We start from the raw sequence: 72,089 nt of genomic DNA, 5'->3' as shown, positions 1-72,089 counted from the left end.
ATGACTCAAACCACTTTCTTTGATCTTATTTTATATCCCTATTTCTTGTTAACTCTAGAAGTGGGACGTGTGGGAGACAGTGTCCACTCACCCGCGGTTTGCCCAGGGCTCTTTATTTGTACCCGTTTTTCCCGTGTAACCATCAGTAGTTCCGCCTTTCACTCTAAAAACTACTCAAGTTTGGAGATATATTATATGGTTGTTCTATGAATAAGGAATGGGAAATGGTTAGGCAAGGGAGAGGCACAGGTCGTAGACAAGGTTACTGGCGCATTCTTTAGGGCAGAGAAAAAAATTTTGGCCAACATTCTTTTTTTGAGGGCTGAGTTAGTTGGCGCCGCAAGAAACTAAGACCATATGACTTCTTGGAATGTGGGCTCCTTGAGTTTTGTCTTGGCTGTATTATCTTTGTTCTGGCTCTTGAATGAGTCTCCCTAATGCATTCCAAGGGCCATCAGAGCCCTAAATGACAGTTTAACAGCAGGCAATCACCCCATGCCTCCTTCAACATGGTCGGGAAGCAACCTGTTGCGGGTGACAGGGATAGGAAACCTGAGGCAAACAATGACCTATATTGCCGGGGTCCTGGAGTTAAATTTACTGGCATAATTGCCAGATGTAATTTCCCTGCACCTCTTTCTGCTAAGTGCTCTTTAAGAGCAAAGCACTTAGTAAATTATAAGGAGGTACCAGCACAAAAGTGCTTACAAATAAGAATTATGGAAAATCAGAAGCCAAATGCTCACAACAGCAATTTTTTTCCTTTAATCAGAAACAGAGTCAGAACCATACAGGAGGGGTGAAGCCTTTCAGGCAAGCGATAACATAAGCTGTTCATGTATTTTAAGATCTAATCTATCATTTTAAAAATTATTTTATTACAGGGCAGTTTCATAAAAAACAAAACTAAAGTCTGTGTTCCAGTATTCCACTGGGTGCCCCAAGGGAAGCCAGATAAGGGGTAATAATAGAACTAATTGGAATTAACTTTATGGCATTAACCCACCAGGCTGAGGGAGCAAGAGGCATACTTTGGTGGATGGGGGAATTAAACGACTAATTGGCCCATGCGAATTGTATTGGGTAGCTGTTTCTACTGGTTTTCATTTCAGGAAAGGGAGTTAGTCACACAGAAGATGGCATCTGACCTCAGCCACAAGGATGGCAGAAAGAAACAAAGCCAAGGCTTTCTGGAATCTTGGGCAATCCCACAGGAAGACTTTGAGTTTCTTAGAAACAAGCCTCGCGGAGCCAGTCGTCTATCAAAGTGATTGTGCTTTTGCCAGCTCCACATCAGTCACCTCCTGGGGGCAGAACATCAAGCACAATTGGGCACACATTTTTTTCATGTCTCACCATCACAGCTGGAATTTGTAGCATTGGGTTCATGGAGGCTGTGTTTGGGAAAACAGCAGATCACATATATAAACATGCCTACTACAGTGTGTAGACTACAATGGGAACAAAAAAATGTTAGCCTCCATTTTCCTCTCCTCTTCCCTCTGTGTCTCTAGAATAGCAAGATAATGGAAGATGCCTAGAGGCAAGACTTTGTTGGGCTCTCTGGAACTCAACCCATCTCTCTGACTCTATACAAGTTTACAATTAACTCACACAGCTTGGGGAGCTCAGCTCTTCTCACAATGAAATTTCCTCAAACACCTTTCTCTGTTTCCAGCATCATCCACATGTGTCTCTCAGCTTCCTGCTACTAAGGCCACCAGCAAGCTGTAGGCTGATGTAAGATGGAACTGACCTGAGAGCCTTCTATTTGACCCTTAGATGACAAGAACTCCCTTCCTAAAAAAACATTTTCGGTCCCGGCTAAGTCTTTTGCTGGTAAATCCAACAGGCAGCCCTGAGGAAGAAATGAGTCACAGAGAATAAACTATGCTTTCACTACCTAACAGGATTCTTTGAACGCAAATGGGAACTCCCTAAATGCAAGACTTTAAAGCCAAGAAATCTCTTTTTCTTGCCAGTCAGAGATTCCTTTCCCACATTCCTCCCCAAAGTTTTAGCTGGCACTAAATATTTCCAGCAGCCTAGGTCAGCAGAAGACACTCACAATACGCAGTCTACAGGTTGTGTGGTTGTAGACTATGTACCTGGTAGCCCAGATATGAGCAGGGCCGCTATTTCTAGAGGAAAGTGTGCTGCTGACCCCAGCTACCAGCGAGCTGCCCCTTTCCCTGGTCCCCATTCTCAGGGAGAAATGCGTGAGCTGGCCAGTCCAGCCACATCCATTTGAAACAGAATGCTATTTGCCTACCATCTCTTCACCCTGCAGCATCAAAATTGGTCAGTTTGATAATGCTTTATATCCTTCACCCATTGTCAGGTAAGATACATTGCAAACGTATTTGGCTTAACAAATATATGGTAAATAAGCATTTTCTCTGTCATTTCTATCAATAAAAGATTCTGTGGAAAGTTGAAAGAGGAAAGAAAGCAGCTTTGTAAAAATGATAGATACAGTATAAAACTCCATAGCTTCAACATCTAACTTGCTGAGTTTTAATGGGGTTGTCATCACCGGACTGTTAGCTTAACTTATGAAAATCAAGAAAATGCCTTTTTGTTGCTCCATAAATCCTGATGAACAATAATCCGACAACAGAAAGCAAGCTCTGATTTTGGAATGATTGCTCTCCACGTATCGCCAGTAATGAAGTATGAAGGAAATCGAAGACTTATTGCTTACAGATATTAGCACAGACCCAGATGGCTCAATTTTTTTTTTACCATAATAGATAATTCTTGAATTATGTGCCTAACAAAGACAAATTCTAGAACTAACGGAAGGCATTTATTATATTAACAAGTGTGTTTTCGATTCCTTCAAAACAGAATGTAATTTAATCTCGGCTTCAGAGACAGATTGGAAATGTTAAATGTCTGCTTTTCAGAAGTGATTTCTGTAGGGAGAAAAGTATTCACCATCAGCTCACGCTATGTAACTGGGGGAAAGGATGTTTATCTTAACAGCGCAGAAAGGGAGAAGTTGTGGAATTTTTTTCCATTTTCTTTTTCATTTTTTAAATTTAGAGCAGATTGTATATATCCTAGTCCTTCCCCAGGGCAACTTCTGCCTTGCTGAACACAACACATTCCACTGTGAGAAAGAATAATTATCTGATAACGTTGGGGACCCTTCATGGTGTCCTGTGCATACAAATGAAAACCTGAGACGTGCCCAGTAGTGTTCACAGTCCTATTTGTTACTGCAAGGACTCAGGTGGATGTGGCTAGGGTCAGGACTGGAAGTTTGTGATTTTGGGTCAAGATTTCAATTAACAATCATTCTGCAAAGGATGGTCGAAGCTGTGGAAGGTTTAGAAAGCATGCTCGAAGAGAAATAACATAAGGACCTGAGGCTGTTTGACTTGGAGAAGAGAGACAGTCTCAGATGGGGACATGTGGGGAGAAGAAGGTCACTGTAGGAGTTTGCCCCATATGGAGAGGACACGTGGCTCCAGAAGGCACACTAGGACCAATGTCTACGTTTCACAAGAGAAAATACTCTCACTGTAAGTAATGGCCCAAGTCACCTTTCAGAGAAGAGAGCATCCAAGGTGCTACATTTTATCAGAGGTCCAGGGCTTGTGTCTGGGCATGGAGTGGAGAGGATGGAGTCAATGAAGATGTGAAAGACAGCGTTGAGGGGCGAATCTGGAAGTAAAAGTCAGACAGTCCTAAGGAAGCCTCCATCTGAAAGAACTAGGCAGAAAGATGGATAAATGACACCAGGCAGTGGGATGGAGACAGAAGGCAGCAGGACTAAGCAAATGACTTCAGAAAGAAATCAAGAGATCCCAAGTGATATGATTCCCATCAGTGCTGGACACAATTGCAGGGCCTATTACAGAACATCTGTAACCTCTCCCGAAGGTCGGAAGGGAACAGTTAGTGTGGTGAGCTGGTTTGGATGAAGAAGAACTTTCTAACAGTCAGAACTGCCAAAGGAGAGAATTAATGGTCTTATAAACAAATGATGTCTCCATATCTACTTCTGTTGATGTGGAAGCCAGTTGCCTCTCTCTGTCAGGGGTGCAGCGCAGGGATACCAGGCTCAGGTGGAGACACCTGTCTGGACGATCTCTGAGGTCCTGCCAATTCCGAGTTAGTACAAAATTATCCTCCTTGAGGCTATAATTTATTCATTCAGCATTTCCTTATTAAGCCCCTACTATGTGCTAGCAAAAGTGCTAAGCCTTGGAAACATGAGAATCAACACACAGGCATAAACCCACCGCCCATGGACCTTCTTACCTAGTGGGGCAGACAGAGTGAGAAATAATTACAGGTGGCCTTGTCGTCATGAATTAGTGCAGGTGCTATGAAAGTATCATAGGTACATTGTCCAATAGAGTGAGGGCGGACTGTGTAGAGGAGATGATTTTAAGATTGACCTAAAATATGAACAGGAGTTAGTGAGGGATAGGGAGGAGGAGAGGTTGGGAGAAAAGGAAAGGGAGTAGACTGTCCCATGCCAGGAGAACAGCAAGAATGAAAACACTGAGGAAAGGAAGGGCAAATCCCAGCTGTGGAATTTCTCTTTAGCTTTGATGTCTGGACAAAGTAAATTTTGGTACTCAGGAAGAACCCTATGAACTTTTTTGAACAACTTAATCAGCTATATTAAATTAGAGATTGAGGTAAGGGAGAGGACAGAGAAGGAATATATGCCTTTTGGTGTGGATTAGAGTGAGCAGGAAGGGATTAAAGAAATGGCCATTATCTCTTGAAGGCAGAGTTAGATTGAATAAAGCAGTGGAGTTTTGGGGGGTGGCTAGAGGAGAATAGTGTGAGCCACCGGGTCAAGGTAGGGGATGTTCAGAGGAGGCAAGGTACTAAAAGGCAAGAGAGAGGTGAGGAGGCCTCCTCTCTGCCCTCAGTCATTGAGAAGATGCCAAGACAAGCTTTCTTCCCTCCAAGTCCTGTCCAGCGCATTCTTTTCCTCTGGTGTCTTTCAGGCACGGAAATCCTTGTTTGGCCAGCCTGCCCTCCTTATACAGGGAGACCCTATAGCAGAAATATATTGGGGATTTGAGGAGAGAAACCTCTGTGTAGTTTGCTTTCTTCCAATACTATACAGCTTGAAAAGTGTCATACACATTTGAAGAGGGTTTGGTTATCTCTGTTCTATAGAGAGGACCTGAGATCAAAGATGGGAAATGAATTATCCAGGGTCCTGGCTCCATTCTGTGGCCGAGCCACTACATTCCTGATCTGCTCTTACTCCAGCATGAGGTTCCCAGTGCTGGGGTGTTAGAAACAATGAGTTCCTTCCAAGAAAGAACGCCTGAAATGGAAATAAGTAGGGTAAGTAAAGGGACAGACCTGAGGAGGCTCCACTCCAGTGCAACCGTATGCCCTTGGAGAGGGTGACAAGGACTTTGCTGAGGGAAGGAGAAGAAAGGGCCCACCGATAACAGTAGCTCAGAATGGTTGATAAGCATTTGCTTTTCTATTCTGGGTCTTTTTCTTCCCTTTTTTCTTTTCCTTCATTGCATTGCTGTGGAGTTGAAACTGGCTGAATCAGCACTGAATCATTTAGCAGGAAATGATGAAAACTGTCATTTTCCTCTCTCTGCACGGTAACACACAGCAGAGAGAGCCGAAGATGACGGAGGGGCCGTCTGACAATGCCTCCGGCCTCAGATTGGATTGTGGGTGGGAAGAGCCCACAGTCTAATCAGCAGTCATTCCCTGGGGTGGGTCGGGGAGTATGAATGTGAGGTTGTCCCTGCAGCAAGGACACCCAGTCGACAGACCCACAGAAACAGCCCCAGCGAGATGAGGAGGCAAAAAGACAATTTGCAGATCCACTGGGAAATCTTGCACCAGAAAACAGACACTCTGATGATGGAGTGACCGGGGACCCTTTTGGTCCTCACAGTAGCTATGTGAAAGAGTGCCAACTAAGGGACTTCCTTGATAGGGAGGGACTTTCCTTGGTTTCCAATAAGTAACGGGTAACCTTGCTAAAATACCTTTCCATAACCTCATTTGCGGGACAGACGTTTTCACCGTCCACTTATTTTAAAATGCACTCAGGATTTGTCGTAAAACAGCATAGCTCTGTAACATTTAGCATACTACTTTACCCTCGGAGCCTCAGTTTCCTCTTTTGTAAAATAGAGATGTTAGTATCTACAGCCATAGCATTATTGGGCTGAATAATGACATAATGAATGTGATGGCACTTTGGGATGTGCACATCATTATATTATTCAGAATTCAGAGTCTCCAGGGCATTTGGAGCCCTTGTCTAGCACTCATCATAAGCAAGCAAACACACAGCTCTCCCTCCTGCCCCTCCTCATTCCTAGCTTAATGGGTTTAATGCAACTATGCACATAACCGCTGACCTATGCGCTCCAATTTGGGAGGAGGATTAATGGGAATGAGACAGTCCCTAAAATCCTGAATTGCTTCTGCTTTCTTTTAAGCTAAGAGACTCTGTAGCTATGACTGTGTTTCATTCAGTATCCAAAAGAAAAGTGAGCAACATTGTTAACCATCCAGAGGTTTCTAAAGGTTCAGATTTTTGGCAATATTCATAAGAAAATTTAGAAATGATGTTCCAGAAGTAAGGGAGGAGAGCAGTGGAAAGAATGTTTGCTATTTTTTTTTTTTAATTGGTCAGGCAGATGTACAGTCAAAGTAGGCCCTAAGATGGATGGTGTGATGACATGTGTTAGAGAACATGGCGGGGCTGGTGGAAATACTGAGTATTCAGTAGGCAACTATGCAACTGAAAGATTTTGCTGGAGTGAAGTTATGTTCACTCATGATTATCATTCCACTGAAGTTCTGCCCACCCAATTTTTCTGTCTCATTTATTGTTTAACAAATATTTATCCAATTTCTACTATTTAAAAAATGTTTTTAAAAGATCACATTGGCCACTGTGTAAGGAATAATCTTTGAGGAGCAGGAATAGAAGAAAGGGCCAGCTGAGAGGCTATCTTAGATGAACTCTGATGATGACTTGAGCTAGGACAGGGGCAGTGGAAATAGAATGGAGACATTTATTGGTCACTAACAAATCGACTAGCAACACTTGCCAACAGACGGGATATGGTTTGTGGAAGAAAGAAAGAAGAAAAAAAATGGAACTAGAGATGGTGCCTAGGTTTTTGGCTTGAGCAAATGGCTAGATGGAGGTATCATTTGTTCAGACTGGGGAGACCATGGAGGAACAATTTGGGTGGAAAAAGCAGAATCAAGAACTCTTTCTAGACATGTTATATTGGAGATTCCTGTAGGCCGTTCAAGTGGAGATCCCAGCTATACAAATGTGGAGCTCAGTTGGGAGAGATGTCAAGACTGGAAATACAGATGTGGAAGTCATCGGCATTTAGATATCTAAATCTACGGAACTGGATGGGATCACTTAGGGAATGAGTGTTGATCGAGAAAGGGACCCAGGGCTGTCATTCTAACATTTGGAAGAGGGACAGGGAAAGGGAAACTAGAAATGGCATTGAGAAGAAATGGCCAGTGAGGTGGGAAGAAAACCAAACGAATGTGGTGTCATGGAAAGGGAAGTTGCTCTAAATAATTCCTAAGGTCTCTTTCAGTGCATACACTCCGTGATTCTTGTAGAGTTCTTTTGCATTACATCTTCTGTTCTTGATTGTACAGGCTGATAAGTCCAGGAACTTGGACTTCTGCCTGCCTCTAGAAAGGGGCCCTAGGCTGTACAGAGTAACAAATTATCTGCTTATCACAGCTGACACTGCTACCATTCTACTTTATTATTTCTTTCTATTATTTTCTCGGACTTCTGGGAAGCTGACAGTAGCCTTTTGTATAGATGCTCATGCTCCATCACCACTCCACTACTTCCTCTATTTCCTCCCACTTTTCTGCTCCCCACCCCCACCCTGCCTGCTTGTCTCCACCCAATGAGTCTCTATCCACTTCATCTGGTTTGTCTGCTGATAGCCCTCAAGGTTCAGTTGTTTCTCCACTGTTATTTGCAATTTATCTGATTCTACACCTGACATTATATTTTGCTGTGATATACAGTTGTCTGGCTATTGTTTTTCCAGTGAAAGTATATTATTTTTCATCAATTTTTCCTCATTCTCTTTCAAGTTGGGGATCGTGTCTGGAACATCACAAAGTCTGATGTCTGCAAATTATCCCCATAACCACAGAGATAAGACAGAATTCATTACTATCCACCTTACCCTCACTTGGGGAGAATTCAGGTCAAATTGCTTTGCCCTTGGATGACACTTGCCTTTAATTTTAAACGTGTCCTCTCTCTCTCTCTCTTTTTTTTTTTTTTGCATCTTCTTTGGATTCAGGCATTTCATTCCCACCTCACTGCCTGCTTCTCTGATTGGAAGGCCATTTCTAAGGATGGTGGGCATAGTGCAAATATCTTATTTTTGTGATTCATTCAGCAAGGTCTGTGCAGAATGAAGACAGAATGCCAGCTAAAGTCCCTGTGTGTGAAGAACATCGTGTTCAGCCTTTTACTCCCAAGGCAAATTATTTGCTTAAGTAAGAGTTTCTTCCTTGATTACAGCTCTTATTATTGAGATCGTGTCTGAATTTCCCAGGTGCGTTTTGAATTTCACAGTCTTGCACTGTGCTCTACAGAACTAGTTTCAGAAAATGTATTTGCATGTGCTCCCAGAGACAGAGTCCTCACCTAGACAAGTAGCCCTGGGAATAAAGGGCTAACCAGAAACATGGTACCTGGGCATGCTAATTATTTTTCCTGACTGAGGCCATTGGCTGGTTGTTAACTGTGATAGATACATCAGTATACATCTATGTATACATCTATACATCTATTGTTTTAGGAGATTGCCTCTCTTGATTTGCAAGATCCTAGAGGAGAATGGAGCTGATAGGTGAAAATGGAATAAATTACATTTGATTGATTCATCTTAGAAACATACATTGAGTACATATGTGTGCCAAGCAAAGTGCTAGGCACGGAGATCCAAAGACGGACAAGAAAAGCACAGTCGGTCTTTAAGGACCTCTGTGTATAGTTGGGGAGAGAGACACGTAGACAGGCAATTATAACACGCTGATAAGCTCTCTGACAGAAGTCTCTACAAAATGCTGTGGGAGCCCCGAAGACGGAGTTACAAATTGCCGAGGGGTACTGGGGACAGTGTGACAAAGGATGAGCCTCGTGAATGACTGGGAGTGTGTCAGATGGGGAAGGTGGGGCACTGTACTCTGGGCAGGGGCAGCTCTCAAGTGTGGAGGAATGACAAGCAGTGTTGTATAAGCAGGCAGAAGCTGTGAGTGGGGGCAGAGGGAGTAAAGAGGCACCCTGGAAAGGCGGATTGGGGGCTGGCAGTATCAGAGCTCCTCCTGTGTGAAGGTCAGATATCAGGTTCAGGGTGCCTCCTGGTAAGACAAGGGCAGGGGGAAACTGTGCACCTTCCACAGGGGCTGCAGCAAAATTTAGCGTCCCCGAATAACTCAGCCACTCCTTACATAAGCTCCTGATCTTCTCTTCTTTGAAAATTTTACAGCTGGCTCTGAGCTTGGATTTCTCTCCTGACTACCTTTCCCAGTTGGCTGCCACAGATGTGGGGACTTACCAATGGGTTTTATTATTGACTTTGCTTTATAGCATCCCTGTTTCTGCTTAGGTGAGCCCAGCCTTGCTTGCTTGCTTGCTTGCTTCTCTTTCTTTCTTTCATTCTCTCTTCCCTCCTTCTTTCCTTCCCTCCTCCCTCACTTTCTTTCTTCTGATCTACTCATGTCCTCTCTTGTATCCTTTACAGTCAAGGCCATGTTTTCACTTGCCCAGCTAAGCAGGGACCAGCTATGACAGGTGCTGGCTGCTATTCTGGAAACAGAAAATCAGATAGGACTGGCAAAGACCTCTCTTGATAGGACCTATTGATATCTACTCATCAAAGGAAACAGGATGTGGTTTATTTAACTTCATCAGGGGCCGTGCTATTCTAGGATGAAGATAGGTGAGAGGAGGTGAGGGGATAATAGCAAGTACATCTGAAGGGCAAGGTCTGTGACGTTACCACTGACAAACAGCGGAGGAGAGGTGGAGATTCTAGAGCAAGAGAGCTTTTGAAACATACTAGATAGGAATGATATTGGGAGATTAAGTGGAACCACTGCAAGTAGCATGAAAAAGCATACAGTAGGAAAATAATAGGTTTGATGATGCTTAATTTTTTCTTAGTCACCACTTCCCCTCCTTCCATCCCCTCGGTCATATCAAAAGTATCAAGAGCAGGTATACAGAATGTACGAAGAGAGTGGGCAGAAGGATGATCTTACTTTCTCTATTTCCGGACCCCGAAGTGTGGTAAGATTTTTAAACCAGCAGTTTGCTCTCCGAGACGGAAAGCAACTGTGGGGTGAAATTGCATCAGTAGGGGGGTGGGGGCTAGACTTGAGGAAATGGGTTACAAGGTACTAAAATAACAGAGGGAGGGCATTAGATTTCCCTCTGTGGAGATCTGTTAGAAGAGGAGAGAAGCCATCTGGCTGGAACAGTGTAAATATAGTCATGCTTATGCCCAGGGGATGGACTTATTTTTTTTCCTTTTAAACAATTTTAACTAAATTTTATGCGAAAACACTATCAATACTTATTTTCATATAGTTGCAACCAGAGAGTAATTCGTATTCTGCTTTATCTTATTATTATTCTTACTTAACATTCTAGCATCAGCATTTTTCACAATTCTACCTGGTCTTCACAGTTATTTTAATAGCTGCATAATATCCTAATATATTGTTGAATTGTTAATTTAACGATATATCTGGGATTAGCTCTGTATATCCCTGTCTGGCTTAATATTTTAGTATTTTATAGTCTGCTTTAATCCTCTGTTCTATCTAAATTAGTCTACTTTTCCTTTCTCAAATAGTCTTACACTTCCCCCCACAGCCATCAGTGGAATGCCCACTACACTTCATTTCTGCTGACCTTCTGGGAGGAAATGTGGTGTGGTGGTAAAGGCTTTGGTGTCAGGACAGAAATAAAATTTCCTGTTTTTGTCACTTACTAGTTTTGGGATCCTGTGACTTGGCAAATTATCTAATTTTGTGAGCCTTGATTTCTTCATCTGGAAAATGTTATAGGTATAACATATATAGTTACACGTTCTGTGTATTTATATATATCTTGAAAGGTTGTGTAAGGATCAAACACAGTGTTCGTAAAATGTTTGCTACAGAGTACATACCTGGAGACTCTGAGGACTCAGGACCCTGTGGCAAAATCTTTCTTTGAACTTATTGCCTACTCCATACAGCACTTACTACATCCTGCCTTGTATTCTAAGTTACCTTTTTATGTGAATGAGTTGAATCTTCTTACGTTCGATTGAAAGCACACTGAGGGCGGGAATCTTATTTTATTCACCCCTGAATCCCCCAGTGGTGCAGAGGGCTTTATACAATTCAAGCTTGTTGGTTGATTGGGTGGATCTTTGCTAAATATCTGATGTCAAGGCCCATGGTGTAGCCTTACTATATGATGAATGTGGGGCAGAGGGTGTCAGGGGCAGACGTAGTAGAGGAGACAGAGCTGTCAGGCAGTGCCTGTCTGAGTTCCTGAACTCTTGGCCCTCCTGCCAGTAGCTAACAGATTCCAAAATGGCGGCCGCATGGGTCTGCAGCTCCACCTGTAGGAAAGGCAGTTCATGGAGGAAGCAACTGGCAGCTCTATGATGCAACTACCTGTTATCAGAAGCAGCGTGGGCACCCAGCATGAATAGCCAGTGTGTATTTCACACTGTGACAATTTTAGAGACCAGGTGCACCAAAGATGCACAGACAGATGAGAAAAGGAGAAGAGAGGGAAGGAGGGAACCCATCCCAAGCAGACCCGATTTCTCCACTCCTCACAAAACATTTGCCTTTTACAAGCACACAGATAAATCCCAGTAGAACGGGGAGTGCCAAGAGAGGGAAGCTGGCATTTGAAAAGCTTGCAGTATCAGCTAATTGGTCTCAAACCTAAATCATAAAAAGACCTGTAATTATGCTGTTCAGAATTAACACAGAAGGCTATTGGGTGTGTGGTGGTGGAGAGAAGGAGGGGAGACGATAGGGGGAAGAGTCCGTTTTTTAAGTGAATTTATACTATTATAGGACCTGTCGCGGGTGAGTAATAAAAATGGCGATGCTAAGTTAAGCCTTGTGTTATCCTGTTTGCTCAGATGCTGCTTATGCCGCTGTAGCCAGCAGAAAGCACTTTTCAATTTATTTTTATGACTCTTCTCTAAAAGCATTCCATTAAAGGAATATTACCCTGTATGAAGTTTTGAGGCACCAATGGCAGTTTATTTGCTTGTTGTGCTGGCAAGGAATAAACAGTTATCTGTGGTACCCATTATTTTAGTTTTGTCTTTCTCACACTCCAGTTAAGGGTCAACTGTGGATTCTGCTGTCTACTCTTACATTGTGTACCCCTCCGCCATTGTGTTTGGCTGAATCTTGGCCACATTTCAGTCCAGTCTGATTATCAGAACCACTGAGTGTCAAGTTCGAAGCTTACTTGCTTAATTTCCGCCATCCCATTGGGGAGAAGAAGCTTCTGCAGCCATATTTCGTATTTGGAGCTATGAGCTGAGTAAGGCAAGGAGATATCCCCCAAGGTAGAGTTTTTCCAGCTCTCATAGCTCCAAACTTGATTATTGCACTCCTTTGGCAACATATTCCACAGTAGCTGTGATGTACAAATATGGGGACTGTCCTTTTCTCTTTCACAAATAAAATGGATCTAGAGGAAAACACAGCCCTGTGGTTAAGGGTACAGGTTTTTGAGTTAGATGGCTAAGGCTTGAAATCTAGTCCTGCCACATAGTATCTGTTATCTTAGGCAAGTTACCTAATCTCTCTGCTAACTCTTAGTTTCCTAATCTATCAAATGGAGACATAACAGTTCTCATCTGATACAGTGTTTGTGAGGGTTACAAGAGATAATAGGTAGAAAGTGCTTAAAGCAGTGACTTTCCCACAGTAAATGCTATCTATATAAATATTAGTCATCTTATTTCTGATATCCTAGCTGAGATCTCAATGAATCTAAGGAGAGACTGGCTTTCTGGCTCTGATTTCACTACTAACTTGCCATATCACCTTAAACTCATCACTTACCTTCTCTGGGATAATAATTCAAGCTCTTTTCTCATTCACGGAGGGATATGAAGACTAGCAAAAAGCAAAAGTCATGATATGTGAGTGGCCTTATGACTATTTATGATGTTTTTATAGCCCAGATGAATATGGTGCTAACTCATGGTGTCACCATGGTCCTTAATGTCTACACATTTTTGAAGATCTATTGTTAGGACATGAATTTCCTGGTATTGTGGATTTTTATTAAGTATCGGAATCTTAGAGTTGGAAGAGATCTGAGACACCATGGACTTTTTATTTTTAGGGAGGAATTCCTTCTACAATAACTGCGATTTGTGGCTGGTCACACCCTTTGCTATCATCGGTCTAGTGGTGGTGGGTTCACTCTCTTGCAAGCTCATCTTTCCTCCTTCTAAATGACAGAAAGCTCTTCTTTATAGTAATCTGAAATTTTCCTTGCTGTAACTTCCATACAACGGTGTTGGTTCTGCCCCATGAAACTTCCTAGACCAAATCTAATTTCTTCCCGCATGACGGCTCCTCAGATATTTTCAGACACTGGTTCTTCATCTGTGTTTTCTGTTCCTGGTCAAGTTCCCCCAAACGTTTTTTACATGCCACGATGTCCAGACCCTGTGTCATTCTGACTGCTTCCACTGTATGGAGTGTACCCTTACCGGCAGCACCCTTCATAATCTAAAAAGGACCACAGGATTCTGATTACTGCTGAGACTCCTTGATTGTGATGTCATTCTTCAATCAAGGTGACCAAAGATGGTTCTCACCTTTTTGATTGCTACGCAACCTGGGTCAAGTGGCTTATGTTTGGAGACCACGTCCCCCCTTCAATTCAGTTGGAAGAATAAAACTTGTCCAATGAGGCCCTCATAAGGTCTGTGCGAGCCTCCAAGGTGAACAGGTACACGAAGGGGCTTGAAATAGCACCAAGAGGAATGTCAGGGGCTTAATTTTACTGCTGTTGAGCTTATGTAGTCTGCTACGATTCTTGTTCTTTTTCCCCATAAGTATTGCCATTAACCCACTTATTACTCCATATTTATAACTACAGAGTTTCATTTTGTTCACTTTTCCTGTCATTCTGGTTTGCAGAAATATTTCAGAATCTTGGTTTTGCTAACCAGTCTACTGGCCAACACACACCCTCCTTAGTGTTACTTGCAAATTCAAGAAGCTTGACTTTACCTAAAAGATGGATACAGATATTGACAATTTCCCTTCATAAGAACTCCTCAGTTAGCCCCTCCCTACCCACAACAGACACAGCTAAAACAACTGTAGCAACTGCCTCTTTCTTTTCTCTCTCCTAGTACTAAATATATTCCTCTCATGGAAACAATTTCTCTTTTGTTGTAAAGATATTTGGGTAAATACCTTATCTTCTCCTGTAAACAATACACTCCTTGAAGACTGAGAATGTGTTGCATTTAAAGTTGTAGCCCCAGAAGCAATGATCCCGCCTTTCACCCGGTAGGCAATCACTTATTAGGCAAGAATACAGGACCCGGGGCAGAGGTTTTGATAGCCCCCAAGGAAGGCTCCCAACTAACTACACCATCATTAAGCTCTTTATGTAGTTTATTTGGTTGATACCCAAGGATGTTATAATGATTATTGTCTTCTATTAAGTCCAAAATCACGATGGGTCCGAGATGTTACTCTACTTGCAAGCTTACAAGTTAACCTGTCATGTAGGGGTGTGTGTGAGTATATATATCATTTGTGTATGGATGTATAAACACACATACACACTAACAGTGTCTATATCCGCACACTAACAGAAACACCAGACCTCTGTATTAGAGAATATATCATTTATTACTCATAGAGCATCTTAGCACTGGTTCCCTGTGTCTCAAGCAACCACAAGATGATGTGATAAGGGCCTAATGTTACCTGTACATGCAGGAGGGTTTGTACCTGTGATATTGTGAGTTATAATAAGAAATAGATAGTTGGTCTTTGTCCTCATTTCTGGCACAGAGCTCCTAAAACCCTTGGAATTTCCTAAGTGGTGAGAGCTTTAAAGGTGTCACTTGTTATGTTAATGAGGTGACTTTTAGAACTCACCTAACAATGGGGGCTTGTTGCCAGGAGAACCAATTGTGTGATTGGAGGGTTGGAAATTTCAGTCCCAGGGAGGGAAGGGGGCTGGAGATGGAATCAATCCCCAATGGCCAGTGGTTTTCAATCATGCCTATGTAATGAAGCCTCCATAAAAACTCAAAAAGGTGGGGTTCAGAAAATTTTCAGGTTGGTGAACACATGGAAATTTGGGGAAAGTGGTGTACCCAGAGAGCTTCCATGCCCATTCTCCATACTTTGCTCTGTGCATCTCTTCCATTTGGATGTTGCTGAGTTATATTCTTTCATAATAAACCAGTAATCTAGTAAGTCAAATGTTTCTCTCAGTTCTGTGAGATGCTCTGGGAAATTAATCCAACTTGAGGATGGGGTTGTTAGAAGCTCCAATCTATAGCCAGTTGGTTAGAAACCCAGGTGACAATCTGGACTTGTGATTGGTGTCTAAAGTGGGAAGAGGGCAGGCTTAGAGGACTAAGCCCTTAACCTGTTGGATCTGATGCTATCTCCAGGTAGATAGTGTCAGAATTGAGTTGAATTGTAGGACATCCAGCTGCTCTCACAGATAATTGGTTGGTGGGGGGAAACCACTCTTTCTTGGTGGAATTGGCTGCAGAACCGTTAGCACCACGGAAGATGGGCCCCAAAATGATGAGACTTGGAGCTTATACAGGATATCTGGCACATCGTCACCCATGCTAACCTTCAGAGAGAGAGAGGGAGAGAAGGTGAGCGAGAGAGATCATCTCTGAGGAGAGAGGAAACTCTCTACTTCACTACACTTATAATGTAAGAAAATAGCAAAACAGCTCTGGGACACATGAGTCTCTAAATCTCTCTGGAGTAATATACTATCCTAGTTGATTGTTTACTATTCCATCATCTTTTGAAGGCAAGGTTGTAGTACTTTCGCTCAGCAAGCCTGGACCATGCAGAAAAGTGAAAATAGTCATGGAGAGTTGTCTCCCATTATCTTCTTCCAAGAAGCTACCTTCAGCAGCCATATACTTACTCTAAAAATGTTATCGATGCTCGGAATCTTTTGTGTTCCTGGTTGGGGCTGACCTTCGGACCGGCAGTTACATCGTTCTTGCTTTGGTAAAGGTAAGTTCTTTTGCTTGGAGGGAATCACCAGTAGTAATTTTTGAAGTCATCAAAATAATAATTATGAGTCAGCTGGATAAGTAAAACAGTAGATCAGGTTGAGTAATCTAAAAATATAAGTCAAAAATAAACTAACAACGTGTCAAAAATTATGATTGACCATAAACTATGACAACTTTTCTTCTGGGGTTTATAAATTGGCTGTGAATGTTACAAAAAAAAAAAAAAGGAAATTGCAGGAGTGATGACAAATCGACAACTCTGTGGTGATTTCTTTGAAGTCTAGTACTGGGATTGTACAAATTCTGGTGTGCATTTCCGAGAAAAGAACGTAAGTGATATTACCGCTTTATAGTACTACCTTACAACATTCCCAACGTCTGCCCATATTGTGTTTGCTAGGTGCTGTGGAAGAAGCAAAGGAAACAGCATCACTGGGTCTGCAGGTATATTACAGTCTAACTGGGAATATTACAGTCTAATAGAGAAGATGAAAATAAATCCAGGCACAAAATAGAATTATGTAATATAGAATGCACAGGTTTGGAGAGGTTCAGTGTGAACAAATTATCAGGGCTGTTTGTATATTTAATAGGGAAAAATGCATAATCGGGGGTTGGAAAGTGGCAGGGTGCCAAAGAAAGCTGAGTGAGGCACCTTTCCCATTTGCCAAGAGAATGGAGGAGGCCTTCCCTTTTACTGTGGGCATTAATTTTCCCGAAGTCTCAAGCTGGGTTAGCATTCCTAATTTGCTCCGGATCTTCCTTTCCACACTGCAGAGCCAGCTATGGCCAAGAGAGGTGAGACAGGGAAATTTGGTGTGAGATTAAATGAAGGTGAAAATAAGCAGGGCTGGGGCTGGTGAGAGGTCATAGCAGTACAGAGCGAACCATGAGAAAAAGCAAACAGGAAGAAAGATGTAATCAGAGAACTGAGAGCCGCTGCACGGCGCTTCTTTGTTCAGATCCAAATGAAAGACTGCTTACAGTAATTGCTGTCCAATAAAAGTTAGGAAAGCATGGCGCAGACTGCTTCTCCTCAGACCTTTCAATTCCTTCAAGCCCTGCTGACTTCTTTTGCCTGTGTCTCAGTCACTGTATTTTCAGCCTTATATTTTTATGTGATTTTTCTTTTTTCCCTAAGCCCTGGCTCCCTTCTTCGATTACCAACTTCAGAAACAAGCTCACACAATTGGAAGAGGAGTCTGGAGATTCATCTCCTCTGGACTGTAAAGATGACAAATCTCTCTCAACTCTTTGGTTAGAAAATACAATTAAGTGGACTGGAGTGGGCTCTCACCAAAGAAAATTGGCTGGATTGAGATGTGAGCATCCTAGAAGCTGAACCAATAAAACTCAATCATTCCCATCCCCTGGGGAATTGGTGCTAGGGGAAAAGTTTGCTTTGATATCTCTGTGCAGTGGACAAAAATGTGTGCAAGTCTCACCCAATCAATAGAAATCTCTAAAATGAAAGATTGAAGCCGTCAGGAAAGGCAAGATCTCTGAGATGAGAAATGTTTATACTTTTTGCGAGATTTGTCTCCACTAAATGCCAACCCCTCCCCGTCAGACCCCATCTAAGTGTTTGCATAGCTTTGGAGCACTGTGTGGTCTTTTCGCTCAAACTAAGAGGGCTTGAGGAACCTTCAGTCTGTATGAGACACTTAAGAGAAAACAACATGTAGCCACATGACTTACAGGATCATATGACAGGGAGGAGCCTGCAGAGCGATGGCATCCATTCCTTGCTTTTTGTCTTAACCTGGAAGATTTGATCCTATCCTGTGTCTAAATGCTTCCAGAAAACAAGACTGCATACTATCCGAAGCACTCAGTGCCAGGATGAAGAACTTTCGCCATGAAGAAAGTTCTCCTTATTTTTAGTCTTGCTGTTTAATTCCTTAATGCCAATTATAGCTGCCTTTTCCTCTGATGTCATGCTGAGACCAAAGCTGGCTATGTACTGTACCGAAGGTGACATTTTTTGAGGGAATGAATTAATGAATTGGCTACCAAACTCTTGAAATCATTTTGTTAATCCCAGTCTCTTTGTTTTAATAAGTTTAGTCATAGCATAGAAATCCACAAATGCACTCTTGTAACCTGTTTTCCTAAGGCTGGCCTCTTTAAGACGATTGGTTGGATAGTCCTTGGGGTGAATACGGCTGGATCTTTACCACCTCTTCACCACACACACAACACAGAGTGGGAGAAACTGCATCCAACTCCCAACTTTATGCTTGGCCAGCTACATTCTTTTTAACTGTGGTAAAATACTCATAACATAAAATTTACCATTTTAACCATTTTTAAGGGGACGGTTCAGCAGTGCTAAGTATATTCACGTTGTTGTGCAACTCTCAGCACTGTCTCCAGAACTTTTTCATTTTCCCAAGTTGTGTCTCTATACCCATTAAACACTAGCTTCTCGTTCTCTGCTCCCCCGGTCTCTGGCAACCACCATTTTATTTTCTGTCTCTATGAATTTGACTACTCCTGGTGCCTCATATAAGTGGATTCATACAATATATTTATCATCTTGTATCTGGCTTATTTTGTTTAGCATGACGTCTTCAAGGTTCATCCATGTTGTAGCATGTGACAGAATTTCATTCTTTTTAAGGCTGAATAATATTCCATCGTATATTACCACATTTTGGTTATTTTTTCATCTGTTGATGAACATTTGGGTTGTTTCCCCCTTTGGCTATTGTGACTAATGCTGCTATGAAGATTGGTGTACAAATATCTATTTGAGTCCCTGCTTTCAGTTCTTTTGGGTATGTACCCAGAAGTGGAATTCCTGGATCATTGGGTAGTTCTTTTAATTATTTGAGGAGCTGCTATACATCTTCCACAGTGGCTGTACCATTTTTCATTCCCACTAGCAACACACCAATGTTCCAATTTCTCCACATAATCACCAATACTTGCTATTTTGTGTTGTTTTGATAATGGCCTTACTAATGTAATGGCCAACTAAATACTCTGATTTATGAGAAGTCACAAAATCCTATCACAGGGCCTTCTCCTCTACCTTTTTTTGGTATTTCTTAGAGAAATCATCTTTGCTTGGTTCAGGTTCATAAGAATGCTCCCTTATTTGCCTTTCCAGCCTCACATCCTTACCTAGGCGCCCTGTTAAGGTCAACTCTTAGTGGTGTCTTTGTTGACCTGTGAACTTCTGGCAACAAGATGACCGCAGTGATAACTCCAGTTGATTTTCTTTCTACCTCATTTTCAAACTGTCTTTCGCTATGTCTTTTATGATGTTCCATCACCGTCCCAAAATGCCTAAAACTGACCTCACTATTCTGGCATCGTCACTTAGCACCTCTGTGACTTCAGGTAAATAATTTAACCTAAGCTTCAGTTTCGTTGATTGTAAAAGAGATTAATGATGTCTAAAGTGCAGGATTTTTGTGAAGACTAAGTTAAAAAGGGTCCGTAGAGTGCTATCTCAGAGTGATATCATGACTGACACACAGTGATATTTCAATAAATGGATCCATTATTGTTGTGAACTTTTCTCCTAACTGGATATCTGTCTTTATTTTTCCATTTTTTTTAAATTGGGGATACCAGTTTTCTCTAAGTAATCAAGGTTATACACCTCATGGCACACCTTTTTATTTTACTCTATATCCACTCCAAAGGTTTTCATCAATCATCATTTTTAACATTTCTTGCATTATAACAACCTTTTAATAGATTGTTACTGAGCGAAAATTTGCTGAATTCCCAAGGCATTCCCTCCAGCCTCTTCCTTCCTTAGTTTATCCTGTACTTCACTAATAGATTCATTTTCCTAAAATAGTCTTTTCAACTGATCATTCATATTTTCAAAAACGTTTACTGACCTCTTCTAACCTTTATTGCCTTGAAGTTACACACACATTCTGTCTCTCCAGTCACAGCTGAAGCTTTTATGTGAATTCCCCAATTCTATGAAAGGAGTTATAATTCTCCAGTTGTCTCTTCCACACCTCGCCACACACACCAGGATTTAGTGAACTCTGAATTCTTTTTCTTTCATTTGAGGTAGCCCACCATTCTCTTGGCTTTGTGAAATCCTCCTCTTAAGTGACTATCCTTTCTGCCTTTGCATCATCATATCAAGGACTCCAGGGCTCCAAGCTGAATTTGCTCCTCATGTAAACGCTTACGTTTTGAATACAAGTTATCTTTTGAAACCTAGTTCACCTATGGTTACCTTGTGGACCGCAGGCTCCCAGGTCACTGAAAAGAGTCCCTTGGCCCTGAAGAAGAAGAGGAAGTGGCTTCCATCCCCTATCTGGGCTGCACTCTGTTTCCAAGTGGGTCTTAAAACAATAATGCCTTATTCTCTTCTTATGAAAACTCTGGTTTAATAGCACAGTAGGAGAGAGAAGCGGTGCAGCATCCTGTTAAGAACATTGTCTCTGCAGTCAGATAGATCTGAGTTCTAATCCTGGTTCTACCACTTACCAATTATATGACTCTGGGCAAGTTAATTAAGCTTGTGTTCCTAAGATCCTCTATCAGTAAATTAGGGGCAGGATGCCTACCTCTTAGAATCATTGTCAGAATACAAGAAACAAAAATAAATCCTTGATTGTTTGGAGTAGAAGGTGCTCAAATAAATGGTAGTGTTGTTGTTGTTGACATTATTGTTTCATAGATATTTCTTCCTAGGTCTTTGGTCTTGGTGTGGTTGGGGAGGACAAGAACATCAAAACGATGTGAATGACATGAACCTTGTGATGGCTGAAGTTGCCCTTTCCTTCCAACTTCTCCTCTTTATCCCTGTGCCCAGTTTATGCCTGAGCTCATTCTAGAGAGGGAGCCTCCAACTCAGGCAGGCAGTGTTGTTCTCATGGGGATATTTAGTCTGTCTTACTCTACTATATTTCCAGCCATGCTTAGTTATTCTAAGTCCAAAGCTGGAATACGAGATATGCCATTGCATGGGGAACCTCACTATAGGTATTTTAACATGACTAATAATTTATACTCTAGGTGGGTTGATTGAAGTTTGATTACTTTCACCTTTGGAAAAAAATGAAGAGACTATTGACTGGAAATAAAGCCACTTGACTGAATATATAAAGACTTCATAATTGCTCAAGGCAGCATGCTAGGCCCTGGAGGTTTAGGTATACATCGTACTTCATGTGGAATGTCATCCTATGTAATTCTAGCCAATATTCATTATTTCCTTTGCTCGATTACTGTTAGTACCTCACTGTTTGTTGTGGCTCTTTGGTACTTAATTGTGTGATTTGCTCTATTTGTTTCTTGTTAAATTATTTTTGCATAGAGTCCTCCAAATAATTATAAGCTCAGTGGAGATAGTAAGAGACTCATGTTCCTTTATCCCTGAAGGACCCAGTGCAGTGCTAGACACTTTAGTTTCGTTTATTTAAAATATATTGAGGGTCTGCTATGTGCCATGCTTTATGCTAGAGGCTGGGGATGTGATGGCAAATGATATGGGGAAACTTATGTTTAATAGACACAGACTAAATAATTCTTAAATTTATAATTGAGAGGGGGCGATCAACATATCCTCAGAGTGGGTTTGGGGAGCCAGGGAGCATTCAGGTCCAATCCACATGGGGTCATCTTTAAGCCTGACTTTTGCAAACTCAGCCTGAGCCTACAACTTGACTTCTTTTTATAAATGGGCTTGGTGATTCTCTGGTCTTATTGTATTTGAAAAGCTTTTCTCTCCCAGCTTCGTCATATTTCATCACTCATAAAATATATGTGAAAATCAATGACATTAGATCACTGTGTCTTAAGTCTTAAGAGTTTTCCCTGTCTCCCTAATGATGTAGTGAATCAGAAAATAATTAAAAATCATTTAGGTTGCAACCTCCCTTTCTCTCCCTCCACCCCTCTCCCCCTCTGCTTGCAAGGAACAGTGCGATTTATGTCTCTTCCTCCTCGCTGATTGCTTTAGATAGCTCAGGGACATCTTCTTAGATGGAACTCTGCCAGAATCAGCAGCACACCCAGCCTTGCCTGCATTCTCCATGAGACAGTGCACGGATACACAATGGCCAGCACTTTGAATAAACTTCCACCTGTGGGATCACTGCTTATTTTTCCTAATAGCAAGCAACAACCACGAAAAAACACGGATGACATTTTTATAGCAATTTACCATTTGCAGGATGCTTGCACATCCATTATCTCATTTGATGCTCACAAAAGTCTTATGACACAGATATTACTCTTATCCTGCTAAATATCAGCAAACCATGGCTTAGATAAAGCTGGAGACTTTTCCAAAGTCATTCTTCTTATGAGAGGGAAGAAACAGGACTATAGTCCTGGGGTCATGCGCTTCACCATCTACTCTGCCTTCTCCATGGAGAGGGGAGGGTGGCAGGAGAAATGGAGGTAAGGGAAAGGTAAGGGAGGTGGGATAGGTATTAGTCAAATTTGATAAACCTGTTCCCATTTTTGCACAGTTAGGAGGGTTTTCCTGCATTATCCAGTCTCTTGTTTTACATAAGCCAAGTGACAACATGAGTTAAGATATCTTCATCCAAGTCAAATTGACTTAAGCAATAAGAAATTCACTGGCTCACCTATCTATAGGTAAGCCTAATTTCAGGAATGTCTCCTGGCATCCCAGTGACTCATATTAGGTGACATGCATATTCCTCAACAACAGCTGGCAAGGGCGTGGGAGTCAAACCAACTTTGGACAGCTCAGCTCCATACCTGGAGCTGGAAGTGAGGTCAGCTTCCCTGGAAGCACTTGGCCTGTGTGTTTGGGGTGAAGGTGGATTTCTGTACCAAATGTCCACCAAAGTATCCAACACAGAAGACTCAGTATTGACTGAATCCAGCCACAGGAGCAGAGTTGTTCATCAGTGTAGATCAGTGATTCTCAACCTTGACTGTGCAAAGAAATCACCTGGGGAGATTTAAAAAATATGGATACCTGGGTCCTAGCCCTAGAGATTCTAATTTGATTGGTCTGGGGTGAGCCTGGCATTGGGACTTTTAAGAGCTTTCCAGGTGATTCTAACGTGAGGTTAAGGTTGAGAACCATTCTTGCTACTCAAAGTGTGGCTCATGGACCAGCAGCACTGGCGTCACTTGGGAGTTTGTAAGAAATGCAGAATCTCGGATGCACTCTGGGTCTACTGAGATGGAGTCTGCAGATTAACAAGCTTCCCAGGTGATCCACACGTGCATTAAAGTTTGAGAAGCCCTGATAGAGATGATAATGCCAAGGCCTTGTTCCTGACCCATGTCTTTCTCTGGTTCTCAAGTCCAGTGTGCAATTCTTTGTTTAGGGATCTTCTTGGTGGGTAGTCTCCAAACATCTGCTCTCCTCCCTAGTTTTCCCCAAAGGGCATCTTGTATATAAGTAATTATTAATGGTGGTGTAATTCTGAATCACTTGAAGATTTTATTCTAAATTTACTTACCTGGTCCCCACTATAGAAGAGGTTAAATAGAATCTCTGAGGATGGATTTGAATCACATATGTCCTAGGCAAAAACCATCTTTGGATTCAGATGGCTGTTGTAGTTTGGAGTGTGAGAAAACATTGCGTTTCCCTAAGGTGAAAACCAGAGGGAAATAAGCTGCTTGGGGATTTAATAATGATATAATAAAGAGTGTTCTAAATGAACTAATTTCTAGATGCTTGCTCTTTAGTCTGTTTGTAGACTTGACCACTGAAGGGCCCCAGCAAAGAGGAGAGGTCAGAGGCCCCAGGCCCCCAAAGCTGACCAGAATTGGGGTTGTGGGGATGATGGATGTGTTGCTGGTGCCATAGATAGTTGCTGCCTCAGCCCGTCCTGCAGCTTCTCAGAGTAATAAATCCTGGAGGGGACACCAATATATTCCTGATAGCAGAGAGAAGTCACTCTTTAATGTGGGCCTGATAATGTCACTGAGCTCAGTCTTCCTAAATTTAAATGATTAGTAATGACCAGGATCGCTCCTGTTTGATGCATCGCTTAACCTGGTAATCAGGAAATCTATTCCACTTGCCTACTGAGATGGATGATGTCACGTTACACTGAGGCTTGCTTTCTCCCCATAATAGGGGAAGAGCATGTTAGGATGCATTGGCCTTAAGCATTCTGGCCTCAGCCTCTCCTCACGAATTTGATTAATATCATAGGCTCTATGGGTACATCTCAGAATTGCTGAATCTGGCATCTCCGGGAGGACTACGTTTAGAGAGCATTGAGATGTTACTAATGGAGTCTGCCATTGGACGATTCTATTCATTTCCTGACTTCCAGACTTAGTGAGAGTATCCTTTTCTAAGAAAAGTGTATGCGTTTTGGCTGGGTCCTAGTGAGCAAGGAAAAAAGCAGGATCTACTTCCCCAAAGTAGAGCTGGCACTTGTATCTACCTCTGTGCTAAGGGAGGGAATCCCTAACTAGGGGGCACAGATCTCTTTATGGATGCCGGGGTATTTTCTGATGGTTGTTACTATAGGGTCCCCCACTCCCTATCCAGCTCCCCACCTCATTGGGAGTTAAAATGGTACCTTTCTCTTCCCTTCTACCCCACTGAGAGATTTCACTGCTCCATATCCTCTCCTCTCTCTGGTGATTCCAAAGGATGAGAAAGAATGGAAAAATAGCCTTTCTTCAAGAAAATTCTGGGGACTCTTTGTTAGGAAACACCCAGGGAGTCACTGGGAGACCCAAGGCCAAGGCTGGAGAAGGAGGCAAGGCGAAATGGAGATAAAGTGACAAACAGTAAGAATGGAGGAAGGAATAGAGAAAAGTGCTTAAAAGGGAGAATGGAGAGGACCAAATACAGTAGTCTTATGGGAAGGAAAATGAAAATCAGGATGAAATTCTACTTAAACAGAATTAGCAGATATTTATTGATTACCTGCTATGTGTCAGGCACTGTACTAGGTGCTGAGGTTGCAGAGTTGAATAAGCCTTAATCTTGCCTTCAAGGACTCACATTTTAGTAGGAGAAATAGCCACTCATTCAGGAGTTGCAATGCAGGGTGAAAAATGCAATCATACAAGTAGATGATCTCTGACTTGAATTCTGGCATAGGACTAGTTTTCTAAGCAGAACTGTGGGCAGGAAATGAGAGACCATTGAGCATCTACCTAAAGAAATGGTTCTGCAGATGGACACTCTCCGCCTAAGTTTGTTTCTCCCTCAGAATTGCCAGAGAAAGTGGATGACTACATCCTTCAATCCCAAACTGTTTCCCCACAGACCCTGGACTCTGAGCTAGGACGTTTCCCATTGTGTTGTTTACGCAGTGCTGAAAACTCATTCACACTTTGCTGGCTGGTTTTCTATTAAGGCATTGACACTTGGTTCACACTGAGTTCTCTGACACACAGGTAAACCCAGACCCAGAGATCGTAGCTTGGAGTCTCTCACATAGCCCCATTTCCCAGATCTGCACATGCCTTTGGGTAACAGTTCTAAAGTCAGAGGTAACTTGGAGCCCTCCAAGGACTGGGCTAAGATTTTTCTCTGCCTAGAAACAGGCTGCGTCTTGAGCCACTTGGTCATCAACCCTTCTCTCTGCTTGCTTTAAAAAAGTCATTTATGTACAAACTGTGCATATTGCCAACTGCAGATGCCATTAGTTCCCATTGCTCTGCTCACAGCCTTTTCCAGGGGTGGGGAAGTCCTCAGTCTAGAGGAGAAACTGCTCAGCTCTTCAGGCGAGACAAAGCATCAATACTGAGTTTTGGAGTGGCAAAATTCTCTGAGCAAGGGCAAGCCCGCTGAGATCTTGGCACAGTAGATTGAGGTGAACGGTGTGTCATGTAATAATGGAAAACACTGAAAAATACATGGAGGAAAGAAACATATACTCCCAGGCTGGAGGAAGATTGAAGGGTTAGAACCCAGGAAAAATATCATTTGAGAGGGGAGAGTTTTCTTAGCTCCATGAATAAATCATTGACCAGACAGGGCCCCCTCTCTTTTCCTTTCTTTATTTTGAAGCCAGCAAATTGCCCCTGATTTGGAAAGAAAGTAAGAAGCACCCTCGCTGCGGTGTCTGACTCGTGCTGCAGACAAATGAGGCAGCCCCTTTAACTTTTCATGAAGATGTTTATTAAGCTCCTGCGCTGTTCTGGTCTAATGTTTCTTTGTGGCAGTTCATTTTTTTCCCCGTGTAAAGCATTGAACAAGTCAGATATAGTCATTCTTACTTTGAACACTCGATTTTATTTGCAGACTGACCCAGTCTTAACCAAGGAGATGGGTGTCTTATTGATTGTTTTTTTCTTGTATTCTGGAAACTAACTACATATTAGGACAGCCCCTATGCAGATGAGTGAGTATAGGTCATTATTAGTGACCCAGCAGACCAGAGGTCTGTTGTGCCCCTCTACTGCCAACAAGACCAGTAGCAGCAGGGGCAGCCAAGAGATCCAACCTTCTTTTTCATCCCCATCCTTAAGTAATGTCATTATTTGTTATCAGGAATGAAACTGTGTCTTTAGGGGATTATGTAAATTGAAATATCGTTTTAGTCAACAAATGTTTATGATACATTTTTAATACTGTATAACAAATGTATTTTTATCCCCCTTTGTGTTTATATATCTGGTTTATTATTAAATATTTATGGGAATTACTGGCTACATATTTTCTGAGCCACTGAAATACAGCTCATCACATTCACTAACACATTCCTATATTTCTCTTCCTCGAGAAATAGTTAACCGCCGCCACATATTTCTGCTGCCGTTGAGCTTCCAAGGAAAATAACCATTTCTTGGTTCAGCATGCTAAGAAAGACTCCTTCTGCCAGTTTTGGCGCTCCTATCCTTTACCACGAGGCCAGTTGTGCAAGTGACTGACTGCTCCAGAGGCCAGCCAGTGTTGTCACTGTCTTTGAAACCTCTGGGTCATTTGAGATATAACTCTTCACTCTGTGAGGACATAAATCGTATTTCATTATTACATTAATCTAATACAGAATATACAGTCCAACAACCAACCTTACATAGGAAGTTTTATAAACCTAACACAAACAAAGCCACTGGAACTTATATAACATATTTTTCCATTTCTTTTTTTCTTAATTCCATACTTAAGTGTACTTAGGCTGAGTCACCACCAAAGGACAGTCTGCTGTGTCTCTGCTGATGAAAGCTTTGGGATCATCCTCTTTTGTGGTCAACAAGATGAGAGAAAAATATTCAGTTCTTTCTGGGTTTTGTTTATAATGCCGAGGAGCTATTTGTAATTGATTTTGATGAAAGTCCATTTGAAGGTCAAGAATGGGTGTGCTGGCCCATCTGAATCAGTGTGTTGGTACTTGAATGGGTTGCTCTCTGTCCCTCATGACCCCATTGAAATGAAGGACTAAGCATGCGTCACAACCAGGGCTGCTGGATTGGTTGTGAGGGTTGTGTGCTCTGCAACTTCAGGAGGTGCCATTTATATAGTCTTTGTTATAAATGGTGCTGCCCAGGGTTGTGTAATACACAACATGCATGGCCGTTCATGACAATCCTAGTTGGATGATATCTTCTTCCACAAATATATGCAAATGCTATATCTCAGCCTTTCAACAGGTAGTTTTCCCTCTGACTCTCAGTACTAACCCTATCTAGGATCAGAGCGCTGTTCAATATCATCCGATGTTCTCGTCAGATACCCAAATGGACAGGCTTTTGGCTATATCCATTTCATAGACATGTTTTGCTTGGTCCCCAAAATATTTAAAAAACAATAAACTAGTTACCAAAGCTTTAAAATTAGGAGATTTTATATAAAAATTCCAGTTTCCAACTTCACTAGAACAATTAGATCTGGCAACACGTTTCCCTTCCAGTGGGGCAACCATCCAGGAGAGCGGAGGTTCTGCTGTTCCGTTAAGAAGAGGTCTCGCTGTCACCCCAACATGTCCTCTTATCTTCCTACTGTCCCAGTTCACTACCTCCTGCTATTCGCCTGTCTCCTGTAGGCATGTCAATCTGTGACTCCTGTACGATTTACCCCAAAAGGTATCCTCACCATTCTAGCCTTGGAACAATTCATTCTCACGACTGGAGAGCATTGACAACATTTCTTTGAGCAGCTTTCTCTATCCTCGAGATTTCCAAAGTTCTTACTTGCATTTGCACAACCCATGATGGAAATAACTAGCCTAGATCCACAGCTAAGTAAATTTCACAAAGCACAGCCTCCACCCCTGAGAAGCCTGTTGGGCTCCAATGCACATTAACTGTCACATCTCAGCACTGCTGTTGGTCTGTAGAGCAGCCTTCCCTGTAGCTCTTCTCTGGCCTCAAAGCCTCTATTATCATCGGCTTCTCTTCTGGGTGGGGTGGGGTTTTAGTCTCCAAAATGAGAATGAGTGGCACCCCCATACTGGGAGAGTGGTGCTCTGAGGATAAAAACTAACAATGTAGTACCTTCTACTTTAATGAGTTTATCTTTGTTTCTCCTCTTCAGAAAATGAAATGCCCTTGCCCCAAATTCCTCTCAGGGTTGGCTTGGCAGGGCTCCTCTCCCTGTGTTCTGGGCTCATTAAATTAAGTTTCCATTGATAACCTTTGGCCGGAGCCATCTTTAGGAAGACTCTAATGCATGTTAATAAGCCAGACTTTAAAGGCAGCAAAGATCTCCAGGCCCGTGGTCCCTTTCATGCCTCAGCTGCTTCTACGGCAAAAGGATGACACGACTTTTATCAAGGCTTTGGCTACATTCATATCTCATGACATAGATTTTTTTTAAAAGCAGGATTTCAAAGAGTCTTCTTTATCACAATATCTTTAGTCTTCCTTACCAGTTCATATGGATATTTCTCAGAAGTGGTATAATCAAAGTCATAAAATCATTTGTACATTTATATAATTTTTTATCTTCAGGGGCTCACAGAGTTGGGTGAACTGTGTCTTTAAAAGCAACTGCTGATAGAAAGACCAACTTCAAATCAGCCCTGACCTTTTGTTCAACAGCTCCTCCTGTTATAAAACACATTCAAATAGCTATTTAGATATCGGTGGGGAGAAAAAAATCCATTGATTTTCCTAGTTAGGGGGGTTGGTTGTTTTTACAGAAAAGATTGGTGCCGAGTAGGGGTTTGGGCCCGGCTTTTTTCAGACCTCAGTCTAATTGAGGTGCCAAACCATCATGCCTGTGGGATGGCACAGGCTACTGCCAAGCCTTTTTGGTTTTCTCAGCTCCAGCTGAGGGGCTTGCTTGGAACAAAGTGCTCACAGGTGTATGAATGTATCTGGGAACAAGAAGATAACAGTTTCAAGAGCTCATTAGGCCTGGCGTTGGCTGGGAAATGGGGTAGCACATTGCACGGAAGTTGCTGTGTCCTTAGAATCCAGGAGTCCTGCTCCCAGGCTCCCTCTGTAAACATCCCACACCACATTTTCTCCCTTTGCCATTTAGAATGTGTAATTCAGCAAACCGTGTATTGAATTCTTGCTGTGAATCTGGCACCATGGTCTGTACTTCTACATAGATTCTCTCATTTTATGCTTTACATTTGTTGAGGCAGCTGTCATTATCTATGCCTTTATCTATGCCTTATAATAATGAGCGAACTCAGATTTAAAACGGTGAAGAAACGTGCCCGTAGTTGGTCAGCTTGGATGTGGCAGACCCCGGATTTGTAACCAGGTCTTTGCTAAGTCCAGTTTTCTTTCCCACCAGATCATGTCTTGTCTACTTGGGAAATTAACAGGTATTCTCTCAACATCCACAGCCTATAGCCATGGACAGCACGTGCTTGTTTATTAGAGGAATTTCTTATGAACAGCTATTCACTGGTCTGCTCCTTGCCAGAAAATCCTTACTGACATATCTACCAGTCAACAACCTAAGAAGTGTTTATAAAGTGCTTACAACAGTGCCTGGTTCCTAGTCGACACACAATAAAGTACAGTTATTGCCACAGCATCCTGGGTGTATTGCAGGCACTTGCACAAAACACTTACAGTTCCTTTAGCAACTTCAAACAAGTACTAGATACGGATTGGCTCGTGATACTATTTCTTTTTTGCTAGCTAATTCTCATTGGTTAGATAAACCATTCTCATACTTATTACATTTCAGGCTAAGATCTTTATGCATATTATTTCATTTAATGCTCATACAATTTCTGAGGAAAGTATGTTCCCTTCATTTTACAGAGCAGAAAACTCAGAGAGGGTAATTACCCAAAGTAGCGGTGGTTCTGGGATTCAAAGCCAGGTCTATTAACTTTGAAGACCTTACTTCTTCTAAAGACCCCACCCCTCAGTGGTCAGCAGCCATGCCAGGAACACCGCCTGCCCAGATTCCAGCATTTGCCAAGAGTCCAGAGCCTTCCTTCTCCCTAAGACCTTGGGCTTGGCTCCTACACCAATGATTCCCAAATTTTGCTGCATGTTAGAATCACCTATTCAGGGAGAGCTTAAAAAAATCTCAATGCTCAGCTCATACCCTATCTTAGTCCGTTTGGGCAGTTCTAACAAAAATATCATAGACTGGGTGGTTTAAACAGCATGAATTTATTTCTCTTAGGTCAGGAGGCTGGGAAGTCCAAGATCAAGGCACTGGCAGATTCGGTGTCTTGTGAGGTTGTCATCCTGCAGATGTCTTCTCCATTGAATCCTCAGATGATGGAAAGCAGAGAGCAAGTCTCGTGTCTCTTCTTATAAGGGCTCCACCCTCAGGACTTAATTATCTCCCAAAGGCCCCATCTCCAAATACCATCACTTTTGGGATTAGGATTGCAACCTATGAATTTTGGGAGGCTATAAACATTTAGTCCATAGCATACCCCAGATAGATTAAATGCCTGGGGGTGGGAGCCAGAGATTAGTCTTTCTCAAAGATCCCCAGTTGAATTCAACGTGCAGCAAACTTTGGGAACTGCTGTCTCAGACTGTCAGGGGCCCCTAGAACCTCAAGATAGCTTGGATGGTTGTGACGCGTGCTCACATCTTCAAAGGAGCTGGCCACCAAGGACAGAAAGCACCGTGCTGAGTCTCAGAGGTGTTCCTTCAATTGGAGTGTAGATTAATGAATTCATCCTAAGTTCCCAGGCACTTACTGTCTGTCAAAGCTTTAGCACTCTGCTGGAGGTGACTCTAACTCTGTCAGGCTGAGCCCAGAGGTGTAAGCAACAGCTGTCTACCAAACAAAACCGCCCTGCCATTTGCATGGCAGAGCGGGTCCCTGCTGCCACGGGGGGCACATATATGAAGAGGCGTGTGCCTTCACACGTTCTTCACAGCCATCTGCCCTGCTCCCATCCATAATCTCCAAATTCTCCTTTCTTTTACTGACTGTCACCATATGGCCCCTGCTAATGATTTATACATCAGACCCTTCATTAACTGATGGGAAAGATACTCATGGTAATTTCCTTCCATCAACTCTCATTCCTCATAGGTTCCCCAATAATTTCGCAAAGTGTGGCCTTTTGGTTAAGTTGTTAATGAAGCAATCTCTAATTAACATTAGATGTCCTTCACACACACTCTTAGAGAATGGCAAGATCTTAAAAAGCTCCATCATCATTAAATTAGTAAATTATTATTGCAGCAGACTATGTGTGCTCTAACTTTTGATTTAAAAATTATCAGAGTGGGTTGATATGTTGTGTTTATCTTCTGCTAATTGAACGCTACCTTGCATTTAATCACAGTAAATTGGCCTTCCCTCTAAATAGATCTAAGGGCTTTTAACACTTGTTAACTCTCGGTAGCTTTGAGAGTGATGGGGAAGAGTAGGGAGGAGAGAGGGAGACTCTGAAGGAGGGGTGGGACCCAGCCTGGTGCCATCAGCCCCCAGTGCTCTGGGCTCACGTCGTCAGAGATGCAGCTAGTCAGTCAAACTTTTGATTCTGGCTTGGATGCACCCAGGAAATTCAGAAAAAGGTAGTAGTGGCCTCAAAAACACAGAGATCAATCTTGTTTTTGAAATAGAGAAGTAAACAAGAGGGTCCAGGGAGCTGCCAGGCATCAGAGCTGCTCTGTCAGTGTCTCCTCTGGGGATGCCAGCTTGGAGGGCCTGCTGTCACTTAGGCAGTGACAGGGAACTGACAGGTGAGAGCTGGGCTTGTGGCCACCACATTGTGTCCAGGGGGAGATGGTTGATTATCTCTGGAATGGGAAATGGGATCAGAACAGAGTTTTCCGATGGGAGAGGAGTTCAGAATGAAATGTTAGTCTCTACCATGCCAAAACAGATTTGATTTTTTATCTCTAATGCAGTCCCTGGGTGCCTTGGCTGACTTCCATCTTTCCCTATCGGCTCCCTTTTGCTGTCATTCTAGCCATTTCTACAGAGCCTACCCAGTCCCTAGCATTTGCTTTTGGGTGTCTCTTCTGCGGCAAGCTTTGCTCAAATCAGCCGCTATTGGCTCTGACCTTGTACAGCTCTCACACACTTTCAACTTCCTAAAGAAATGGTCACCTTTCCTTTGGGCTTCAGACATCAGCGAATAATAATAATAATGATAATAACAGCCATATTTATTCAGTGCTTATATGCATTCAGGGATGTGCAATAAGGCTTACACATATTTTCTCATTTAGTTCTTGCTACTGACCTATGAGTTACGTACTATTATCACTGTAATTTGGCCAAAGTCACACCGAGAATGAGTGGGGCAACTGAACTCAGGCTGGCTGATATAAAATAACTTGCACTGAAGTACTGTTTTATACTGACACGTTCTACTGAAAGATGCAATTCCTCTCTGCTAGGAACCCACCCTCATTCTCATCATTCTCCTTGCTTGCCATCGTTATCAACATCATTACACACTTGCTGAAGACTTACTAAATAAAGGGCACAGGGTATCCAACAGGGAGATGGAAAAACTACATAGCAGAATCATGGCGCTCAGGAGGAGGCCTGTAGTGAATAGAGAGAGAGAGAGGGAGAGAACACGACTATTACATTTAAAAAAATAATTAAAAAGCCACACACTTTGTGGGGCTGGCCCCGTGGCCGAGTGGTTAAGTTCGCGCACTCCGCAGCAGGCGGCCCAGTGTTTCGTTAGTTCGAATCCTGGGCGCGGACATGGCACTGCTCATTGAGCCACGCTGAGGCAGCGTCCCACATGCCACAACTAGAAGAACCCACAACGAAGAATACACAACTATGTACCGGGAGGCTTTGGGGAGAAAAAGGAAAAAATAAAATCTTTAAAAAAAAAAAAAAAAAGCCACACACTTTGACCCTACAATTTCACTTCCAGGAATCTATCCTAAAGAAACATTGAGAACTGCAGCCTGAATTTTATGTACAAAGATCATTATCTAAGCATTATTTATAATAGCGAAAAACTGGGAGCAATCTAAATGTTCTGCAACAGGATAAAGGTTAAACCAGTATTTCCCAAACTTCTGTAGAAAATGAGTCCCATGGGATGCTTGTTTTAAAAAAGAATCTGTTGCTAATACATTTGGAACTTACTACTTGCTATACCCTTCTCGAAGAGTCAAATTCACATTGTGACTCTTCAAAGACTTACAGAATCCAGAAGAAAAGAACTTATTCTAACTTGATTTAACCTGTTAACAAGTCTTTTATTAATGTCCCATAGAAGTACACTCGGCAACTACTAGGTGAAATTGAGACTTGAAAGTTTGTGTCTTGGAATATTATGCAGGCATTGACAGCAATGTTTTCAAGGAATAGTCAGTGATGTGGGCTTGTGCTCATTATGTCCTGCTAAGTGACAAAAATAGGACACGAAATTATATGCAATCTTATTTCAGTTGCATAAGGGAAAAATATATATGTAGGTGGGGATAGGGGAAAAAGGATTTAAAGATCAACCAAAATGCTATGATGTCCGCATGTAGACTTACGGGTAATTTTTCAATTTTCCTGCTTTTCTGTACTTTCCAAATTTCCTCCAATGAAAATGTTTTATAATGAGAAAAATCTTTGCCTTTAGAAACATATTCATAACATTTCAAAGAAACGCACAGGCATATATGCTGAGTGGTCTAACTGAGTTGGTTCATATCATAAAAATTAATGGCGTTCAGAGAAAAAAGAGAACTAAGGACACACTTATCTATATTTCAGCCAAATCTCACACATTTCTTCATGAACTCTACCATAAACAAAGCCAAGCTGTGCTACTTCTCGTTGTCTGTGTATTCTCTTCAGCTCCCCATGTCTGTACCTTCGCTCAAACTCCTCCTTTCTCCCAGCCTTCGCTTCCCCACCTCTCTAGTCCCATCCTCGCTGAGAGCCTCTGCAGAAAATGCCAGTTCCTATAATGCCTTCTCCGACTGCCTCATGCCCCATCTCTTCTCAAACGCTTTTGCTGCTTTTATGTTTCACCTCTTCTTGTGGTTGCTGAAGTACACGGGCTTCTCTCCTTCCTCAGCCTTAAAGCCTCTGGAGGGCAGGAAGCACATGTTGAACTTCATAGTAAACCCGAGGGCACAGAGCCTTGCATCAGTGGGTACTCAGTACCTGTCTCGAGAATTAATAGGCATGACAGTTTTAACAGAAGCGAGCTTTGAATGAAGAGCAGGACATAGGTGGGGGCAGAGTGTTCCAGGGCGGGGGAAAGCATGAACAGGACTTGAGGTAGGACCCTGCACGTTCTCTCTGGGGAATCGTAAGCACCCATGTTGGGGTGGCTGGAGGTGTTACTCATGGAGGAGGGGGGGATAAAGCTGGACACAAGGAGTAGAGGACAGCTTTTTCATGAAAGGTCTTGAATAGGCCATGGATGCTCACCTTTCTGTAACAAATGTTCTCACACTTTGAATCACCTGCAGTGCTTTCTAGAAATGAAGAGCTCCAGGCTCCAGGCCCATCTCCTGGAAATCTTGAGTCAGTGGGCAGGGAGAAGGGCTGAGCAGCAGCATTGTTGATAATGATCACCGCAGAATCTTCCTTAAGAGTCTGAGGGCCACATGTGGAGAAGCCTGGCTCTATTATTGGCAATAAGAGGGGCAAAGGGATGCTACGTGAGGATGGCATCCTCAGAGGAACGGCAGAGTGGATTCCAGAGGGGAGAGATGGGCAGGGCAGTCAGCAAAGGACAATTGCTGTAACACAGGCCAGCAGGAGTGAGCATGACCGTTCGAAGACTGCCTGGATTTCTTCGGTTCTGCTTCTCCCTAACCCCCTCTGGTGCTGGAGGATTAGGTCTCTAAATCAGGTAGTGTGTAGGCACCAGGTGAGGACACTCCCAGATGTTCTCATCCACTTCCTTCAACAGCCACCCTCCAAGGTCATATTGAGTTTGGTTTTCTCTCTGTCTTTGCTTTGGGAGATTCAGCATATCCAGGGATGCTTGGGGGAGAATTTGTGTCAGTTTCAATTGAAAGAAAAAATCAGTTGACCATCTAGGGTAAACGTCCCCATTTCACTCACTGCAGAATTCTTACCATCTGTTTTCCCAAGAGAGTTGCATATGACATCCTGGACTCCTCTGTGCACTTGGGACATGTACAGTCAGGACAGAGACCCTGAAGGGAGGGGTTTCTCTGTGCTTCTTCTGGGAGATAGTCGGGTACAAAGAGGAAAGGGAAGCTGGTGGAAAACAGGTCAGACGGCAGCATAGTTGTTCCAAGTGGAGGCACTTAGGAAGGTGGTTAGAAGAAAGTAGTTGCTCCTGAGGACAGCAACTCATGAAATCTGGTTACATGGGTTGGAAAGAGACACAGTTCAAATGATTAACTTTCAAGAAGTGTCGAAGGCATCCCTGAGACATGGAAGAAGTTCCTAATTACTCTTATTATTTCATATTTATCTGTGTTAAGGGTTTGATTAACCTTCGCCGTCCTTACCATAAATCTCTGAGATACGGAATATTGTTATTCTCACTGTGCGGGCAATGAGGCTCAGAGTGGCAGTTAGACCTGTTCACAGTGCACACAGCTAGGATTTCCTGAGAGGAAACCTGGGGTAGGATGGTGGGTAGAAAAGGAGGAGAGGTTAAAGAACACTTTAACCAGGATTTGATGCTCTGTGGAGAGAATTTCGACTTGAAACTATAACGCGAGCCCTCACCAGACAGGACCAGTCGGAGTTGCTCATCCTCTGCACACTGGAATGGGGGGAGCTGCAAAGGAAAGGCAAGGAAATATGATTGGAGATGCGTGAAAGATCCTGATAAATGAATTGAAGTGCATCAAGCTTTTATCGAATAGTGGCTGTTTGCCTCAGGGTTACCTACTTGTGTAAAAGAAGTGTCTGGGTTTTCATCACGTTGTAATAAAATAGTTTTGCATCCTGCCTGATTAAGCCTACTTTATACTCAGCCATTATCCAGGAGCTAAGAGAAGAGGACAAGTTCAAAGTTGCAAAGGTGTGGCTCAAAACAGAAAACTCCTCAGTCCTTTAGGAATGAGGTTTATTTTCAGCACAGTCCCCCGCTTTCAGAGGCCCTTGCCTTCTGCTCCACACTCAGATCCACCTTATGATTAGGGGGTAATGGGGGAGGACAAGGAGAGCTCTCTTCTTGTGGGTTAACCTGAGATCCCGGCAGAGCACCCTACCCTGGCCTCTCAGGTTGATGTTTTGCTGTTTGACCTCCTGCCTTCCAATTACATAGCACTCTCGTTTCCCTCAATTATTGAAAACCGAAGTAAATAAGCCCCAAGCGTGGTGGAAAACACAGCATAAGGATGAATGAAAAACAAAATAACCCCTGCTTCCAAGAGAGCTCCAACTGAATGAGGAAAACAGGTGTGGACATAGATGTGGTGCAGTTAGCACTATGATGCTACAAGATTCCACACGGACTCAGGGAAGGGAGCGATTAGCCATGTGTCGTGGAGCTATGATTCAGAAGAGGATGCCACTGGGTTGGATCTTGAATGACAGAGGATAAGATTGACAAGAAGAACATTTTCTGCTGAAGGAATGGCCTATACAGAGTGATGAGATTTAAGGGAGCAGGACATGTTGGAGAATAGCAAGAAGTTAGATGCATCTGACTTTTAAAAATATTTTGCATATGCAAAATGCCCAGTTTCTTGTCTGGGGCATGCTAGTTACTTAATCTCCAGCAGCTGCTCCTATTGTTGTTGCTCTGGGACAGATTTAGAGTCAGCATGCCAAAAGCCCTATAGGCCACGTGGAGATTGGCCCTTCTCTTGTGTGTATAGAGACAAGTGAGGGTCATTGAGTGTTTTTCCATGGGCTTCATGACTGCATTTGGGAATTTCACGATCGCATTTACTTATTTGGATACTTGGGCAGAAAAGCCAAGAATGGCCTTTTAAGAGCAAGTTTGGTATAGGAAAGCCAGTTAAGAGGTGGTGCCAACCCTTCAGAAAGGGGTGATAAGGGCTGAGAGGCAGAGGGGATGGAGAAAAGTAGGCAGATTTGAGAAAACTTTAGGAAATTGAACTAGCAGGACTCAGTGGCTGATTGGATAGGGAGTGAAGGAGAGGAAAAGTCGAGGACAACTCTCAGATACTTCATAAGTGGGGGCTCCCTAACCTGAGATAGGGAGGACAAACGGTCCCTTTCATGGAGAGAGATTTGCCGGAGTTGGCCGGGGAAAGCAACGAGAGCCAGGAACTCCTGGCCCCTCTCTTGTGTGCACTGCCTCTGCTGGCTGGAATGCCGTGTTTATACATAAGAGCTCTTTGACACTCTCCAAACCGCGGGTTTCAGCAAGACCACCCACGGGAGAACCAAGCAAGCAACAGAGGAAGCCTGGATTAGCAGGACGCAGAATCCCCAGGCAGCAGCTTGTTTATAGTCTAGCTGTGCCCTGGGCTTGATCTAAGGTGCCGCCTCATGCGACCTGTGCCCCAGCTCCACTCTGACATCATCTCCCAGTCACCACTGCCCTTTCCCCTCAGACCGTGGTGGAGGAGGAGGTGGGAGGAGAGTGGGGGTACCCCATCTACAAGGAACAACAGAGAGTAAGAGTGATTTTGTATATCAAATGACCACCTGACCAGGGCCACCTAAATTGCATTCCCAAGTGGACACTGAGAGTCCACCTGAGGATGCAGATTAATTAACTGTGATGTTCAAATTGGTCTCCATTTGAGTGAGCATGACTGACTGCCTGGACAGCGTAGCTCCACAGGGCCCTGGTGGAGGAGCTGAGGTTTCCTCTTTCACAAGGGAGCCCATGGTCACGGGCTCAACCTGGCACGCAGGCTCACATGAACTGGCCTGTGTCCACAGGAGGCAGGGAGGAGATGGTCCACAGAAAGCGGGGCAGATGTTTTATTTTGGAGCCCATTTGGGAGAGGGGAATTAGAAGTAGAGGAGGGGGTGGGAAGCCCTTGGAAGTTTGTATGCCTGTGTGTGAATTATAACAGAGCTTGGAGTTCGAAGGGAACTTAGAGAAAATCCGGTCAGATTCCTTCACAGCACAGAGGTCACAGTTATTAACTGACGGAGCTAGAACACAAACCCAGGCTTTCCGGCTCCAGGGCCCTTAGACTACAAGAACTCTGCCTCCTACCCATAATCAGGAAGTGGAGAGTTGAGCAGCAATCTGGTTGATTTCTTCAGAATCATTGTCCAACCCAAATAACAGCTTTCCAATCTCTCAAAGAAAATCATTTTCCTGTAATAGCTGACTTGCCTGCCCTGTGAACCTAGTTTCTCTGCTGGGAATTATTTAGATTATATTCATTAGCAGAGGACCAAGCAAAACATGGAAAAGGAGTCTTTTCTCTTAGTCATTCATTCTTACTTTCTCCCAAGTGGGAGGTATTTCTCCGTCAAATGTCAGGACCCCAAACAGGTCAAGAACTCTCCACAGCTTCCCAACTCTTTGCCAGGCAACACCTCCTAGGTGGGCCCTTTCCCCCTCACTCCACATTCGTAGCAAAATTTTCCTTTCCTCTGAGATAATTGAGATAATTGTCGCTGTGGAAAAAAAGTGGTGACTAATATTTGCCAGGATATTAATAAGACCAAGAATACCTTAAGGCAGTAACTTCAAAAAATTTTAAAACAAATTTTTATTCAAAGCTCAAATATGCTTATGGTGAACAAAAAGGGGGGGGGACGGAAAGAGTACAGAAGAGAATACAGTGAAATGTTAAATATAGCCCCCAAACTCCAAATCCAAATTTCCAGGTTAAAACGCCTTTCCCAAAGAATTTATACAAACACAAACATATAAATGTACATTTTAAACACATTTAGAACTAGCCCATAGGTACTCCCCTGACTTTTGAATTTAACGATGTATCTGGATGTTTCCACATCCGAACATGTGAGTCTCTCTCAGCTTTTTAACAGCTTCCTTGTCATTCCACTGTGTGGAAGCAGTATAATTTAGGATGATGGACGTTTAGGCTGTTTTCAGTTTTTTCCACTCTTACAAATGATTTTTATCATTCTGAAGTAAATCACCTCTTCGGCAAATGCTCTTGCATGGAAGCTCCTAAACTCAGAGAGAAAAAAAATCTTCTCTGATTAAAGCTGGTGGGATGGGTGGACTAGAGGGGTTGGTGAGTCTGGCCCCCTCTGGTGGGCCCGAGAAGATGTTCAGGGGAACTGCCAGGGGTCCTGGGAACTCTGTGTGAAAACCTTTGCTGTCATTATTTACTTTGGCAATGCTATTTATTTACATTTAAAACGAAGGTTTGTGAAGAGTGAATTGCTAAGGGTGGAATTTGAGGCGCTGCATCAAGCTGTTGTTGGAGATGACTTTGAGAGACGGAGCCTTTCCTTATGTCTCTTGAATCAAACGATCCACTAGATAGATTGGCCCTTGTAGCTAACTTTGCAATTTCCATTTCCAAACCACATCATGGATACTCAGTTCACCAGTAGGGGATCAAACAGAAAGAACCTTAAGCTGGGACAGGACTGCAGGGCTCAGACCTCCACGTATCTATGCTGACCACATGTCCTCTTTGAGCCTCTGTTTCAAGGTGTGTGAAATAGCCAGAAAACCCTTGATCCTCTACCACTGATGGTAGCAAATATAGATAAACTTCTTGGTATTCTAGCCCATGGCATACAGATACAAAAAGAGATTCTCATTTTCTTTCTTGATCCTTTGAAGACTAGGAATTTAGGAGGGAAAGTTAATTTGGAGATGATAAGGAAGATGATAAATTAGACTTTGTATTTATCAAGTTCTTAAAAGGATTTTTAGATGTAGTTCTTAGATTCAGGAGTGGGGTCATAGATGGAGCAATAGAGGCAGGAATCATGATGCACTCAATACATAAATGAATAAATGAATGTCCACCTGAATAAATGCACGAGAGCAAGAGGCAAATGACATCAGGTTCTTGGGCAAAATAATCATTATTTTTCTTGAGCTTAGAAATTTTTTTTTCATGTACATTTGACTCATATTTTTTCTCAGCTCTACCTTACTCCCTCCAGAGTGGCTTGACTCCCCTGATAGTCAGAGGATGGGTGGATTTGCCTTGTTTCTTGAGGCTCAGTCTCCTAACACAGCAGTTGTGCTAACTGAATCCTTGGACCCGAGCCTTCCTCTGGTGACCTTTCTGAGTGACTTGGTTCCTCTTGTTCTAGGGACTGCTTTGCTCTTGTCTGTCTCTCTACCTTCAAGTTTCCTCAAGAGTGGTCCTCAAGCCATCCACATCAGAATCATCTAGAGGACTTGTTAGAAATGTTCTGTCACAGACGTAATGATTCAAGACTCTGTAGATCATGACAGAGAATCTCCATTTTTAATTAGCACTCCGTGTAATTCTTACACACATTAGAATTTAAGAATGACTATTCCACACAATTAGGGACTGAAATCCTTATCCCTTTCTCAGACTCAAGACCTGTCAATCATCCCCTTGCTGACTTCCTGTCTACCTGTCTGCTTGTTTAGATCTCCATATGCAGCCTGATGATGGCTGGCTGTTGCCATAGTTTCCAGGTAAAGAGTGCCGTCTACTGGACTGGACTTCTGACTGAGACTGTAGCTGGATGTGTCCTTCCCCTGGGGCTGGTACTACCTCAGTTTGCTGGTTCTCCTAGGTTCTGACCATGTTCAGTTGGCCCGTTTCTTCTGCTGATTCAGGACTTCTAAAAACTCATAATACAGTCAACCTGTGTTAAGTGACAATTATGTGACATTATCTCATTTAATCATCCTATCACTAAGTATTATCATTTTGCCTCATTTGTACACATCGTGGACAGAAGACAGAATATGACTTCTAATTTGTTGCAAGCATGTGACATGGTGAACTTTCTTGCCATGTGCCCCTAATTGGTCACGTCTGAATCCCATCCATTCCTTCATATCCAGAAATCCAGCTTAAAATTGATTTGTGGCTAGCTCGTTAAAAGTGCTTTTGGAGAGTTCTTTGTAGACAGATTACCAGTGCTGGTCTGGGTAAGAGGCTGGTGTCTGTAAAGTCTGGCATGAGTTATGGACAAGGAGGAGTCCCACATCAGGATGTGGAGGAAAAGCAAGCGAGCAGATCAGCAGGCAGGCAGCTGGCAATAGGGAAGGATCCTGAGTCGTAGGTTTCTGAGCCCTGCCCCAGAATTCAGGAAGTCAGCCCCTGTTGATGAAAATGGAAGCCCCAAACAGGGCAGATTCTCACTTCTAGAGGAACAGAGTCACAAATTACTTGTGATGAAGGCTCACACTCAGGGATAGCGCAACCAACCAAGACAGCGGGACCTGGTTATGGAACTTCAGAAATAAGTCAGAGTGATCACACTTTGGCTTCAAGAATAGAACTGAACTGGCACCAAGGATTACTGAGTGGGGAGCTGCAGCATGAGGGGCTGGAGCTCCTTAAATTCTACTAATGTTGGCGTTTGTGGAGGGTGGGCACAGGGGGAGGGGGGGCGGGATGTGAGGGAATGAGGATAGTAGCCCCAGCTACAGGGACCACAAGTAGGACTTCAAGGACTCGGACCCAGGAAGCCTAAGTCAGAGGCTTTGCAGTTGTAGCAAAGCAGGGTCCTTTGTGTTTTGGAAAAATCCACAGCAATTTCTTGACTTCGGATTTTAAACCAAAATCAATTTGTATTAGATTAGCTGTATGTCAATGCAGGCCAGGCTTTCAGGCTCCACCAGTTTTAGGTAAATTGAATTGGCAATTCGGTATCCTTTTCAGGTCTGAGGGTCACACGGCTGACTCCAGGAAAAACAAAAAACACAAACAAAAAAACACCCAGATCAGACAAGCGGGTAACGGAGCCAGAGGACCATGCCTTCAGAGGGACAGACCAATGGCTCCTCAGATGGAGTCCCCAGAGTCCAGCTTGTCCAGCCACCTGCTTCCAGAAAGGACAGACTCACAGAGGTCCCGACAGCTGTGAATTTAAAGTGTGTTTACGGTTTTCACAGGAAGAGGGCTGCCCCTTGGTGCTGATTCAGAAACTTCTTGATACAATAACTACTGTTAACCATCACCAAGCACTTTCAGTGTGCGGAGTCGTGTGTTACGCTCTATTACAGATATGACTTCATGTAAACATCTCCACGCACGTGGTAGGTACATTGTTATCACTATCATAGATGAAGAAAGCAAGGTTTAGAGAGGGTAAGTACACCATTCAAGGTTACCAACCTGGTGAGTGGTGAAGCGGAATTTGAGAACAGTTCTTTTGACACCATCCATTTATCCACATTACACTGAAATTTGGAGATGAAAACCTGATCCCATTTTGTACTCCTTGTGAAGACTTTTTTTTCCTAAATCTATCTTTTCTCTTCTATTCCTCTCATCCGATCATTCCAGAAATCTAGGTGGTTTTTTGTTTGCTTTTTTGTCCAAAAATAATATATTTTACCTGGTTTAAGATTATTTTAACTGTGACAAGTAATTATTTCCTAAACAGAATCTCTCTCTTAAAAGTTGCTACACACCATCCCCAAACCCAGGGAAAACCAACTGAACTAACTGGAGGCTTTGAACCGAAATTTCGCTACGGTAAACAAGAGCATGAGTCCATAATCCAGGGTCTCTTTCCTCTCTTTTATACCATCCCCAATGCAAGGGGAGGTAGGAATTCAGCACCCAGTGAGTCAGGAGCCTTCTCCTCCCCCCGCCTAACTGCCCGTGAGCCCATCACCCATCCACAGGGACATCCCTGCCGCTATCATCAATTACTATTTCTCAGGCACCCACTGGGTGCTCAGCACATCAGAGAAGAAACGAATTGACTCTGCTATCAACAATCACCCTGCAAAAAGCCAAATAATTTTGATGTTCTTCAAACATATTATAATTAAAAAATTACATGCTGGGAGAAAAATTATAAGCATTTAATCAGAAGAGAGGGTCAAGCTGATGCAATTAGGGAGGGAGATGTGCTGGCTTTTATCAACAGAGCCAGTTTCATCACTATCCTGGTGAAAGCAATTGGATTTGAGGATCAGATGTTTCCATCAAGTTACTTTGGAATCAAGAAAATATAATTTCATTCTGTTTGTTCAGGAGTGTCTTTAACCTCACTGCTACTCTCTGAGGTCGCTCTCCTCTTGCAATCCATTTACGCGGGCACAGCTTGCTTCTCACTGTGGATCTCAGGCCAATTGTGGCCTAATACGTAAATGCATTTAAAAAACCGTTAGCCCCGGTGAAAAAATTACAAATGCAGGATAAGAGAAAGCTCCCAGATAGTAATCCCTGAAGTATTTGCCAGAAAGGAAATCTGTTGGTAAGCTGAAGTGCTTTTAAGAGAGTTGAATCATTCGATGAATCAGAAAATTGCCCAGGTCTTGGAGCCATGACTGAGAGTCCATGGAAAGGCAAAAAGAAAACAAAAGAAGCAAATGTGAATTTTCTTACTGCCCCATTTAACAGATCTCAGTGCTTGCTGTATAGCAACTAGTTTGACAGGTCACAGGTGTTCAGAGAGGTGTCCTACTTCTTTCTCTCTAGCTCAAGCCAAACACCTCTTCCATGAGTCCCTGGGATGGAGAAAAACTTAGCTTGATGCTCTCCTTGGTGAAGGAAGCCCAGCTCCTCCACCCAGAAACAGGAAAGCTGGAAGGGGCTGGGAGGATTACATTTTTATCACCCATGCCCTGACATGAAGGGGTGCCATAGGGCCCTTTATCAGTGCTAGTTTAGGCAGCATGGTGGGGAGCAAAAAGCCCTGGAATGGGAATTAGGAGACTTCAGTTCTGATCATCAAGAATTGTCTCCATCCCAGGGCTGGTCCCATGGCCTAGTGGTTAAGTTTGGCGTGCTCCACTTTGGCAGCCAGGGTTTGTGGGTTCAGATCCTGGGTGTGGACCTACACCACTCCTCAGCTGTACTGTGGTGGTGACCCACATACAAAATAGAGGAGACTTGAACAGATGTTAGCTCAGGGACAATCTTCCTCAAGCAAAAAAAGAAGAAGATTGACAACAGATATTGTTGGCTCAGGGCTGAACTTCATCAGCAAAAAAAAAAAAAAAAAAAGAAAAAAAAAGTCCACATTCCCTAGAATTTGGCAATATATTACATAAAATAGTAATGCTTTAGCAGTGACAATCCTGATTGCTTCTGATTTTATAATGCTTCATGACTTCAAAAACTCATCTATACTGTCTTATTTAAGCCTTATCAAAACTGTGTGAGGTAGTTAGGCATGTACCATTATATATACTTGTTCTAACCTAGAAGATAGGAAAGTGGTAGGTGTTATTTATCTCTATGTAAGAGTGGTGGCAGGGGAGAGGCTTGGGGTAAGAAGTGATGTGGTCACAGTCATAGGAATACATACGAAGAGCTCAAACACAAAATAAGACCCAACAGCTCTTTTCAAAATCTTGATGTATTTTCAGAGGATGATGGCTACCCTAAATTACCCTTGTGAGACTCAAATGAAGCAATGCTTTTGAAAATGCATTGAGGAATGTAAACTCACTGTCTAGTTTTAAATTTCCACAGTCCCTGATGGGTATGCGAATGTTCTATTTCCTATATAACTGTGTTCATGAGGAACCAGTGGCATAAATTCCTAGCTCCACGAGGCATCCTGTTCTCTTTTCTGAAACCAAATACTAAGGACAAGGCCTCATCCAAAGATGAATGCAGAGAGAAGAAATACAATAAAAATGACAAATTGATATTGGGCAAAGCCATGAAGTAAACATGGCAAGAAAGCAAGTTGCTGTTGCCCTCCTCTTAATGGGGAGGAGACGCTGAACAACAACCAAAGAGGAGAGGCTGGAAGGTTGGAGACAGATGCCAGAGATGGGGATGGAATCTTAGACGATGCTCCAAATTTGCACAGTTGATATTAAATACGACAGTTAAAGAGATGATCAGCTGGAACTGTTGACAGCTGAAGGCAACCTCTCATAGGATTATGTTCGACTGAGCAGAGAGGTCTGACCCAGGGATAAGCATCAGAGGAGCACAGAGGGAGTCTGTGAGTCTGTAAGCCTGGCTGTGTGTGTGTGTGTGTGTCTGTGTCTGTGTGTGTCTGTGTGAGTTTTTCCTCTATCCATTCATTTATCCATCCAGCTTCTCATATCTCTTCACTCACTCATCGTTTTCTGTATGATGAACACTGGTCTAGGTATCAGGGACACAAAGATGAGACAAGGGTTCCCTTTCCTGCAGAAGCTCAGAGTGTAGTAAAGGAGAAAAAGAAATAAAGTGATCACTACACGTAGGTGTGTTCTAAGACAGACAAGGGCAGGGTGCTATGGATGCTCAGAGGAAGGCCACCAAAGCCAGGCTGGGGTGAGAGTAGGGCAGGGGAGAGAGCAAGGGGATGGATACAGGAAAAGCTCCCATAAGGAGCACAGATTACTCACTGGTTACACAGCATCTAGAGGCTTGCTTCCTGAATCACTGCAGCTAGCACCAAGAGTACAAATGGGGAGGTTTCTCCAACTCAGACTATGCCGATGGCCACCTGCCCCTTGAGTAGAAACTTCTCCCTCCTCCTTGTCCTTACCACACAGAACTCTACTTCATCAACAAATCAAAGTAATCAAAATTATTTTTATTATGTATAATTTCAATAATTGAAGGATTATTACAGTTTACTCCAGGTGCTCTCCTTTACCACCGTCCATTAGCTCAAAAGTCTTCCTTTAAGGCATTTAGGGCATCTGATCTGCCCTCTCTGAGCCAGCCTACCCATCGCATAATCATCATCATCATCAGATCATTCCACTTAAGATATCTCTTCTGGTCAGAGGGACCACCATTTTTAACTTCTAGTCAAAGGCATACTAAATTTGCAGGCACATTGCCTACCAGAATAGCTAAAGGCAGCTGGTTTTAGCTCTAGGACCTCTGGACTTGCTCTGCCTCCTCTCTAGTGTCTGTTCTTTGCATCTCATCAATGATGACTCCATTCCCACCTCTGTCTCCTGTCTCTGATCCACGGTATCCTGATGGGCTCTGCCTTTACCCTTGGGGTTTCCTATCTTAGATCCTTTTAGCTTTCCTGTTATCCCATTAGACATTCATCCTGAGTTCTCTGATACTTTGTCCCAAACTTTACTTTTTCCTTCTATATCTTCACTTAGATCAATGAAAACTTTTGAATCTTCCTAATTCTGCCCTTATCTAGTGCAGTTGAGGGACCCCTCTTCTCTTTGGGCTGATAGTTTAATCATCTACCTCTCCACATACTACTCATGTATATCATATGTTGACCTCCATTACGCATTAAAAAAACTAAAGACCAATATTTGTAGTTTAAAACGATATTACTTTCTCTTTGTTGAAATTGACTGATGATCACTTTGCCTAAAAGCAATATGGCTAAAACCAGTTCTCTTGATACTCAAATTATCTAGTTTGCCTAATATTCAACTCTTTTAAAAAGCCTCTTTGTATCTTCTTAAACATCTCATTTTATAAAAGTATTTCTTTCACATATGGTAATTTTTGAGGTAATTTAAATCAATTTTCCAAAAAGGTATTTCAAATTTAATTTCATATTTTGATAAGTATGCATCATATTTGCATAATTTTGTGAATGGTAAAATTATTTTGAATCCTTGAGTAGCGTTTTACACTGATTTTATTTTGAGATATCAGAAGAATTTTAGCAGATTTCCTAAGGATTTTATTTTTCAGAGTTTTTTTTCACAATAAATATTTACCAAATTTGCACAAAAGTGATTTTACATAACTTTTTGTTACTGATAAGCAGCCGGTCAGGAACCCCCACTTCCCTGTTTTGCTACCATTTTGGGGGAAGAGTATAATTTTCTCCAGGTGCTCATTCTAATCCCAGTTCATGGTACCAGGTGTCTACTTTGCCACGTGTTTTGTGGGGACCTGCAATGATTTTACAAAGAGAAATAGACTACAATTTAAGTGTGCTGGCCCATTTGTGGCTTTCAGTCAGAAGGACCTAGACTAAAAGTATAAATCATTTAGGGCTTTGCAAAACCATGAGAACTGTTAAGTCTGACTTGAGATAAAAAGGTAAAAAAGCAAATTCTTTTCTAAAAGGAATATTTTTGGATGAATTTTTAAAGCAGGTGTACAAATTCTCAGGGCTAAATTGTCCTCCAAGTACATTTTAATGGGGTCATTTGTGTCCTACTTGTCAGGAATCAGAGGAAACTTGACATTTGTTTTACTTAAAGCTCTCTTTCATTGTGTTGCTCCTTCAATTGATTCTCAATTTCCCCTAAAGCGTTTTCCAGATTTAGCAAGTCCCCCGTGGCTGTGTACAGATGAGCCAAGTTTCCACAGTCTCCTGTTTCTGTGTACGGGAAATCAAATATGGGGACTTAAAGGAACTTTCAGTAGTTAGTACATAAGCTGGTCATAGCAATTAATCTAGCATTAGAACAATGTTGCATTAATAAGCTTGAACACACAGCTAAAGAAATTGCCACAGTGATTCACAGAGAGAGAAAGAGATGAAAAATATGAACAAGAGATATAAGGACGAGTAATTGAGATGGTATAAAATCTGGGTAACAGAAATTCCAGAAGAAAAGAATGGTGGAGATGTAATAATCAGGGAGAAATTTCCAGACCTGAATAAATATGGGAGTCTGCAGATTGAAGAAAAATTCAGAAAACAAAGTGAATAAATTAAACATCTTGTATCTAGGTACATTGGAGGGGAATTTCAGAAGATAAAGCCAAAACTCTTAAAACCAAGTAGAAAGAATTTCAGATTACCTACAAAGAAATGATAATGATATTGATGGTATCAAAGAAATGCTAATGATATTGATGCTGGAAGACAAGGAAATAGTGTCTTCAAAATGCTTATTATCTTATCTGATACAGAAAGTCACCCACATGTATAATAAAAACTCTAGCAAACTAAGAATAAAAGAAAACTTCCTAACTTGACAAAGTGTAACAAGCAAACATTATATTTAATGGAGAATTTTTAGACAAAACATTTCCTTTGAGATCTGGGATTCTTGGATGACTGCTATTACTAATGGTCCTGGCTGATGCTATATGGAAAGAAAAGAAATAGGAGTTAAAGAATTAGAAAGGAAGTAGTAAAATTGTCATTATTCACAGACAAGATGATTGTCTATATAGAAAATGCACAAAATTAATGGACAAAATTTTGTAATTAAAATGAATATAAAACAAGATTGCTCATAAAAGATCAGCTCATAAAAGTATGTCTAGAAAAATGTTAAAAATAAAATACCACTCACAAGAGTGACAAAAACAATAAAATATCAGGGAATTAACAATGAATACACAAGATTTTGATGAAGAAAACAGAACTATATTAAAGGACATAGAAAGAGCTGAAAAAACGCGGAAAGCTTTTATACTCTTAAATGAGATGTGGTGAAAACATTATAAGTATATTGATTCTAACAATTTATAAATTCGATTCAATTTCCATAAAAATTCCAGCTGCGTTTTTTAAGGAATTAGATAAATTTATTTGGAAATTTATGTGAATAAGTTTCACGAATAGCTAAGTCAACTTTGAAAAGTAAGAAGAGATTTTCCTTACAAGCTATCGTGTAAGCATCCTACAAAGCTACATCAATAACGTCAGTATGGCACCACTGCAAGAAAAGCCAAATAGAATCGAATAGACCCAAGTACACATGGAAACTTGATAGACAGTAGTAGAAGCCATGAGGGTAATGTTGTTGGCAATCCTGGCTCATGCATGAAGAAGAATAAAACTGATCCCTAACTAAAAACATAACAATGAGGACTTCCAGGTTAATTAAAAATTTACAGGTGAAAGGTAAAACAATTAATTTAATTATAATTATCTTCATGACCTAGGGATTGTTAAAAGCTATTAAAATTTTAAAGGTGATAGTACTCAGGCATAAGAAACGATGAAATCTGGCCATTTGTGACAACATGGATGGACCTCGAGGGTATTATGCTAAGTGAACTAAGTCAGAGGGAGAAAGCCAAATACCGTATGATCTCACTCATAAGTAGAAGATAAAAACAACAGCAACCAATCACATAGAGACAGAGATTGGATTGGTGGTTACCAGAGGGAAGGGGGAAAGGAGGCGGGCAAAGGGGGTGATTAGGGACATGCGTGTGGTGATGGATTGTAATTAGTCTTTGGCTGGTGAATATCATGTAATCTACACAGGAATCAGGAATTGAAATATAATGATGTACGCCTGAAATTTATGTAATGTTATAAACCAATGTTATCGCAATAAAAATATTAAAGATAGTAATTCTCTCTAAAAAAAATTTTTTTTAGGGTAAGATTTATGAAGTCAAAATTTGATGGGTTTGGTTACACAGATCTTAAGAATTCCTATTTGAGGAAGGAGACCACATGTGAAATAGATAGATGATTGATCATGAAAAAAATGTCAAGGAGTTAATATCTAAAATATATAGGAAATGCCTATAAATCCACTAGAAACATATTGAAACTCAAGAGAAATTGGATCAAAGATGTAAACAGATAATTGACAGAAGATATAGTGATTACTAATTAGATAAATGAAAATTAATACAGTAATATATCACTTTACGTACATCAGATAGGCAAATATTAAAACGCTGGGTAATTCTAAGTGTTAGCAGGGGTGTGAGAAGAAACAAACCAAAGGCACAGATAGTCACATGGATAGACTTTAAAACATAGTCCTGGGGAAAAATGTAGAATACAGAATAAAGTCTAGCACAGTATCACTCATGTAAGTTGTAAACACATGCACAATAATTATTCACCTTTTACAAGAACACATAAAATAATACACATCACGTAGGACAGTGGGAGTGGATAATGAAATGAGAATGGGGATCATGAATACAAACATATATGCATCATACATCTATACATAAAAGAGTGAAAGAGCCTTGAATGAACTAATGGTGATGTGATGCCATAAAACAAGATTTACTATTAACTCAATTCTCTGCATTGGGCGTTTTTTTTTCCTTCTTCTAATAAGGGTAATAACTATACAAAGAGGAACAGAATTGATAATGACTAAGAAAAGGGATAGAATACAAAAGACTAAAGAACCCTAGAAAAAAGACAGGAAAGGACGGTAAAAGAACAGATGAAAAAGCATGGTAATTTGAAAGCCCAAGATAAGATAATAGAAATACATCAAATCAGTAACAATAACACACATACATCAATCAAATGCTCCTGGTTAAAGACAGATTTTTTGGGAATAAAAAGAAATCCAGGTATGCGCTCTTTACAGGCGACATATCTAAGACTCATGAGACAGAAACTGAAAGTAAAGGAGGAAAAATATTTAGGCAAAATGCTTATCAAAGGAAAGCTGTAACAATGTTTTAAACAGCTTTATTGCGATGTAATTAATATACAATAAACTGCACCTATGTAATGTATATAATTTGATACATTTTGACATATGTCAAAATTTAAACCATCACCTCAATCAAGATAGCGAACCCCATAAGTTTCCTTTTGCCCCATCGTAACGCCTCTCCTCAGCCGCTCCACCCCCTGGCAACCATTGATCTACTTTTTGTCACTATAGGTTAGTCTGTATTTTTCTTGAATTTTTCTATAAATTCTAAGTATATAATACATGCTTTTTTTTTTTTCTGGCGTCTTTCACTCCACATAATTACTTTCGAGATTCAAACACTATCCTTGAAAAAGTCATTCATTTTTATTGCTGAATAGTATTCCAGTGTAAGATATAGCACAATTTGTCTAGTCATTCACCAGTGAATGGGTATTTGAGTTGTTTCCAGTTTTTAGCTGTTACAAATAAAGCTGCTAAGAATATTTATTACAAGTTTTTGTATGGACCTATACTTTCATTCATTATTTTGGGTAAATTGCCTAGCAATGGAATGGCTGGGACATAGGTAGCTGAATGTTTAACATTTTAAGAAATGGAAAAACTGTTTTCTAAAATACCCGCACCATTTACATTCCCAATAGCAGTGTGTGAAAGTTCCAGTTCCTCCATATCCTTGCCAACACTTGGTATGGCCATTTATTTAATTTTACTCATTCTAATAAGTGGGTAGTGGTATCCTATTGTGGTTTAATTTGCATTTTCCTACAGACTAATAATGTTGAGTATCTTTTCATGTGCTTATTTACCACCTATTTTTCTTTGGTAAAATGTTCAAATCCTTTGTTGAATTTTCAGTTGAATCGTTTTTTATTATTTTTGAGTTTTGAGAGTTCTTACATATTTTGGATACAAGTCCTTCATGTTTTGCAAATATTTTCTCCGAGCCTGTGGCTTGTCTTTTCATTCTCTTAACTGTGTCTTTTTTCAGAGCAGATTTTTATACATTTGATGAAGACCAGTTTATCAATTTTCTTTTCTTTATGGACCATGTTTTTGGGGCATATTTGACACATCTTTGCTTAACAGTTTTTTCCCCTATACTTTCTTCTAGAAGTTTTATATTTTACATTTAGGTGTAATTTTTATACCTAGTGCAAGATACGAATCAAAGTTTGTTGTTGTTGTTGTTGTTTTGCATATGGTTATCCAATTGTCCCAACATCGTTCCTTGAGAAGCCTATACTCTGACCACTGAATTGCTTTTGCATCTTTGTCAAAAATTGGTTGTTTACTTATGTGTGGATCTATGTCTGGACTCTATTCTGGTCCATTGAGCTATCTATCTTGACAAGCAATACTACATTGTGGTGTTAAAATAAATAAGTTTAGAAATCAGTTAGTATGGAAGACTGAATAACGGCCCCGTAAAGAAGTCTGCATCCCGATCCTCAGAACCTGGGAATATATTACCTTATATGGTAAAAACAACTTTTTAGATGTGATTAAGTTAAGGAGTTGGGGTGAGGAGATTTATCCTGGATCTTCTGGTTGGGCCCAATGTAATCACTTATAAGATACTTATAAGATACTTATAAGAAGGATACTTATAAGAAGGAGGCAAAAGGATCAAAAATCAGAAGAAGGACAATGGGAGCAGAGATTGAAGTGATGGACAAAAGAGCCATTAGCCAAGGAATGCAGGCATCCTCCAGAAACCAGAAAAGACAAGGGAATGGATTTTCCCCTGGAGCCTCCAGGAGGAAAACAGCACTGCCTACACTTTAATTTTAGCCCTATATCACTTAATTTATACTTCTGACTTCCAGAAGTGTAAGATAATCAGATTTTATTATTTTATGTCACAAAGTTTGTTTATTATTTTATGTCACAAAGTAATTTGTTTACAGCTCCAAGAGGAAACTAGTACAGATAGTAATAGTCCTCCAACTTTGTTTTTTCTCAAAGTGCTTTGACTATTTTAGGTCCTTTACATTTCTATATGAATTTTAGAAGCAGCAGGTCAATTTCTGCAAAAGCCTTGCTGGAATTTTGATTGGGATTGCATTGAATCTATAGATTGATTTGGACAGAACTGACATCTTAACAAGATTGAGTGCTCCAACCCATGAACAAGTGTGTCTCTCCATTTATTTAGGTCTTCTTCAATTTATCTCAGCTATGTTTTATAGTTTTCAGTGTTCAAGTTTTTTGCATCTTTTGTCAGATTTATCACTAAGTGTTTCATATTCTGTGATGCTATTATACATGGTATTGTTTTTTAAATTTCAATTTCTGATCATTTGTTCCTATACAAATACAATTTATTTGCATGTATAAACATAATTTACTTTCTTATGTTGATTGCATATCTTGCAACTTTGATAAATTATTAGTTCTAGTAGCTTTTGTGTAGAGTCAATCTGATTTTTCTACATAGTTGTTCACATCTGTAAATAATCCCTCCCTTCTTTCTAATTTGGATGTGTGTGTATATGTGTATTTCTTTTCTTGCCTGATTGCACTGGCTAGAACCTAAAGTATGATGTTGAATAGAGGTGCTGAAAGCTGACATCCTTGCTTTGTTCCAGACCATAGGGGAAAGGCACTCAGTCTTATGCCATTATATATGTTGTTAACTATTGGATTTTTATAGATGCTGTTTCTCAGGTTGAGGAAGTCCCTTCCATTTCTGGTTGGATGAGAGGTTTTCATTTCTTGTTTTGGAATGGCAGTTGGGTTTTATCAAATGCTTTTTCTGTGTCATTGTGACGATCATATGAGTTGTCTTTTTTAGTTTCTTAATATGGTGAAGTACACTGATTGATTTTAAAATGTTAAACTGACCTTACATTCGTAGAATAAAGTATAATTTGTTGTGATCTAGTATCTGTCTTTTTAATACATTGCTGGATTTGATTTGCTAGAATATTGTTTAGAATTTCTGCATTTATATTCATGAGGGATATTGGTCGGTACAGGCACGTGTTGTTTAATGAGAAGGATATGTTCTCAGAAATGCGTCATTAGGTGATTTTGTCGTATGAACATCATAAAGCGTACTTACTCAAACCTAGATGGTGTAGCCTCCTATACCTAGGCTATACGGTACTAATCTTATGGGACCACCATCACATATGCAGTTCATTGTTGACCGCAATGTTGTTCTGTGGCGCATGACTGTATTTTCATTTCCTCGTGATATGTTTGTCTCATTTCGGTATCAGATTAAGGCTGCCCTCATAGAAGGTGTTGGAATCTTCAATTTTCTGCAAAGTTTTTTCTAGAATTCATGCTACTTCTTTCTTAAATATTTAATAGAATTTACAGTGAAGCCATCTGAGCCTAAAGTCTTTCTCTCTCATTTCCTCTCTTCCTTCCTTCCTTCCTCTCTCTCTTTTTCTTTCTCTATTCTCCCTTTCCTCTTTCCTTTCTTTCCTTCCTTTCCCATCCTAGGAAGGTTTTCATAACAAGTTCAATTTCTTTCATAGATACAGGGTTATTCAGATTATCTGTTTTTTCTTGGTGAGATTCAGTAATTTGTATCTTTCAAGGGATTTGTACATTTAGTCTAGGTCATTGAATTTATTGGCACTGAGGTGTTCATAATATTCCCTAATAGTCATTTTAATATCTTAAGGATCTGCAGTCGTGTTACCTCTGTCATTTTAAACATTGGTAGTTTCTTTCTTTTTTCTTTATCTGTCTAGCTAGAATTTTGTCATTTTTTACTGATCTCAAAGAACCAGCCTTTGGTTTCATTGATATTTCTTCTACTGTTTTTCCAATTTTTATTTTGTCCATTTCAGCTCTGATCTTTATTATTTACTTTCTTCAGCTTACTTTGGATTTAATTTGCTCTTTTTCTAGTTTTCAAGTTGGAGGCTGAAGCCATTCATTTGAGACCTTTCTTATTTTCTCATGTAGGCAATTAGTGTTATAAATTTTCCCCTAAGTATTATTTTACTGGAATGCTATAAATTTTGATATATTGTGCATTCATTTTCACTCAATTCAAAGTATTTTTCCCTTTTGATTTCTTCTTGACCCATAGGTAATTCAGATGTGTTAAATTCCAAATATTTGAGAATTATATAGAAAGCTTTCTGTTATTGATTTCTAATGTAATTCCATTTTAGTTAGAGAACATACTTTGTATGATTTGTATCCTTTTAATGCTACTGACATGTATTTTATGGCCCAGATTGTAATTTATCTTGGTAAATGCTCTTCTACATACAACAACAGTACAAAAGTCAGGAAGGGAGAAACAAAAGTAAATTATTGTAAGGTTCTTACATTATATGTGAAGTGGTAAAATATTACTCGAAAGTATATTGTGATAAATTAAAGATGTATATTGTAAACTCTATAGCAGGATAACAAAACAGAGTTTTATTTAAAAAACCAACAAAGGAGATGAAATAGAATAATAAAAAAATGCTAAATTAATCCAAAAGAAGGCAGAAAAAAAGAGACTAAAAAACAAAGAACAAATAGAAAAAATGTATTCTTCTGTTTTGGGTAGAATATTCCACAAATGTCAATTAGGTCATGTTCGTTGGTAATGCTGTTCCAATCTCCTTTATCCCTACTGATTTTTGGACTGCTTTTTCTATCAATCATTGAAGGAGAGTTGTTGACATCTCTTAGTAAATTTGTGAATTTGTCTATTTCTCTTTGTAGTTCTACTGTTTTTTTTTTTGCTTCATGTAGTTTGAAACTCTGTTGAGAGAACCATTAGGGTCTCTTGATGAATTGTGAATCATTATGAAATGAACTTCTTTATCCTGGTTAACATCCTTTGCTCTGAAATCTACTTTTCCTTATGTTAATAAAGCAGACTCTTTTGACTAGTATTGGCATGGTACATCTTTTTGCATTCTTTTACTCTGTACATATTATATCTTCATTTTAAAAGTGGATTTCTGTAGGCACCTTATAGTTCTATTTTTTAATCTGATCTGACAATTTCTGCCTTTAAATTAGGGTGTTTACACCACTCACATTTAATGTAACTATTGATATAATTAGATCTAAACCTATTATTGTATTATTCAAAAAAATTTGTCCCATTTGTATTTTTATTCTCACCCTGACTTGTGGTTTAGAGAGTCTGCCAAACTCTACCTGAGTTCTTTCTCCCTACATCACATCCTGGAAACTCTGAAGTCAGTAAACTGGACCAATTTCTCACTTCATTTGTTTCCCATCTATCAGGGATCACTATTCTTCATTATCTGCTGTCTAGCATTTTGAAAATTATTGCTTCATTTTTTTTTTCTTCAGGAAGGAAGGTAAATCCAATCATTGTTATTCCATCTTGGTTAGAAGTAGAAGTCCTGGTATATTGATATTAATAACATAAAAAATGGTCTCAAAAAAAGTATTATTTAAAATAAGTAAGCTCATTACATAAAAATTAAAGAAGCAATTTACCAAGAAATATGAAATTCAGACTACTGAGGAATTGCTGTCCTAGGGTGCAAATTCCACAGCATGATAAATTTGAAAATTATCAACTAAAAGATAGCCTTACAGAATCTCCCAAGATATTGGTGCATGATCTGGGAATTTGGAGATAGAGACAGGTATCTGAGAATGAAAGGATTAACATTAACAATATACAAAGAATTTGTATAAATACATATTAAAATCAAATAGGAAAATAGGCACAGGATTCAGTAGGCATTTTATAAAAGAAGAAACTTGAATGACCAATAGATGTGAAAATATACTCAGTTTCATGCTAATTAGGGAAATGCAAGTTAGAGCAACAGTGAATCTGTGGTGTACTGGCATTTCTGACATCTGGAACGTATAATTTTTTAGCACCCTCTCCACCATATGATAAAATAATTTTCAGTGACAATCATGAAAAGAAGCTATATATGATGTAGAAGGCACCACATATTTCCAAACAGATATAGATGTTGATTCCTTATCCCTTCTCTGGATTTTTTCTTGGATTGTTCTTTGTTGAGTTTCACTAGGTCAATGTCATTTTATGTTGATTCTCCACTTCAAATTTCTTTACAAAATTCAGAATACTTATGAATGAATACTGTCATTACTTCTAGTTCCTCCATGTTCCTACCGGACAAGAAAAGCACAATTATTTATTCTACACTTTTATATCTACCTAATAGTTTGAACTTTGATCATAGTCTGATATAATAATATTTAATGTATACAGCTGTCTAATATTTAATTTTAATAAAGCTATCTTAATTCATATTTTAGTTTTAAAAGTTACTATTAAAATGAATAAATTTCAGTTTTGAAGTTGTTCAAATTCAGTAAGATATTTCATGTACAAAGTAAAATTTGCACTTACCAGCAAAAATATTATCCCTCACAGTTTACACTGTTTCATGCTTTTAAATATTAAACACAAACAAATACTCCAAGTGGTCACATAGAATAACAAAACTGAAATGACTCAAATTCTCTTTCTTTGCTTTTCCAGTCACTGTGCTATCCTTGTTTACTTCAAATCTCCTGTTTAAACATGAGAATACGTGCTGCCACAAGCATTGGAGATATGCTTTGTGCAGAAGCCAGGGCAAACATTTGAGCCATTGTCAACTTTCTTTTGAAACGAAGGTTGGTAGCTGAATCCATATGTATTCAGGACTGACTATTCATCTGGGAATTCTTCAATTTAACTTTCATGTAAAATATAATGTTTATTAAAAGACAAGGAAGAAATATGTACTAATTTGAAGTTTACATAATATATTATTAAATTTCAACAATAACTGTCACAGGGTAGGTTTCCTTACCTGGAGAAGTAGGGTAGATATTGGTACCTCATTGGAAGCGATCCAAAGCTGATACCTCAAAAATCTATGTGTACCAGGAGTCGGGTAGATGGCTTGTCTGGGAAGGGCAGCTCCATAGCCAAAGGGACAGGCATAGCTGGGTCATCAGGGCAGTGGTGTCAGTGAGCAACAGCCATGGCTCTGATGAGAGAATGAAGGAGGCTGCTCTGGCAGAGATAGCTGTGAAGTAATTAGTTCATCTGAAAAGCCATTTAGGCATCTAGTTATATGACGTCTCCAGATGGGGGAGACCAGCGTTCTGATTCTAAAGGACACATATTTTAAGTGGATTAAGAAAGGAAATTATTTTAAGTGTGGGAAGGTATAATTAACCCAGGGACCCCTGCTACAGCAAGATATTGTTGAGGGGAAGGACTTAAAGAAACACAGAGCATATTAGGCATACAGCTGAAAAAACAGGGCAGCTGGGAATATCGTTCTATGAATGAATTTCAATTTGTGGGGCAACAAAGCATTGTGGTGGCTTTGTCCAAGGCAGGCTCGTAGTTTTTCAGATGAGGACTTAATTAAAGCACCACCTGTATGTGTATGCATAGGAAGTGATTATTTCTTTGCTTTAAGATAATTGGAAATAATCTTTTCCATTAGATACTGGAGACAGATGCCAGAGCAAGCTTTTGTGAGCACCAGTCACTTTTGCTGGAGTTTTCCTATTGGAGAGTGGAAAAAACAGAGTAAAGGGAAATCCTTCCCTAAGGGGTTTGGGGACCATCAAGTTCAAGAGATAAGGGCTTGGGGCAGGAAATAGCAGACCAAGTCAAGACAACTGGAAACCAGAAAAACTCATGTGAAGGACCATGTAGGAGAGCTCAAGGGTTGGAGCAGAGTGAGAGATGTTGGAAACAAGAGCAAGGAAATGGACACCAGCAAGAAGGAAGTAAGCTGAGGAGCAGTTGAACACCTGGGTCCAGGAGTGTAGACACAGCTGAGCTCAGTGAAGTCCCCTTAGAGAAGGAGATCTCTGGGCTGAGTGAGATGCAGCTGGCCAAGGCAAAGAGAACTCTGGAAAAGATGGCAATCAATGAAGAGGAGCACAAACAGGTAGACAGACCTTAGCCTGGTGCCAGTCCATGGTATCTTCTTCCTCCATTGACCACATTGGACCTTCCTTCACCATTTTATTTCCTCATGATGTTCATCATCACTTGACCTATTATTTTTATCTCCTTATTTATCTAATAAAGTGGGCAGGGATTTCTTGTCAATTTTGCCTACTGTTATATCCCAACACCTAATGGGACAGTGTTTGGATTTGTTAAATGAATAATGAATATGTATCGCCCTGGAGATATCCCATAGCTGAACTGGGGTGAAGGCTGACCTACTAGTGGATCAAGGGTTGGAGCTGACAATTACAAAGTCCTTGCCAATCTAATTCAATATATTTGTGGCATGGATTTAGTCCATTTCCCTACAAAGTCAGGTGAGAATTGCATAGAGGCAGGTCCGGGGGACTAGGGCGACACCTACATGCTTCTCATTGTCCTTCCTGGAGATGTTTCTCCAGAATGAAAACTCACTTTAATTCTAAGAAATGCTTCTTTTTCTTTTATGTATTTTGATGTGTAGGTACCTTTGGAAGACAGACTGTGGGAAGGGACAATCATTAGATGGTTATGGGAACACCAACGAGAAAGTTCCAAATCCAAATCTTATCTCATTTACTGGTCTGTAGTTCACTGCGTTAATAGGGAATTTGTTCTCAAAAACACATTGTTGAAGAGATGGAAATATCTCCCTCCAATACAGTTCACTCTACTGTCTCTCCTTCTAATCCTCAAATAACAGTAGAAATGGCTTGGGCCTGGAATGCTGTGTTTCTGAGTTACTTCAATCTTGTTTTGAGACAACTAGACCAAGTCACTCCAGATAAAACGGAAAAGGCTCTTCCAAAAATTGCAAGAGGCATATTTAATAGAAATCTAAGAAAATGCTAAAGAAAAGCTCCAAGTTGTTTGTATTTTGCATGGCAGTTGTGGATATTTTCTTGTTTTGTTTCTTCTCCATATTCCTGACAAAAGAATCTCAAATTAGGCAGTAAAGAGACAAAATAAACCATAAAGAGTTTAAGAAGTGGTGGAGAGACCATATGACTGGCAAGAGATCTATTAGGACCTGACAATCTCTGTATCTGTACAGAGCAGCAGCTCCCTCCAGGAGAGAGTACCATGCATTTGGCTTTATTCCTTTGATTTTGAACCTGTGTCTCTTCATCCCCTTGACTGGGCAGGGTATCCAGTACGGTGTATGCAATATAGTGCAATACTTAGAATCAGCAAGACACAAACACGAGTCCCAGCTCTGCCCACTCAATAAATGTGTGACCTCAGGTAAGTCACATAGACCCTTGGGGCTTCAGTTTTTCCATTTGTTAATTTAAGGTTTTGTACCAATTGGCCTGTAAGGTCATCTCTGTCCCCAGTGAAGGGAACCTTGCCCTGTGTATAAAGCCATATTTTCCTGGAAGAAAATTGGATGGTAATTTAAAGGCGGTGAGATGCAGAGGAGAAAAGGTAGGCTTTGGAGTCACAAAGCCTGGATTCAAATTCTGACTCTATTTCTTCTTAGTTGGATCATCTTTATGCATAGAATGGGGATAGTCTTATTAACTAAGTCACATGATGGTTATAAGAATCACAAGTGAAAGTACCCAGCACAGGACTTGACATAATGAAGGGGCTTAATGAACGGACAAGAGCCAGGTCATCAAGGAGATGGGGAACTGTGTCTGCCCAGGCTCCCAGGGTAGAGTGACTCGATTGTGACTGTTTCTCCCAAGCCAGGGGCTGACTGATGCTAGCCTGACTCAAAGCACCCATGTGGATGCCTTGGGAGAGAGAAGGTGCACTCCAGAGAGACTCCTTTGAGACCTCTGGCCAGGGACTGTCCGGAGTTAATAAGAGGGAACTCTCTGGAGTGTTGAACTTGGGATCCAATCTTTAAATAATTCTTCAGCACATAAGTGTTCCAGGGGGAAAGAATTTGGAGGAGAAGATAGGTAAAGGTGGAGAAGGGGAAAACAGGAAAAGCATCTTTGAGATCATGTTGAATAAACAAGAATGGAATTGAGAGAAGTAAATTTCTATCAAAAATTATTCAAGAAACATGATGTGAATTGGCCGTGCCTTGTTTTGCTTCTTGTTCAATCGAAAAGTTGATCAGATCACTGCTTCTGTCTAATCGAAAACAAGATGTACACCTGAGAAAAATGAACAGCCTGCTGGTGAGTGAAATGTTTTCAAATCGGGGTTTGATTTCGATTTGTTTGCCTTGCAGTGCTTCAGGGCAAGCTATGCCTGCTCCCTACTATGGCCATGCCTCCCCATGGCTACCCAGGCATGATTAATATTTGAGGTCAGAGTCTGGACTGTAGAATCTAACCCAATTTTCCATTAGCATTTTTAAGACTTCCAGGCAAATGAATACTCATGTGCACGCAGGGGTTAGATATACACACGAGTGCTCCAGAAATGAAGGTAAAGCAACACAGAGGAAGGATTGATGTTTATAACCTCAAAGTCAAGGGAATTCAAAGCTAAGCCCCAAAGAGATGTGGTGTGTCACCAGGGCTGCAGAGGATTAAGATACACAAGATAGCCCCTCACCCAGGAATACAAAATAGCACTTTCAGCCTAGGCAACATGGGGAAAATTTATGCTGGAACAAGATGATCCCAGCTGATTTTCTCCAAACAGCCCAACAAAGAGGAGATGTATTCACCCAAGTAGAGACCTGATTTGGAAGTAACAGGTAACGGGATGCAGGGAGTTGCCAGTAAAGACCTTTTTGCAGCCTCATAATTCAGGATATTGGCAGGAATAGACAGCTATGTTTTCCTTCTCTTTTTAAACAAAGCCTCTATTAGTCAGAACTTCAGATCACACATGGTAATCAATTGAAACTGTTTAGGGCATTTACAGTAATTGATCTGCTACAAGTTCTTCACAAGTGGATTGCACTATACATACACATGTACTTTTCAGAGAATTCAAAAGCCATTAGGATGTTCTCAACTCCTATCTGATAGTCTGAGGGCCATTGACTGGATGGGATCATCAGAAATGAGCTGGGCCAGCAGCATGGGGCATTTTGATTAGAAAGGAGAAAGAAGTTCCTCGAATGAGGGTTGTGAATCCTGGAAACAGTGCTTGAAGAAGGCTGAGTGAACTTCATCATTATAATCATGAAAGTTGCCACAATGCGTTAAGTATTTCACGTGCAGTTACTATATCATTTAAGGTTCACAAAACCAACCAAAAAATCTAATATTCTTCACATTGAGACTGAGAAACTTAGGCTAAGTGATTAAGTGCTTTGCCAAGGGTAGCACATTAAGCACCAGAATTATGATCTTAACCCAAATTCAAGTCCAAAACCCCATATGCTCCCACCCCCACCAACCACGCCACATTGCCTGTCATCTAAATAGTTGGGTATCTCTTTCCCAGAGGATTTTAGGATAGGCCTGCCTAGAGGCTGGGAAGATGCAAGATGCACATTTTCAATCATATCTACCTGTGAATTTGTAAATCTCCCCTTGTGGATTATGGTGTGTGTATCTTTGTTGGAAGAGAGTGTCCAGACAAAAGCTGATAGGCGTTCCTTGAAAACAAAGGTGGAGAGATGGAGAGCTGGGAAGGTGGAGAGCAGATGAAGCGGTGGCACATCTAAGTGAGTGAGTGTATTCAAGCGCCAAGAAGAACCGAAAAGAGCCAATGGTCTGGATTAACTCAGATCCAGGGGAAGCAGTCAGAGCCCAGGCAGAAAGTCAGCCACAGGCAGTATGGGCTATCCAAGTTGCTTGGTCTTATAACCTCGTTGCTTTTTCTAGTATTTAGTGGTAAGCCACTCTGGCCACCTTTCTCGACTGTTGAGAATGGGTTCTGAAACTAAGAGTTCTTGTCTTCCTCACTCAGAACCAGTCTTTGTGATAGAGCTCAGTGCTATAGTCCTGGTTCTAATTTTAGCTTTGCTGATTAATAACTCATGTAATTGAGGATCAGAAGGTATAAGTAATCACCCTATGTTACCACTTAGCTGTGGAAAACTGATTAGAACTCAAGGCATTTGATGTTAGAGCCTAAGGTTTAACCACTACATCATGGCGGTGGCTTCCTATGGTCCTAAGACCAACTCCTTATAGTGGTTAAGTCAGATCTGTCTTCCTTCCTGCCTTTGGCCTTTCTGTCCTTAAAAGATCGCCAATTAAAAAAAAGAAGTATGATTTCACTCAGGGGCTGGCCCAGTCGCACAGTGGTTAAGTTCTCACATTCTGCTTTGGTGGCCCGACGTTTGCCAGTTCAGATCCCAGATGTGGACATATGCACTGCATGTCAAACCATGCTGTGGCAGGTGTCCCACAATAAAGTAAAGGAAAATGGGCACGGATCTTAGCTCAGGGTCAGTCTTCCTCAGCAAAAAAGAGGAGGATTGGTGGCAGATGTTAGCTCAGGGCTAATCTTCTGCAGAAAAACAAAGAAGTATGATTTCAATCATATGTGGAAGATAAAAAAACAAACAAACTTACAGATACAGAGAACAGGTTGTTGGTTACCAGAGGGGTAGAGGGGCGGGAAGAGGATGAAAGGGGCAAAGGGGCATATGTGTATTGTGACAGATAACAACTAGACTTTTGGTGGTGAACATGATGCAGTCTATACAGAAGTTGAAATATAATGATGTACACCTGAAATTTATATGTTATAAACCAACGCTACCTCAATCAAAAAAAAGAAGCATTAAACTCAGAAGGAACCATATACTTAGACATATAATTTAAAACTATAAAACTTCTAGAAGAAACATAGGAGAAAATCTTTGTGACCTTGGGCTAGGCAAAGATTCTTTAGATATAGCATCAAAAGCATGATCTATGAAAGAAAACATTGATAAATTGGACCTCATAAAAATTGAACACCTCTGTTCTTCAAGGGATACTGTTAAAAGAATGAAACGATAAGCCTCAGAATAGGAGAAAATATTTGCAAAACACAAAGGCTCTGAATCCAGAATATATGAAAGCTTTCCAAACTCAATAATAAGAAAAAAAACTACCCAATAAAAAAATGGGTAAAAGATTTTGAAAAGACACTTCACCAGCAAGCTATGCAGATGGCAAATAAGATGCTTAACATCATTAGTCATTAGGGAAAATGCAAGTGAAAACCACAATTGAGATATCACCATACAACTACAGAATAATTGAAATATACAAAGGGGAAAACCCTGACAATTTCAAGTGCCAGTGAGGATGCAGAGCAACTGGGGCTCACAGGGATTGCGGGTGGGAATGCAAACTGATGCAGCTAGTGTGGAAAACAGTCTTGCAGCTTCTTATAAAAGTAAACATACTCTTACTATATGAGCCAGCGATCCCACTCTTAGGTATTTACCTAAGAAGAATGAAAACTTACATTAACACAAAAACCTGTCTGTGAATGTCTATAGCAGCTTTATTAATAATCCCCTTAAACTTGAAACAAGCCGAGCATCCTCCATCTGGTGAATGAAAAAACTATGGTACATCCATACAACGGTCTACTATTCAGCAAAAAAAAGGAATAAACTACTGACTCATGCAACAATATGGATGAATCTCAAATGCATTATGCTAAGAGAAAGAAGTAAAAATTTAAAAGCTACATACCGTGTAATTCTAATTATCTGACATTCTGGAAAAGGCAAACCTATAGGGACAGAAAAGAGATCAGTGGCTGGTGGGCCTGAGGTGGGAGGATGGGTTGATTACAAAGGGACATGGGGGAATTTTTTGTTGTCATGGAAATGTTCATTATCTTGATTGTGGCGGTGGTTATGCAACTGTCAAACTGTTGAACAGTACACCAAAAATTGAATTATACCTCAATAAGAGAAGTAAAAGGAGGAGGAACAGTGGCAACAGCAGAGGCAGGAGCATGAAACCAAGCAGGGCTCTGAGCAGAACCAGATGCTTTTTGCAGGTAGATTTGGAGACAATCTGGGTGGTGGCTGAGCCAGCATTCCCACCAAGTACAAGGCAGGCTCCTCGTTCTCACCAGGATTTTGTTTTGTCTCACCTCCAAAGTCTTAATACATTTAGGTTGTCAATAAAGGGAATTTCGGAGAAGATGCAGACAGAAGCCAAGAGCTAATTCAAAGCCTTAGTGCTTCACTACCTGCTTTGATGGCTGGTTGTGGAGGGGAGAGCAACAGCCTCCCTGACATTTGCTTTAGAGATACAACAGAGGTTTCTAGGACCTGCATGGGCAAGAGGGAGAAAAAAATGTCCACGAGCCTGGCCTAATAGACTCCCTATACTTTAAAGCAATGGCCTCTAAATGATCCATCCTCTATGCTAGGCAAATGCCATTTCTTTTTCTTTTATAGCTTTTGCTTTTTCTGTTTAAAGGAACACTGTATTCTTTCCTTCCCAGATCCCATGTGAGGAGGAGACCAAGAAAGAAGACAATTCTCAGCATCGCTGTTGGGTGAGGTGTCCCAAGAAGCCTTTCTAAATGCAAAAGTCCCTGACACCTCCAAGCCTTCTGAAGGGTCAGGAAACATCTTTGCAGACTTGGGGAAGGGGGCAGGCTCACAGGAAGCAGAGGGGTGCAGAGTGCGGTAAATGAACAACGTCTGTTGGCCTGGGGGCTCGAGAAGAAAGTGGTCTGATGTCTGCAGTGACATGGCCTGAGGATCATGGATTTGGTAGGGCACTCCGAGGTAAACTGCCTGGATGCTCCTGCCCCATAGGTCACTTGCATCCTGAGGGGGTGGGCTGGGTTCACACTTTCAAAGAGGCAGCGGAAGTAGCTAAAAGTTTGGTCTATAGCCAGAAAGATAGGAGTACCAGTTTTGGCCTCATTACTTCATTGCTGTGTAACTACTCTGAGCCCTGGTTTCGTCACTGTTCAATGGGGATACAATAGATATACATTCTAGAGCTGTTGTAGGGGTAGAATTTATGACCATAAAAATCTTAGCACAGTACTAGGCGTGTGGTCAGGCTCAACAGCCATTTAAAGTATCTTTAACATCCAATTTTATCTCAACTGTGTCTATTCCTGCACATGAAATGTAAGGCTGAAAAATTACCCTTGTAATCCAGATCATGTCTCCAGCCAACCCGATTAACTCACACCACAGCCTCCTTTTCATTTTCCCTGTCCTGAGCATGTTTAGGATTTAACCTCTCTGTGTAAACATTGGGAAACACAATTAGTGTTGGAACTGCCAAAGTATAGCTGCCTTCTGATTTGATGTTTCTGAACTTGGGCAATGAAAGAAGATGTGGAAAGTTCTAGTTTCTCAAACCAGACTGTCCCAAGAAACGTTTCTAAATGCAAAAGAGACTAGCTCCTCTAAGTCTTTGGAGATGTCAGGGTGGAACGTAATACAATGAGGTGCCCACTGAGATTCTCTTGGAGGCTTCAGGGAGCATGAGATTTAGATACAAGTGTAGGAAATAAGACCAAAGAGCCCCAGTTCCCAAACTCTGTGCCATGGTACCCTTGGGTGCAGCAGTAAACTCCCAGAGATGCCACAGGCTATTTCTGAATTTCTAGGCAAACACAATGATACTTAACATGTATCAGATACCACAAAATGATAGCTGGAGATAGTCTGCAGTTCCAACATTTTTAATTCATTTAGTAACTAAAAGCTTAATAGATAGATCTGTCAGGTGATTCTTTTGTTCTATGGGTACTGTGAAAAAACTTACTAAGACTTTAAGGGTGCCACGAATGGAAAAAGTTTGGGAACCTCTGCTGTAGAGGATTATACAACATTCCTTTCAAAGATATCACAGTTTTACAAAGCTAGATTATTGGCAGTTGCTGTGATAAAAAGCAATTAGCATGCAAAGATCAAGGTGAAACAGGAGATGAGGGATGCAGTGTCCAATCTGATTCTACAGATTGAGAAGTCGTGCAGTGACCAACAGGCACATACATCCCTTTAATAAGTAACTGTTATTACTTAAGAATGAACTAAAAATATTATTTTTCTTTCAACTTATGTGTATTATTTTTAAAAATGGCTACTAAATTGTTGGGACTTAAATACTCATTAAGGTTTTTGGACCTAACCACATAAGAAATAGATCTGTTAGGTTCTTCTTTTGGCCTATGGCTACTATGAAAAAACTTACCAAGACTTTAAGGGTTCCATGAATGGAAAAAGTTTGGGAACCTCTGCTATAACAAATCCTACAGATGCTGCAGTACATATTAGCTGATAGCTGGACCTGGCCCAATGCCTGGGAATGGCTAAGCATGAATAAGCTGGAGAAACACAGTATATTAGAGGTGGAAGAGATCTTTAAAATCATCAAGATTAGCACCCTTGTTTTATACGTAGGCAACATGAGACCTTGAGATGACTTGCCCAATCATATTCTTCTTGGGTCTGGGTTGCAGGGTGGGGAGTAGGGAAAAGCAGATGTGTGTGAAGGGGGCAGTAGTGGAGAGGTACAATCTTTAAGGAAATAAAGAGCTGACAACAAGAAAAGGTTACATTGACCCATGCAAACCAAACAGCAACTCCCTCCACTCCACCAGTTGAGTGGATGGGCAGTGGATGAAGAGTAGCTTGAGGGAGCTTTAGGGGTGTCTCAGCACAGACACTCCTCAATTCTTCACAAGAGATAGAGAAATGCAGCAGCAGCATGACCGGACTCATGGAGACTAGGTTGCTGTGTTCCAGCATCTGGTTCCAAGAGGCTCTTGCCTTGTTTGTTCCTCAAGGGTAGGCTGGGACATCCATATCACAAGAAATCATCTGTATCTAAATTAAATCTCCCCCAGTCTCAAAAAGGCAGGGCTGGGATCTGTGAGGGGAGTGGTTCGGGCTTTGCATTCTTGCGTGCTTAGCATTAAGGCAGCATCAACATCAGCAGCACATCCCGGAACAGAAGTGTGGGGGCTGAAAAAGGAGAGGTGAGAGGGGTGCATGGCAAGAAAGGCAGAGTATTCAGAGCCCTGGGGCATGCTGTCCAGGTCAGGAGTGGAGGCTCTGCAATTTACCTAAATGTTATAAGATGGGTTACCTGTCAGATAATGCAAACTCAATTATATCTAAAGGGATTCTAGAGGTTAACTGAGCGCGGGCTGGTTATCTGTTTGCAAGATACAAAGCAACATCCAGACAAATCGCTAACGAAAGGGAGCTGTGTCGAGCTCTCCTTGGCCACCTAGAGACGGGTACATGGAAGAGAAGCATTTAGGGAAGTTCAGGGCTTACCTGAGGCAGCCTGGTGTGGTGGACAATGCTGGATTAGGAGGTAGGCATCCTGGTTGTTAGGCCTACCTGGCTGCTAATTAGCTGTGTGACCTCTGGTAACTCATTTTGCTTTTCTAGACATCAGCTCCCAGTCTGCCCATGCACAGGGCTGCGGAGAGCCAGGGTAACATAATAAATGCGACCATTTATCAAGTGCTTTCTAAGTGCCAAGAGCTGTTTTAAGTACCACATATACTTTATCTCATTTAACCCTCACAGCCCTTAACTGAGGTAGAGATTAAGATAATCTGTAATCAAAAGTATGGATGAGAAGACTGAGGTCAAGTTGGTGGAGCTCGTGTGCTCGTCTCTCGGTGGGTGAGTTCAAAGCATGGGCTTCTATTCACCATGGCAGATTGGGAGCCTTATCTCTTCAGAAGATTCTGATTTAGTGGAGCTGACGAAGGGTTCACACATTGGCAGGTTTAATAAGTGCCTGGGTAGTTTTGGTATGAGTGATCCGTGAACTTTAGTTTGAAAAATACTTCCCTAAGCCACCGTGCTACCCTTCCACTCCAAAAAACCGCAAAGTGACACGCACCTATGAGGGACAGTGTTGACAAGGGGGCACCTCAGAAATCAGAGACAGCCAAATGCAAGTTGCAGGAGGAACATTAAGGAATGTGTGGTCTCCTGGGCTCCCAGATCTGGCCACAGCCCCAAACTGTCACCCCTGGTAGCTTAAAAAACATGAGGTAAGTCTAAAACGGCAGCTTGGTAGTTGGGTAATTCTGAGCAGCAAGGTACGGAGGAGGGTTGTGTGGGGTGAAGACTGGGTTCATTATCCCTACCCACTCTATCCATCATCAACTATGCCATCTTGCACATGCACAGATTCTAGAATTTTTGCCTGTGATGTCTTATTCAATCCTTTCACAAAAAATTTATAAAACGCCTATGATTTTCCTTCTTTATGTACAAGAAAACTGAAGCTCAGAGAGGTTACATGCCTAACCTCAGAGGTCTCACTGCTGGTAAGGGGCAGGTTATGGACCAGAAGCCTGGTCTCCTTTCATGAGGTCGAGTGCTCATTTCAGCACCCCAGGGCTATTTACCAGTGACCCAGCAGGTACCCAGCAACACCATAGGCACAAAGGGACAACAGAAGGAATAAAGACACCACCCTTGACCTTAAAGAGTTTACAATTTCATTGGATGCCAAGAGTAACAATTAGAGGATAATACAGAGCAATATGGCTGACCCAAAGAGAATCAACAAGCTCAGCTATAATTTTGCATAAGGGGGCATTTGTCTGTGTTTGTGATTCAGAAACAACACACAAATGTGTGGGCTGCACGACATCCAAAGGCAACATTTCCTTAGGCCAGATATGATTTGGTGCTCCTTTGCTTGTGGTCCTTCCATGGTTCCTGCCTGCTCTTAGGATAAAGTCCAGAACCCACCTCTCTCTCCAGCCACACTTCTCTTCTCTCTTCTCCTGATTCCCTGGAATATTTATTCCTTGCCACACACCCACCACCCCCATCCCCTCTCATTGGGAAACTCTTGCCCATCCTTTAGATCTGAATTTAACCTCCCTTCCTCAGAGAATCCTTTCTTGCCTCTTCAACTTATTGGATGCCCACATAGCATCTTGGGCTTTTTCTTTGAAGCACTCATTGCAAATCTAATTGATATTTAATATTTGTCTTCCCTACTATATTACAATCTCCATGGCTCCAATATTGTGCTTATTTCATTCACCACTATATCCCCAGTACCCAGTGACTGGCACATAGTAAGGATTTGAATATCCATTGCAAAAATGAATGAACTAATAAAGAGATGAATAGGTGGGTAGTTTAAAGATCGAATGAGTCATAGAAACTACGAGATCTGTATTTCATGGTTGCAAATGCATCTACTATGCTCATTTCAGTTCAGTGTGGATTTTTACTGGCACTGCGTTAGGCAAGGAATGGAAAGATGAATGAGACTTGGCTCTCAACAGTGATACTAACAAAAGGAAGAGGTGCAAATGAAGACAGCAGCATATGTGGCTTCCTTTTGGAAAACTGGTATATTTCACTTTCTCAAAGGTTACAGCCCAGAGCTGTGTCCCCATGGTTCAGTGTTCTTTCCCGTGGCTTGCATTGGGCCCCTTCAAGAGGGGAAAAGGGGGAAAGGAGGATGAGGTCCTAGGAGAGGGTATTTGGAGAGTGGCAAGGCCTCCAAAGTCCAAGGAAATTCCCGTGATATCTGGCACCTGATAATCCTGGACTAGTAGCATCTGTACCACCAGGGAACTTGTTGGAAGTACAAAATCTCAGGCCCCATCCTAGACCTGCCAAGTCAGAAACTGGGGGCAAGGAGCATGGGGCCTAGCTAGTGAAGCTGCAGCTGGTAGTATAAGCTCTTTGTTTATTTTACTGTGCTATGTATATTTTTAACTTCTTTTCTTTTTATTTATTTTTTAAAAATTTTTTAATTGCAGTAACATTGGATTATAACGTTATATAGCTTTAGGATGTACATCATAATATACTTCGAATTCTGTGTGGATTACATCATGTTCACCACCCCAAAACTAATTATAGTGCATCCCCTCACATGTGAGCCTAATCACCCCTTTTGCCCTCCCCCCTTCCCCTATGGTAACCACCAATCCAAGCTCCATTGCTATGTGTTTGTTTGTTGTCATTTTTATCTTCTACTTATGAGTGAGATCATATGGTATTAACTTATTTTCTCTATTGAGGTAACATGGGTTTGTAACATTATATAAATTTCAGGTATACATCATTATATTTTGACTTCTGCATAGACTACATCGTGTTCACTGCCAAAAGTCTAGTTGCCATCAGTCATTGTATGTATGTGCCCCTTTACCCCTTTGGCTCTCCCCCCTCCCTCCTTCCCATCTGGTAACCACCAATCTATTCTCTGTATCTATGTGTTTGTTTGTTGTTGTTGTCTTTTTAATCTTCCATATATAAATGAAGTCACATGGTAATTGTCTTTCTCCATCTGACTTATTTCGCTTAGCATAATACCTTCAAGGTCCATCCACGTTATTGCGAATGGCAAGATTTCATCTTTTTTTATGGCTAAGTAGTATTCCGTTGTGTGTGTGTGTGTGTGTGTGTACCACATCTTCTTTATCCACTCATGTGTTGACGGGCATTTATGTTGTTTCCAACTCTTAGCTATTGTGAATATTGCTCCCATGAACATAGGGGTGCATATATCTTTTTGAATTAGTGCTTTTGTGTTCTTGGGATAAATACCCAGAACTGGAATAGCTGGATTGTACGGTATTTCTAATTTTAACTTTTTGAGGACTCTCCATGCTGTTTTCCATAGTGGCTGTACCAGTTTACATTCCCACAAGCAGTATGTAAGGATTCTCTTTTCTCCACATCCTCTCCAACACTTGTTATTTCTTGTCTTTTTAACAATAGCCTTTCTGATGGGCATGAGGTGATATCTCATTGTGATTTTGATTTGCATTTCCCTAGTAATTAGTGATGTTGAACATCTTTCCATGTGCCTGTTGCCCATCTGTCTATCTTCTTTGGAAATATGTCCATTCAGATTGTCTGCTCGTTTTTTATTTGGTTTTTTGTTGTTGTTGAGTTGTATGAGTTCTTTATATATTTTGGATATTAACCCCTTATTGGATATATGATTTGCAAATATCTTCTCCCAATTAGTAGGCTGTCTTTTCACTTTTTTGATGGTCTCCTTTGCCATTCAGAAGCTTTTCAGTTTGATGTAATCCCATTTTTTTTTTTTTTCTGTTTCCCTTGCCTGAGGAGATGATATTCAAAAAGACACTGCTAAGACTGATGTCAAAGAGCATACTGCCTATGTTTTCTTCTAGGAATCTTATGGTTTCAGACCTTACATTGTCTTTAATCCAGTTTGAGTTAATTTTTGAGTATGGTGAAAGGTAATGGTCTACTTTCATTCTTTTTGCATGTGGCTGTCTAGTTTTCACAACACTATTTATTGAAGAGACTTTCCTTTCTCTGTGGTATGTTCCTGGCTCCTTTGTCAAAAGTTAGCTGTCCATGGATGTGTGGATTTATTTCTGTGCTCTCAGTTCTGTTCCATTGATCTGTATGTCTGTTTTTCTTCCAGTACCATATTGTTTTGATTACTATAGCTTTGTGGTATA

The 72,089-nt window shown here is 41.1% G+C and overlaps 1 long non-coding RNA gene across 3 annotated transcripts; it reads left to right on the top strand.

Annotated features, from left to right (window-relative positions):
• The first annotated feature begins 13,854 nt into the window (after positions 1 to 13,854).
• On the top strand, positions 13,855 to 65,238 carry LOC139078837 (uncharacterized). Of its 3 annotated transcripts, XR_011531986.1 has the most exons (4): positions 13,855 to 14,026; positions 16,100 to 16,311; positions 16,714 to 16,757; positions 17,455 to 17,708. It is a non-coding gene; the product is annotated as an uncharacterized lncRNA (long non-coding RNA). The 3 variants fall into 3 exon arrangements; XR_011531987.1 differs by lacking the exons at positions 16,714 to 16,757; positions 17,455 to 17,708 and adding an exon at positions 57,333 to 57,469; XR_011531988.1 differs by lacking the exons at positions 16,714 to 16,757; positions 17,455 to 17,708 and adding an exon at positions 65,121 to 65,238 and having other exon boundaries at positions 13,874 to 14,026.
• Positions 65,239 to 72,089: the final 6,851 nt, after the last annotated feature.

Source organism: Equus przewalskii, chromosome 23, assembly GCF_037783145.1.
Source record: "Equus przewalskii isolate Varuska chromosome 23, EquPr2, whole genome shotgun sequence".
Lineage (NCBI taxonomy): Eukaryota > Metazoa > Chordata > Mammalia > Perissodactyla > Equidae > Equus > Equus przewalskii.
The sequence above is the reverse complement of the archived record's forward strand: the minus strand, read 5'-3'. Positions and strand labels throughout refer to the sequence as shown.